The sequence below is a fragment of the Syngnathus typhle genome, linkage group LG4 (genome assembly GCF_033458585.1).
Source record: "Syngnathus typhle isolate RoL2023-S1 ecotype Sweden linkage group LG4, RoL_Styp_1.0, whole genome shotgun sequence".
Classification (NCBI taxonomy): domain Eukaryota; kingdom Metazoa; phylum Chordata; class Actinopteri; order Syngnathiformes; family Syngnathidae; genus Syngnathus; species Syngnathus typhle.
The window spans coordinates 5,271,025-5,343,113 of NC_083741.1; the positions used below are offsets into that span (position 1 = coordinate 5,271,025).

At 44.8% G+C, this 72,089-nt stretch overlaps 1 protein-coding gene and 1 long non-coding RNA gene across 2 annotated transcripts in view; both read right to left on the reverse strand.

Annotated features, from left to right (window-relative positions):
* Positions 1 to 16,056: 16,056 nt before the first annotated feature.
* LOC133153111 (uncharacterized) lies at positions 16,057 to 52,069 on the reverse strand. The gene is made up of 3 exons (XR_009714253.1): positions 51,845 to 52,069; positions 30,419 to 30,526; positions 16,057 to 16,172 (listed from the first exon to the last, which is right to left on the reverse strand). It is a non-coding gene; the product is annotated as an uncharacterized LOC133153111 (long non-coding RNA).
* A 19,131-nt stretch (positions 52,070 to 71,200) lies between these two features.
* LOC133153235 (uncharacterized) overlaps positions 71,201 to 72,089 on the reverse strand; it is a 6,155-nt gene continuing 5,266 nt past the window's right edge. Inside the window, exon 1 of the mRNA XM_061277391.1 lies at positions 71,201 to 72,089. This exon is cut by the window's right edge and continues 5,266 nt beyond it. The gene's annotated coding sequence lies outside the window, so the exon portion shown is untranslated.

Sequence of the window (72,089 nt, forward strand, 5' to 3'; positions counted from 1 at the left end):
GATAACCATACTATCACTCAGAGCGATACTGTAACTAATCTCGGGGTAATATTTGACCAAACTCTCTCCTTTCAAAAGCACATTAAGAATATAACCAGAATTGCGTTTTTTCACCTTCGTAATATTGCAAAGATTCGTCTGATCCTCTCGACCGGTGATGCGGAAACTATTATACATGCGTTCGTCACGTCGCGCCTGGACTACTGTAATGTATTATTCTCTGGTCTTCCTAAGTCCCGCATCAAAAGCCTACAGTTAGTACAAAATGCTGCTGCAAGGCTGCTCTCACGGACAAGAAAATTTTATCACATTACCCCAATATTAGCCAACTTACATTGGCTCCCGGTCCATTTAAGATGTGACTTCAAGGTTCTTCTATTAACCTATAAATCACTGCATGGTTTAGCGCCTTCATATCTCGTCGACATAGTTGTTCCTTATGTTCTGTCTCGTAACCTTTGTTCGCAAAACGCTACTCTTTTAGCGACACAGAGGGCCAAGAAAATGTCTGCAGGGTCTAGAGCAGGGGTGGGCAAACTACGGCCCGCGGGCCACATCCGGCCCACGGGACCGTTTAATCCGGCCCGCCAACCCTAGGAGCTCGAAGGAGTGGAGCTCTTTACAAGCCCTAGGCTTCGTCTCCCTCCTGCAGTTATTGATATAATAATATGTGCTAAACAATAAACTAAACTAAACTAAACCCTGAATAAATTGTATTATTAAACATTTTTTTGGGTCATTTTGCCTGCAATTACTGCGTTTCTCCAGTAGATGGGGAACCGCTCGCCTGCGCATTTACTACCAGAAGCCGTGTCAGAGAGCTCGGTGCACACTCACAAGTGCGTGTACGTACTCAGTAGTACGGACATGGCGCACTCACGCTCTATTTGTATCAGTCCCGAATTTAGAGCGTGGGCTGTGACAACAGCATTCTTGTAATTCGCGCGCTGAGCTTTCAGATACAGTTTTACGCTAAAGCCACCCACAAACCACAAAGATTACCAACTGATTCCCGAGCACGGCATCGCTGCTGCTCACTGCTGCTCACTGCTCCCCTCTCCCCCAGGGGATGGATTAAAATCACATGGGGATGGGTTAAATGCAGAGGACAAATTTCACCACACCCAGATGTGTGTGTGACGATCATTGGGAGTGGGAAAAAAAAACCTTCCCCTGGAATCCTTCAATTAAAATGAGTCGCCCAAGGAAAAGCAAGGTGGACACAATGCCGAGTGTTTAAAAAAGAGTGGCCAATTTGGCTCGACGTACGCGACGTGACGTTCAGCCACATCAACATCAACCCGTCACAGATAGAGGTAAACGGACCAACACCTCGGATCTCTCCTAAGAATTGCCACAACAAATTTTACTCCAGACTATGACTGACGCACTAGCAAAAAAGGGAGACCAACAACACTATTCACACTGAAAATGAAGGGAAGGCTCTCAAGTTTGTTGTAAAAAAATGCATTTTGAATATGATTTGTACACATGGCAGGGATTGAAACTAGCGACCATTCTCATTTTCAAACAATGCAGGATGCTCAAGGACATTGATGAACCACCTGTATGCGACTAATCTTAACCTGTAAAGTTCTTAAGGCTTACTTTAAGAAAGTGTTTCCCGTTTCTTCACCTCTGTTACCAGGTGTTTGTGACTTAAAACTCTGCTCTCATTTTCAGATACCCCTCACCGTGTTGCCGTTTTGATTACTTTATTTGGATGTATGCTTTCACCGATTCTTCAAGATGATATATTTGGTCAGAATGTTTGCCGTTTGATGTGATAAGATCTTTCATTAATCTGACCCGCAGGCACTAAAGTGATGGAGACTGTTATTCATAATAATAGTGTCGCATTTTATGAGAATCACTGATAGCAGTTTTTTACTGATTTTTTAAATTTTTTTTAATGCTGTTAATAAATGCATTTGTTTTCCAAAAACTTGTTTGGAATATCCATGCTTAACTACCTACTAAAGGCCAAAATCTTTGATATGACCTTTACAGGTCGTTTATATTACTTCACACAAACACTACGTCCATCTGCTCCTGGTTCGGCCCTCCGGTCAAAATTTAGAACCCAGTTCGGCCCTCGAGTCAAAAAGTTTCCCACCCCTGGTCTAGAGCATTTTCTATTTGGGCTCCAGAGCTTTGGAATGCCCTACCAATGGATATTAGAACTGCTACCTCAGTAGAAACATTTAAGACACGTTTAAAGACACATTTCTATGATATGGCCTTTAACTAACCTGTAGTGGCCGATTCGGCTGGAGTTTGTTTTCTCTCCCTCTCAACCGTAGCGCGTCGCCGACCGCGCAACTGCACCGCACTGGTCGCATTATTGTGACAGAACCGTCGCTGAAATTTAGAAAATATTTTTAAAGTCCTGATGTACTTTCCAAAATCCAGTGCGCTCCAAAAATCCAATTATGTCCAATCGCGCAACCGCAGCATGCCGGGGGCTCACTGTTGCATTGCTTTAAGAGCGTCTTTGTGTTTTAGGATAGCTTTACTGCTCCCACTTGCTTTCTTTGGAGGCATGATTAGGGGTAAATACAATCCTCAAAGTAACGAAAATACAATAACAAACAGAGTCAGTCGGCATCCGGGCCGCGCGGTCGGGTTTTCTCGAGTCCTTTCGGCTCATCTCGCGAGGTCGACCTCCTCCGAATTTTGTTCGACAACTGAAACAAAAAAAATCTCAAATTTTTCGTTCGAATACCGATTTGTTCGAGAACCGGGACGTTCGAAAGCCAAGGTTTGACTGTAGTGTGTAAATGGGTGAATGATGTCATGGATGAGTATAGCAGGGCAACCAAATGCAGCTTGGACCAGACTCTACTTCTTAAGGGTACTGAGGAGGCACAGCATTACACAAAGACTGCTGGTGTCCTTCTATCGCTGCTCCATAGAAAGCACTTGTTAGGGTTTGCAGAATATCTTCATCGTATGATTATGTTGGAATATAACCTGTAATAATTTAACTAGTTTGTCCTGTCTAGACAAAATTAGTTTACCAAAGTGCTAAGATCATTTCAACTTATTGACTAGCTGCAGAGGAAGCAATCAAAGTTGCTTTGTTTACAGAACGTCGTAAAAGGTCCCCTGCTATGCTTTGATCAGCAGGGGACCGTCTTCACCCCAACCTGTGTGTTCCCAAACCCCCACTTCCAACCCCACTTTGTTTCTCTCAATAAATAAGCGCCTGACGAGGCCTGAGTTAGACTTCATTCGATCATCGCTGAGAGCACAGCGACGAGTGAACTCTCCACCCGCAGGTGTCTAAAACGACTAACTTGTCTCCAGTGTGGTCCTTGCAAAATAAGTTAGAGTGATCACCACCCTAACAGCACTTTAACGTACTGTATATGTGTTTGGGACTCCAGCTGCACTGCTGCTCAGAGGAAAAAACTCCAAGGGGTCATCAACACAGCACAGAAGATCATTGGCTGCCCTCTCCCCACACTGGAAGACCTACACAGAACCCGCTGTCTCAAAAAAACACAGAACATTCTGAAGGACACTTCCCACCCTGGCCACTCCCTTTTCGAACTGTTGCCATCAGGCAGACGCTACAGAGCAATTAGGTCAAGGACTAGCAGATTTGCCAACAGTTTTTACCCTACAGCGGTAGTCGCATTGAATGCAGCTAAACGTAAATGATTGTCTGTGTATGTTCTTCTGTGGGTTTTAGCTTGTATTTTTTTTAAATCTTTTTATTCTATTTATTCTATTTATTTTTTAGCTCATGCGCGGATCGGTTGGCACTTTTTAAATTTCGTTGTACATGTGACAATGACAAATAAAGATCTATTCTATTCTATTCTATTCTATTCTATTCTATTCTATTCTATTCTATTCTATTCTATTCTATTCTATTCTATTCTATTCTATTCTATTCTATTCTATTCTATTCTATGGTGAGTTCGGTCTCAAGCAGCAAGTTGTGCTCCAGTTAATGCTGCACTGAGCACAAGATGAGGCATGGAGGCCCTCCAGCGCGTAGTGAACACGGCTGGTAAGATTATTGGTGCTTCACTCCCCTCCTTGAAAGACATTTAAGCCTCCCATCTCACCCCCAAGGCGACCACGATTGTGAGTGATGTGAGTCACCCCGCTCACTCTTTGTTCGATCTTCTGCCCTCTGGGAAGAGGTACAGGAGCCTGCGCTCCCGCACCACCGGACTCACCAACAGCTTCATACTCCAGGCTGTTAGGATCCTGAACTCTCTCCCCCTTTCTGTGTAGCGTTCTGTACTTTTGCGCTATATTCTGACTGTCTGCTGTATGCACACTTGCTCCGTTTTGCTCCTCTTATTTACTTATTTATTGTGTTATTTGTTTATTTATTATTTATTCATCACTCTTATTATTCATTGGTTGTGCCTTCTTGTTTTTATTTTGTGTTGTTTGCTTGTATGTATGTCGTGTACTATGTCTTGTCACCGTGGGATAGTGGGAACGTAATTTCGATCTCTTTGTATGTCTTGGCATGTGAAGAAATTGACAATAAAGCAGACTTTGACTTTTTTTTAACTTTGATTGTGAGAACTAAGTGGAGAGAGCAGAAGACAGGTTATGCAGTGCTGCTGTGCAGAATTGCTTCGTTCTGTTCATCTGCGTCAAATAAACAAAAGAAAAATCAAGAATGCGCTGTATTGATAGCAAAAGAAATGACATTAGCAAAAAAGTCAGACTCATAAAAATCCTATTCACGGTCTAACAGCGGCATGAAAAGGTATCATATCAGTTCTTTGATGTTACGTGGGTGACACCCAGCATTCAAATAGGGAAACTACAGTTGAAACCTAGATAATTAGTTACGAATCCAAATGTTACTTGAAACAATGTTACTATTATTTTACAACGTTGTATTATACATATTATACTTAATGAAATTAAATATTCAATTAATTCAATTAATGTGAGCGGCAGCCTCCCAGCAGTGTTCTCTCTTTTCCTCTTTATTTCCTTCTTTTCTCCTTTTTCTTTCTATTTGTCCATTCGGCATTGCTGGTGCCTTCTACCGCACCTCGGCGTCTGCAGATCACTTCGGATCGGATATTTTTTTCCCTGGGTCCGGGATGGCTGCGCACATCGGTCGGGACCGGCGTGACTACGACGGCTTCCTGCTCATCCGGCCGGTGCTGACCGGGTCCCTCGCCTTGGCCTCGCAGCTGCAACCCCTGTGGGGAGTCCGCTCCTTCGTGCTCGTCGGAACCAACGACCTTCGCCGTGCCAGCCCCATGATGACCATCTGCACATGCCCAGACTGGGTGCCCAGGACGCTGCTCACACGTTTGCCTGTTTTGTGATGTTTTACTGATTCAAGACCACGGACCATTAGGCGCCGTTGAAGTTGGCTGCCCTTACACCTGTTCATGGACCCCGTGGAGGCTATTTTGTGTGTTTTTGGTGTTGGGGGGGTTGGCCGCTGTTACTTTTTTTTCCTTTGTCTTGTTGCTTTGCTTTGATGGCTTTTAGCTTTGGCACTTACTGGTTTTCTTTGTGGCGCCGTTGTGTGGCAGCCTTATAAGAACCTATTTAGTTGCACTCATGCCATCTGTGTGTCTTTCATATACCTGCTCTGTGGTATGAATACTGCTGGGACCTGAATTTAAATTTTCAATCAATCAATCAATCAATCAATCAATCAATCAATTCAAAACCCACCGCGGCCTGGGTTCGATTCCCGGCCAGGGATCCATATGCAGCCATAGGGTGGCACATGTCAGTGTCTTCCCTGTGCCGGTCCCAAGCCCAGGTAAATGCAGAGGGTTGCATCAGGCATAAAAACCAACAAACCCTTCTCATGCGAATCATCTGGACAAAAACAGCTGTTTCGCTGTGGCAACCCCTTTTGGGGGGAAAGCCGAAAGGAGCCATATATATATATATATATCCATATATCCATCCATTTTCTAAACCGCTTGTCCCCACGGGCGTGCTGCAGCCTATCCCAGCAATCATTGGGCAGTAGGCGGGAGACACCCTAAACTGGTTGGGCACACCGAGACGAACAACCATCCCCACTCGCACTCTGTTGCACTGATATGCCCGGAGAAAAAGGGCGCATTTGAGAATGTGTCACTCTCCCGACGAACCGTAACAAGGTTGAGGACACATTGATGTGTTTCTATAAATGTGTTGTAATTCACAGTTTGAGGAAAAATTAAAGAAGTTAAGAATAAATTGTACTGATTAATGATTTTTTTATTTGACCTATACACCACAATTTCACATAGCTTAATATGAAATAATAATAATAAATATAAACAGAATAATTGTATTCTTCTAATTACCAGTACCAGCTATTTAAAAAACATAATATTGTATGCATATGTATATGCTAATGAGTTTGGCGCCAGTCTGGCGGGTGCCAAGATGGCGCCAGTCGAGACGGCGCCATCTTTGGCTGGCGCCATTTTGGTTTGCTGGCGCCATTTTGGATGGGGACATGTATGGGGCCTGTATTATAGCATATACATATGCGGATGTTGGTGCATCTAATCTGACATTCAACGGATGTTGGTGTATCTAATTTGTTATTCAATAGTTAGTATGGTCCGTTCAATAGTTTGAGTTTACGTTTTACTATTCCGTGTTGCTTCCGTTGTGTTTTGTAAAAAAGAAATATAACGGGTCATTCTAACCTCTCGTCAGCGGAGTCAGATTTTCTAACAAACATTGATGAAATAGATTGCAACCATTTTTGTGAAACGGTTACAATTCAAAGAAGTGATTCATCTGAGCTAGATTTGCTATCAACCAATGTGTCTAGGGGTCAAGGGGGGAGTTTTGTTGAAAAAAAGGCATCTGAAGGAGATAGGCAAGGTGTTGCTGCACCTAATTTGACATACAATAGCTTGTGGGCTGTAGCCGTGTCCGATAGTGAGTCATTGGAGAGCCAGGAGAGTCAACATTTATTGGCTTTGAGTGGTCTATGTGTAACTTTCTTGAAAAAGGCATATGAACGAGAAAGGCAAGGTGTTGGTACACCTAATTTAACATACAATAGTTTGAGCTGAGGTCGAGTCATTAAAGCGCCGTCACAATCAGTAGCTATAGCAGAGTGTTCTCGCGGCACGTGACCCCATAGGCGTGGTCTTTTTTCCGCCAAGTTTGAAGTTAGTTTGGGACGGATGACCATCGACCATTTTGTGAAGACAAGCCAGCGCATGAGCTCTGATCAGCGGAGCCGGAGTGCGTCAAAAATTGTTCCGAAATGGTTAAAGGTAAGTAATAGGGGTGTAAATCGCGGGTTTTGTCACGATACGATATCATATCGATACAAAGAACTACAATACGATATTTGCCGATATCTTAAAGCCTGCTGCGATTCATTTACGATATATCACGATATAGTGCTCTACGATCGATATATATTTTTTTTAAAATAAAAAATATAGAACAATATCCTGATTTATAACAATTCATACGCAAAATTAACAAGGTACTGCAAACTCTTTATTTAGGAAATTACAAGAGTATTGTAGTATACAAAGTGCTTATTTTAGCATTGAACTTTGATGTCGTGTTGTTTCTTTAAATGTGCGGCGAGATTTGTGCTCCCTGAATATTTGATCACCGCATGGCAGGATTTACAAACTGCACGTGTCTTGTCCGTTGAGCCATCTTTTCTTTGGAATCCAAAGTGCTTCCAAACGAATGACTTGAAGCCTTGAAGGGTGGCAAATTTCCTCGTCTTTTTGGACACTAGCCATAGCACCAGCCCAGGAGCCCCGTACTAGTTGTCGACTCCCCTTTCACGTGCCTGCTCTGCTCACAACACAACAACGCCGCGCACTGCTCCCGGAAAGAGGAAGCAAGCAACAATGAACTGGATTTCAAAATAAAGTTGCGTCTAATGTCCGAGGTCAAACACGGCGATATAAATCGATGTTTACGTTTAGCATCGTTGCCAATAAATCGTAGAGCATTATATCGATTAATCGATGTGTATTGATGTAAGTAGTAAGTAATGTTACTATTTTATCGGTATAATAATAATAATAATAATAATAATAATAATAATAATAATAATAATGTGTTAGGTTTATTATAATACACTAGGGTTATTTGTAAAACATGATGTAATGTTTATGTAATGTTATGCAGATATCGTTTTTGCCGATGTTCATACACCCTTTGACGATGACTTTAGTGGAGTTTAACACAATCAGACTACGGTGAGTCAGCCGTTCATCTATGGTAGTTAATATAAATGCTATTAGTTTGTGATTTATTTTATGTATGTAACAGATCTCGTAGCCGCAGCCACTAGAAAAAACGGGCCGCCAACACAAGCTGATTTCGAAACACAGACTGTAGTGGATGTCTCTGGACGCCATTTTGAAGTACCAGAGGCGGCACAGACAATCGCATCAGAGCCAGCGAAACCAATCGCATCAGAGTCACGTGCTACCATTGAGACCACTCAACTCTCGCCCCACGCCGATGGACAGGAAGTTGTCATGAGCATAGAGGTGGAGCCGGAAGCATCCGCGGACACAGAATTGGCGGACGCTTCATTTGCATACGAAGGCGTGAACCACCCTCACGAGTCGACAAACAAAGTTAGAGGTATTCCTTCTATTTTTTTCTCTTTCTATGTTATTATTCGACTAGCTATTTTTGGTCTTATAACGGTTTAACTGCTTTTAAATATCTATTTCCAGTTAAGCGTCGTGACACAGGGCGAGGGGTTCAAAGAGGAAGGAGGAGGAGGAGGGGGGCAGCCATCTACAACACGAACCACCCAACAACCAGGGGGCCTGAGCCGGCACGCAAGAGTCATCACCATAAGAATAGAAGGCGTCCTGTAAAGTGCAGTGGTAATTGTATCTACAAAAGTCGGTTACAAGAATGTTTTAGGGTTATACGGATTTTGACAAATTTGGCTGAATGAAGATAGGTCGTTTTTTTTTACTATTCTGTGTTGTTTCTGTTGTGTTTTTTTTTAAAGAAATATAATGGATCATTCTAACCTCTCGTCAGCGGAGTCAGATTTCCTAACAAACATTGATGAAATAGATTTGCAACCATTTGTTAAGCATTAACAACGATGCGTCTATGAGCCAAATATCAGATTTGCTCAACAATTTGAACAATGCTGTATTGGGGGGAGAAAGCCCCCTCAGTCCTGATATTCTTACCCATTTACAAGTTGTCATAGATGATCTGAACAATCAAAGTCTGAATGAAGGTAGACAGAGTCCTACACCGATCATGTCACAATTGCTAAACATGATTGCAGAATTAAATAACCAAGCTAATGATAGCACGTATCAGTCCTGATATTCCTGTTCAATTGCTAAACATGATCAGAAATCTAAATACGTAGCCTCTGGTTGACCCGTTGACCGTTAAGCCTGTCGATTCAACGCCGGCTGTTCTTGATGACAGCACACCAATATTTCAACAGCAGCGTGACAACGGTTCTGTAATAACTGTTGAGATTCCACCGGCATTTCAGCCTAACAACTGCTCTGTTATAATTGCTCATGAAATAGATGTTATTGATGACAGCACACCAACGTTTCAACACATGCCCCACCAACCTAACAGCGGTTCTGTAATAACTGATCAGCACGGTGGTTTTGTTGTAGTCAATAGACCGCATTTCAATAATGTCGAGGTAAGGCGCCAGTTAAATATACCATCGCAAGCGAACATCAAGGATTTTGCAACCTTTTACCTCCTGATTGAAGATAAAATAGATGACGTCATGCAAGAAGTGGATAGGCGAGCACAACCAGGTGATGTGATTCAGGTTGAGTTAATGAGTGGTAATGATAGGGCTCACATCAGCAAACAAATGACATAAACTCTATCAGAGATAGTGCAACAGACAGACCGGGGGCCAATATTTTTTTTCGCTTCTCCTCCGGGGGGGGGTTGCTAATGGGACGTCAAACGCTGCGCGTTCGCTTCTCTTACGGGGGCAGGGGGGCTTGTTAATCGGACGTCAAACGCTGCGCGTTCGCTTGTCTTCCGGGGGGGAAGGGGGGGTGTTGGTGCTAATGGAACGTCAAACGCTTTGTGTGGCGGGCTCCATCTAGTGTGGAAACTGAGAAGTGCAACAGAGTTGAGCTCAAGCTTCTTGTGTGGGCCATATTCAATTATGTTTTCATAAGGGGGTGGGGGGGCACAGGCTTCCCCCCGTGGGGCCCCCATACCCTGGCTACTTTTCAGTGTTCTTTTTCATTTGCCGTTCTCATCCCTGGTTAGTGTGGCCCTCTGACGCAACTTAGATTTTTCATGTGGCCCCTTGTAAAAATTAATTGCCCACCCCTATATATAAATATATATATAAACGAATATAAACGAACATTTGGAGCAATACTACATTGTCCTAAAGGTTAGACACATGGGATCATTCATTTCTCTTGTTGGGAGACCCACTTACATCGTCAATGACTGGTGTACCACTGTAACTAAAATATGTACACGAACGTGAAACAGGAAATGGTATCGCCTGAAAACGGCCTTTTAAATAAAGCACCCTAACTCAAATCAAAACACGGCTGAATAACAAATAGCATGCAGAATTCTTATGGTCACAAGCTATGGGTCGTGACCGAAAGAACAAGATTCAAGCGGCCAAAATGAGTTTCCTCCGTAGGGTGTCCGGGCTCTCCCTTAGAGATAGGGTGAGAAGCTCGGTCATCCGGGAGAGACTCGGAGTAGAACCACTGCTCCCCCACGTTGAGAGGAGCCAGATAGGGTGGCTCAGGCATCTCATCAGGATGCCTCCTGGACGCCTCTCTGGGAAGGTTTTCCGGGCATGTCCGACCGGCAGGAGACCCCGTGGACGACCCAGGATGCGCTGGTGAGACTATGTCTCTCAGCTGGTCTGGGAACGCTTTGGGATCCCACGGGATGAGCTGGACGAAGTGGCTGGGGAGAGGGAAGTCTGGTAGTCCCTCCTAAAGCTGCTGCCCCCGCGACCCCACCCCGGATAAGCGGAAGAAAATGGATAGATGGACTATTGCGCAAATTTTGAGAAGAGCTAAATTTTCTTTCCAAACCATTGGGTTGACCTCAGTCTGACTGAATACTGTATTTCAAATGAGTACACATACTTTACTTATGTATTGATCACTTAAGTGTGGCCTGGGGTAAATATTGGCCACTGGGATAAAATATTACCGTAATTTCCGGACTATAAGCCGCACCGGACTATAAGCCGCACCGGACTATAAGCCGCACCAGCTAAAATTCGTAGATATTTTAGTTTTTTTCTTATATAAGCCGCACCGGACTATAAGCCGCACGTGCACACGCGTTTTTTACAAAGAAAGACCGTTCACAGAAAGCCTTTTTAAAGTTTTAATAACATACTTTAACATGTCTTTCTAAACATTGCCTGTGACGCAGCAGTAGTACCGCAGCAACACGGAAGTGTGCACGCGAGTTATTAACAAAGAAAGACTGGACACAGAAAGCTTTTTTAAAGTTTTAATAACATACCTTAACATTTCTTTCCAAACACTGCCTGTGACGCGGCAGTAATACCGCAGCAACACGGAAGTAACACAGGACTAATAGGGTTTGATTAAAAAAAACATACCGGTAAAAGTCACTGAGACGCGGCGGTAACACAGCAGCAACACGGTACCACAGCACTAACAGGGCTGATTAAAAAAGCATACAAGTAAAAGTAAAAAAAAAGAGCTTCATCGTCTTCATCTTCCTCCTGTGCATTGAAACCATCGAAGTCTTCCGATTGGAATAGCGTTAGTTATCCTTTTTTTATTGTTCACGACGGTCGCGCTGTCAAACTACAAGATAAATACTAGAATTTTGCAATTTCTGGAGAAATTGCGTGTGAAGGCGAAATGTATGAATAACTTCTTCGGGGAATGCTGCCGAATGATGTTGAAACGTGTTGAATTACTTGAGAAATGTAGAAAATTTGGAGAATTTGTGGTGACTTTCAAAATAAAAGATGTGAAGTTTTTGGTAAGTTGTGGAATAGGTAGAAAAATGATGAATAGTTGAAAGTTGGAATGGGTTGAATCGGTTGAAAAATGTAGAAATGAGAAGGGAAGAAGGAAATATTGGAGAATTGGGTGTGAATTTCAAAATAAAAGATGTGAATTTTTTGGTAAGTGGGAAGTTGTGGAATAGGTAGGAAAATGATGAACAGTTGAAAGTCGGAATGGGTTGAATCGGTTGAAAAATGTAGAAATGAGAAGGGAAAAAGTAAATATTGGAGAATTGGGTGTGAATTTCAAAATAAAAGATGTGAAGTTTTTGGTAAGTGGGAAGTTGTGGAATAGGTAGAAAAATGATGAACAGTTGAAAGTTGGAATGGGTTGAATCGGTTGAAAAATGTAGAAATGAGAAGGGAAAAGGAAATATAGGAGAATTGGGTGTGAATTTCAAAATAAAAGATGTGAAGTTTTTGGGAAGTTGTGGAATAGGTAGAAAAATGATGAACAGTTGAAAGTTGGAATGGTTGAATCGGTTGAAAAATGTAGAAATGAGAAGGGAAAAAGGAAATATTGGAGAATTGGGTGTGAATTTCAAAATAAAAGATGTGCAGTTTTTGGTAAGTTGTGGAATAGGTAGAAAAATGTAGAACAGTTGAAAGTTGGAATGGGTTGAATCGGTTGAAACATGTAGAAATGAGAAGGGGAAAAGGAAATATTGGAGAATTGGGTGTGAATTTCAAAATAAAAGATGTGAAGTTTTTGATGAGTGGGAAGTTGTGGAATAGGTAGAAAAATGATGAACAGTTGAAAGTTGGAATGGGTTGAATCGGTTGAAAAATGTAGAAATTAGAGTAGAAAAACGAAATTTTAGAGAATTTTGGTTGAATTTCAAAATAAAAGATGTGAAGTGGGAAGTTGTGGGAAGTTGTGGAATAGGTAGGCAAAAGATGAACAGTTGAAAGTTGGAATGGGTTGAATCGGTTGAAAATTGTAGAAATTAGAGGTGAAAAACGAAATTTTGTGAAATGTCGAATGTGCCATTAAGAATGAATGGGGAAAAATTTGTCGGAATTTTGGGAATTTTGCGAAAACGGAAAATCTTCGGAACAAGAAAAATACAAGCGCTCACGTCGAGAATATTTGGAATACGTCAAAAGTGGAATGGAGTAAATCGGATGAAAAATGTGGAAGAAGAAGCGGGACAAGGAATAAAATATAATAATAACTAGAATTTTGCAATTTCTGGAGAAATTGCGTGTGAAGGCGAAATGTATGAATAACTTCTTCGGGGAATGCTGCAGAACGATGTTGAAACGTGTTGAATTACTTGAGAAATGTAGAATATTTGGAGAATTTGTGGTGAATTTCAAAATAAAAGATGTGAAGTTTTTGGTAAGTTGTGGAATAGGGAGAAAAATGATGAACAGTTGAAAGTTGGAAAGGGTTGAATCGGTTGAAAAATGTAGAAATGAGAAGGGAATATGGAAATATTGGAGAATTGGGTGTGAATTTCAAAATAAAAGATGTGAAGTTTTTGGTAAATTGTGGAATAGGTAGAAAAATGATGAACAGTTGAAAGTTGGAATGGGTTGAATCGGTTGAAAAATGTAGAAATTAGAGTAGAAAAACGAAATTTTAGAGAATTTTGGTTGGATTTCCAAATAAAAGATGTGAAGTTTTTGGTAAGTGGGAAGTTGTGGAATAGGTAGGCAAAAGATGAACAGTTGAAAGTTGGAATGGGCTGAATCGGTTGAAAATTGTGGAAATTAGAGGTGAAAAACGAAATTTTGCGAAATTTTGTCGGAATTTTTAACGTGAAAACGTGAAATTTTTGAATTTGGGAATTTTGGGAATGTCGAGAATCCTTCCGAATGTGATAAGAATGTGTTGAATGATGTGAATTTCAAATTGGAACGACGTAAATGTGAAATGTTGAATGTGCCATTAAGAATGAATGGGGAAAAATTTGTCGGAATTTGGGGAATTTTGCGGAATCGGAAAATTTTCGGAATGAGAAAAATACAAGCCACCCTTTCCTGAATATTTGGAATACGTGAAAAGTGGAATGGAGTGAATCGGGTGAATTTTGTGAAAGAAGAAGCGGGACAAAAAAGTGAGGAGAATAAAATAGAAGAATAATACCGTTTTTTTCCATGTATAGTGCGCCCCCATGTATAGTACGCACCCCTAACAATGGCATGCTGATGCTGGAAAAAAGCTTGTACCCATGTATAATACGCACCCAATTTTTATGAATTTTTTTTAATTTTTTTTTAATTTTTTTTTTTTTTTTTTTTTTTTAAGTCCCAAAGATCGTCACACACGCAGGGAGGCAATGGGTCCCATTTTTAAAGTCTTTGGTATGGTCTTAACTAGGCTGGATGTCATTTTTTTTGTTGGCGTTGATTTCTCCGACTGCCCCTAAACGCACCACCGCGCTCCGTGCGCACACGGCGGCTCTGTATGGGAGAGACGTTGAAGAGGAATAAAAACACCCTTGGAAACCAAAACTTGCCCCTCGTCGTGACTCGGAGCCGCAACAAATGTTTCGGATTTGTGTAGGGTACATTGTGGCAGACGGCAAACTAGCAGGTGATCGAGCGAGCGTCTGATACAAGAGCATTGCGGTCGTATGGAGCGTGTTTGAAATGAACAGCAGAGACGAAAGGAACAAGGCAAAGTGTTGTGAAATAAAATATTACCTGTAATACGCATTTTGTTATTTGCTGATTGAAACTGCTAATTAAACTGTGAATTGAAACTAATAGGTGGAGAACTGAACTCTCGCTCTTTATATAGCTGACGTGTCTTGCGCAACCGTTCTGCGCATCTGTAATGGCGGCCTCCGTATGACGTCCGGTCCGCGATGGAGATTAAAAAACAAACAATATTTGACACTAACACACCATCGAGGATTGCACCATCGCATCAAACGATGTGTCGTCAATTATGAATTTTACTAAGTGTGTTGGGCAGGATGGCTGAATGCGATGCGCGATTGACAACAAACAAGAAGAAAGGTGAGTTTTATTTCGGGGGAGATTTGTCATGTCTCGTCCCCAGTTTTGCTATGTGTCTAGGTTGCCATAGTTTCTGTTCGTGTCACCCCGCTCTTCCTGTGTCACCTCAATCGATGTAACGTGTTTTGTATTTAAGTCCTGTCTGCCCCTCGCTCACCGTTGGATCATTGCATGTGTTACTGTCATTCTGTTCCTGTCTTTGGTAATGTCACCCTGTCTTTTTGTTCCACGACTTTGTCGGTCAGTCCTGTTGTTGGTTTTGTTGTACCATGACTTTATTTAAAAAAAAAAAAAAAAGAAAAAAAGAAAAAAAATTTTTTTTTTTTTCTTTGTACCCATGTATAATACGCACCCCAGATTTTAGGACAATAAATTAGTAAAATATTGCGCACTATACACGGAAAAAAACGGTAATAAAGTAAATGGAGTAGAATAACATATGTGTGAAGGCCTTCGCCTTCACACAATAATCGTGTCGTGATCAAGGGATATGTTACACAACACTACACTACACGTTGTACAACTACTATGCTTAATTGTTCTTTATGTATATTATTTTAATGAAACAATATGGCTTGCAATGCATCTCAAAGCAATAGGCCACTAGACTAATGCACATTTTATTGTGTCCCCAAAAGTTTTCACGGCATACCATTCAAAAAGGGGCATGAACAATGAACAGAATAAAACAGTTAATATATAAAATATATTTGAGAATATCAAATAAAATGCCTGTATACTACGCAGATTTCTGATGGGGCAGCAGCTTCAAAAGGTAAGCTTTCAAAAGGGAAGCTTTTGTTTTATCCCAAACTTCCCTCTCCCCAACCACTTTGTCCAGCTCATCCTGGAGAAGCCAAGGTGTTCCCTGGCCAGCCAGGAAACATAGTAGTCTCCCATAGCTTGTGACCATAGGTGAGGGTAGGAACGTATATCGACTGGTAAATCAAGAGCTTCGCCTTTTGGCTCAGTTCTTTATTCACCACAACAGACAGCACATAGTCTGCCACATCCTCATTAATTTAACAAAAGGTTTCATGTAACCTTGTTAATCTTCATCATTCAAAAATCAACATGGATTTCTCTAATCATTACCTGAATCACAAGTGAAAGTGCGTGAGGTGTCATCAGTAAATACAATGGCCACCGCTTGTCGCTTGGTATCCCGAGGCAGCCGTCTGACAGTCTGAACGTTGCTGATTTCTGTCACCTAGGCAACAAAATGAAGGTAATACAAGGGCTTGGGATAAGGTAATTTAGACAGTAATAAGGAAGAAAAATACAAAAAAACATGTTTTTGTTTTGTTGTCAGTTGTGTGTTGTATGTACAGTAATTTCTGCACTATAAGGGACACTGGATAAGGCGCATCTTCATTAAATTTTTTATTTTAGAATGTTTTTCACATATAGGGCGCACAGGGTTAAAAGGCGCATAGAATAGAAGCTATTGCATCAAACTGGGGTTGACTAGGGTTGCGTTATGCGTCCATTATATAGAGCTGTGCTAAAGGGAATGTCAACCCAGTCAATGAGGTAAAAAAAAAAATCCAACTCCTATTCCGTATGAAAGTGATACGGTTTGGCTTCCTACATGGTCCAGCATCCCCACTCAATTTTGATGGTCATAAACTTTCTTTAGTTTAAAAGAAAAAAGTGAGTGCGTGCCTGGATGCATAATGCGTTGATTAGCTTGTTAGCTTTGGTTTGTGTATGCGCCGCCAAAGAGCTGTGGTGAGGGCGTGTGGTCACTGTCTATTGCGCACGTGTGGTTCACTGTGATTGCGTCCCGACAGGCTTACCTGTATGTCAATCAAGCAATCGGCTGGATTCTAGGTCCAGCAATCCCACTCATTTTTTATGGTAATAAACTTTCTTTAGTTTAAAAGAAAAAAGCGAGTGCGTGCGTTGATGCGTAATGCGTTGATTAGCTTGTTAGCTTTGGCGCCGGGTTTGTGTATGCGCAGCCAATTTTGCTGCGGTGAGGGGGTGTGTCACAGTTATTGCGCATTAGATCATAAGATGGCGTCATGGATGGCCGCCTTGGTGACTCGCTCTCTGCTACCTTGTGTTTTGTGTGTTCTTTGCGTCTTCTGCTTCCCATCCCGGATCACTTTTAGCAGAGAAGAACTGTTAAACATCGGACAGTCTTCTCCTGGTACTTTCTCTCCGGTTTTCACTGACCCAGGCTGTTTGACGGAGATTTTAGCTGCAGCTGCTTGCTGATGAGGTAACAGACATGGAGAAAAAACTACCAAACTCACTGATCATTGTTTTGGGTGATTTTAACAGAGCGAACCTCACACACGAACTCCCCAAATACAGACAGCACATAACGTGTCCCGCCAGAGGGACACAGACACTGGACCTACTGCTACTCCATAATAAACGATGCATAGCGCTCTGCGCCCTGTGCAGCTTTAGGACTCTCGGACCACTGTCTAGTTCATTTGATCCCAACCTACAGGCAAAAATTAAAAACATCTAAGCTTGTGGTGAGGACTGTGAGGAAATGGACAGTGGAGTCAAAGCACGACCTGTAAGCCTGCTTTGACTGCACCGATTGTTTATTTTTTTTGAAGCTGCAACTTCAGACCTGCATGAATTCACCCACACTGTGACGTCATACGTTAGCTTTAGGACTTGGTGTGCAGACTAAGACCTTCTGCACGTACAACAACAAACGGTGGTTTACACCAAACCTCACGATGCTGCGCAAAGCCAAGGAGGAGGCCTACAGGAGTGGGGACCGTGACCTGTTCAGGCAGGCCAGGAACACACTGACCCGAGAGATCAGTAAAGCTAATAGGAGCTATGGGAATAGCCTAGAGACACCTCTCTGCCAATCCTGATCCCTCAACAGTGTGGAAAGGCCTGCAGAGCATCACAGGCTTCAAGAAACTGTCCTGTGGAGAACACAAGGCTTGTAAACCAGCTAAACAGGTTTAACTGCAGGTTTGAATGGTCCACCCACACAACAGGACCTCCTGCATCCCAACATCCACACCACCCCCCACCACCCCGCTGTTCACACCTCCATTGTCGTTATCCCCTACTCTCTGACTTTCAGATCCGCGAGGAAGAGGTGTGTCAGATGTTCCGGAGACAAAAGGCCAGGAAGGCACCAGGACCAGACGGTGTGTCCCACTCCTGCCTGAAAGTCTGTGCTGAACAGCTGGCACCCATCTTTGCAAGGATCTTCAACCATTCCCTAGAGCTGTGTGCGGTGCCCTTGTGCTTCAAAATCTCCACCACCAAGAAGCCCGCCATCACAGGTTTGAATGATTATAGACCTGTCGCCCTGACACCTGTGGTCATGAAATCCTATGAGAGGCTAGTGTTGAGCCACCTGAAGGACATTACAGGCCCCCTGCTCGACCCCCTGCAGTTTGCCTACCAGCAGGGACGGACTCGGAGATTTTTTTCAGGCCAGGAGTCACGGGGCCGCTGTGAGGATATGTTCCCCCCCTGTAGTAATTTGGGCTAGGAATGAGCGGACCTCTTCAAATTTGCCACACTACCTGGACAGACCCCCAGGAAGATAGAAAATAAGCTAGTTGGAGTCCAGTACTCACCGTTCTGGAAATGTGAGGGGGGCACAAATTCTCACGGGTTGACATTTTTATAGCGTTCCTGTTACAATTTTTATCCCCCCTCCCCACCACCAGTCACTTTGCTTGGGACCAAATGAGCCTCCAGAACGTCTCATTCATTCATTCATTCATTCATTCATTCATTCATTCATTCATTCATTCATTCATTCATTCATTCATTCATTCATTCATTCATTCATCCATTCATCCATTCATTCATTCATTCATTCATTTATTCATTCAAATCAATTCACTTAAATCATTCTCGTTATGAAAGATTTCATCAAAAAACGTGTGTGGCTTTTTCTTAAATGAACATGTTTGACATTGCTATAGTGTCTGCATTTAATTATAATGCACTGTCATTTTAAAGCAAATTAATAAATGCAACAATATTAAGTTGCTTTGAAAATACCTGAATAATGAAATTGGATGAATGATGATCACAATTAAGTATAAGGTCTCCTTTGTAATATATACTCCTTGTAGCTCCTTGTAATGCTCCCCAAAAAGTGGATCTCCTTTGCATCAAGGTTTATGCAAAGAGCTCATGTAATTATATCGTTGCTTTTTGGTGAAGTGAATGAGTGTTCTGTCTGTACGATTGGTCTTTGAACGTACCTCGCTTCAACGGCAGAACGCGAATGAACTTAAAGAAATAAAATGAAAATAATCCTTTTTAAAAATTAAAATTGACTGACGCAAACCTGTGTTCATGTTTTTATTGAAAACAACATAGTGCTGACGCCGTACGCCATCGCTTTTCGCTTTCCAAACAACGCGTGCGCGCACCCGCAGCAGGGGAAACAAATCCTCACGGGGGAACCAAAAACTCCCGGTTCTCCCTATGGTCAGTCCGGGCGTGCCTACCGGACAAACAGGTCAGTGGATGATGCGGCCAAATTTTAGACTGCACCACCTCCTGCGCCACTTAGACACCCCAGGAACGTATGCCAGGATCCTGTTTGTGGATTTCAGCTCGGCGTTCAACACCATCGCTCCCGACATGCTCCACCAGAAGCTCGTCCAGCTCACGGTGCCTCCACCTGTCAGTGGATCACCAGCTTCCTGACCAACAGGAGACAGCATGTGAGGCTGGGGACCATCACATCTGACACCCATACCACCAGCACAGTGAACGTGTTGCGTCTCCTGGCGTGAACAATTCAGTGAGTGAATGATGATTTACGATTTTCCAAGGAAAGAAAGAACCACTCACTGAAACACCACATTGTTCGTGCTTGTTTACTCCAAGCTAACGGCTAACTTTATTGCATGAAGGGATGCACCTGTATGCAATAGCGGGGGGGATTATGCTTCTGTGGTGAATGGTCTTTGTTGCTTCGCTGGTCTCAAAAAACACTTGGTGGACGATGGCTGGCCCAGAGAAGGAACACTCCAGTGACACACGGCTGATTGGGAAAACACGGCTGATTTATTCAACCAATGTCAGAGTTTCTCCAAAAATTCGAGTGGCCCAACAGCAAAGATGTTAGCAGCCCCCCCTTCCTGACAGACAAGCCTATCTTATACCTGCCCAGACCAATGATGTCATGGCTTTGAGTCACAGCTGCCGTTCGAGTCTCAATCTACTTGTTGCTTTCGATGCCCCAAAAGGTCATCTACCAGACTCTTCCCTGATCAACAACAGCTGCAACCTTCCATATTCTAAGTACCCATACGTTACTGAAGCTAAAGGCTCTCTGCCCGGCAAAAATAGCTTATGGTAGTCTCACTGCTGCTAGTTGGCCATCTAAGGCAACCTACAGGGCCGCATGGACTCCAGATTTTACCACACCTCTTTGAAAAATCTTTATTTTATAATACTTTTTCAAACAACATGTATATGCATATATACGCCTAAATACTGTTATCCAATATATCTACTGCAATTTCACATTAGATTGCTGGTTTGAAATTTAATTTTATTATGTTACCCTTTTATTTTAAAACTTGTCTGTGTTTTATTCATTGTTTCTATGTTTGCGCATGAAAACATAAAAATCAGACATTTGGTTTTATATACCAATATGTGTTTTACGTTATGTCTCATATGTGTTGGTGTCCCCCAAAATAACAAATGTTGGCATATTGTGTAACGAGGTCACCTAATGGCCCAATATCTTTGTTTCAGTATCGTTTTATTTATTTCCGTATTTTATTATTGTTTGTGCATTGTGCAATAACCCTATATAAAGAGCAAGTCGTCAAATACACATTCTTGACATGCGATTGTACAAAAAAAATGCAGAATCCTCTCTCAGGTAATTTGAGCTCACACAAACGTGTGTCGGCTGGGATAATGAATGTGAGTGAAGGGATCACTTCCTGAAGTACCGTTTTTTTCCGTGTATAGTGCGCAAAATTTAACTAATTTATTGTCCTAAAATCTGGGGTGCGCATTATACATGGGTACAAAAAAAAAAAAAAAAAATTTTTTAAATTTATTTTTTTTTTTTTTTTTTTTTAAGTCCCAATGATCGTCACACACGCAGGCAGGCAATGGGTCCCATTTTTATAGTCTTTGGTATGGTCTTAACTAGGCTGGATGTAATTTTTTTTGTTGGCGTTGATTTCTCCGACTGCCCGTAAACGCACCACCGCGCACGGGAAAGAGGCGGCTCTGTATGGGAGAGACGTTGAAGAGGAATAAAAACACCCTTGGAAACCAAAACTTGCCCCTCGTCGTGACTCGGAGCCGCAACAAATGTTTCGGATTTGTGTAGGGTACATTGTGAGACAGCAAACGAGCAGGTGATCGAGCAAGCCTTGTCTGATACGAGAGCATTGCGGTCGCACGGAGCGTGTTTGAAGTGAACAGCAGAGAAGAAAGGAACAAGGCAAAGTGTTGTGAAATAAAATATTACCTGTAATACGGATTTAGGTAGAAAACTGAACTCTCGCTCTTTATATAGCTGACGTGTCTTGCGCATCCGTTCTGCGCATCTGTAATGGCGGCCTCCGTATGATATGCACAGAACGGATGCGCAAGACACGTCAGCTATATAAAGAGCGAGAGTTGTTTTCTTCCTATTAGTTTCAATTTACAGTTTAATTAGCAGTTTCAATCAGCAAATAACAAAATGCGTATTACAGGTAATATTTTAAAAAAATTCATAAAAATTGGGTGCGTATTATACATGGGTACAAGCTTTTTTCTAGCATCAGCATGCCATTTTTAGGGGTGCGTACTATACATGGGGGCGCACTATACACGGAAAAAAACGGTAATTCGTTATTTTTTCAGTTCATATGATTTCAACCAACATGCAATACCGTAACTTATCCCACACGGTAGGTTTCGGTAATGCGCATTGAAGCTGGTGCCACTTCGCCGTAAAACAAGACGAAGAAAAAAATGACGAATGCATCAGTGAGTGATTGATTTGCCTTCTCAATCATTGCGAGAACGGATCAGTGAGGAACGAGTCAGCGAGTGAGTGATTTGCCTTTCCTGTTCATCACGAGAACGGATCAGTGAGTGAACTGCCTTACCGTGCATCAATGGATCAGTTAGTGAACGTGTTGCGTCTCCTGGCGTGAACAATTCAGTGAATGAACGAGAACTATGTAAGCCAGAATGTAGATTTACGATTGGCCAAGGAAATAAAGAGCCACTCCCTGTAACACCACTTCTTTTGTGCTCGTTTTCTCGAAGCTTAGGGCTAACTTTATTGCATGAAGGGATGCGCCGGTATGCAACAGCGGGAAGATTAAAATTGGTCCTGTCTCCGCAGTCCGTCGCCTGCTCCGGTCCTGTCGGCGGGGCAGGGGCCTCCAGTGGCCAATACTAATTTTGTTTACGCTGGTTTTCCCTGGATTCTTTGCTCTCTGTAGTATGTGTAGGTGTGTTTGTATATGTGACCATTGCGTATCAGTTATTACCAAATATTTCATTTATGATTATTATTACTATCTTTTTAAAAAAAAAAAATTTAGATTGAGAGTGGTGGGAATTGATCTTCATATGTAGCGCAGTCCTTTGATATGCCACTTCAAGTGCTCGCCTACAATTTACTATGCTTGTTGTAAATTGTATTTATTTATTTTATTTACTTATTTGTCCATCTGAGATACTTTTCAGCCACTTCAAGGGCTCGCCTACAACTTACTATGCTTGTTGTAAATTGTATTTATTTATTTTATTTACTTATTTGTCCATCTGAGATACTTTTGGGAAGAACTGTGTGTTGAAGCATTTAACTTAAGTCGATGTTATGGTTAGATTTGTGCCTTTTTTATTCATCTATCTTTCCCTACCTTGTTTGTGTCGTATATCTCCATATATGAATATAAATATACATATAAATATATACCAGATTAGATGATAAAAATGAGGAGCCTAACCCTAGCACCTGTCCTCGGGATCAGGTCTTTGTTTACGTTTCACTATGGGACTGGGTGCTGGAATGGGAACATGACTCTCGTCTTGCCCTAGAATAGTGCCCATGACGTTCCTGCTGCCACATCACTTCTGGCAGCCGACGCTGAGGAACGACGTCCAGGACTACGTCAGAGCCTGCCCAGTCTGCATTCGGTATAAGACGCCTAATATCCCGCCAGCAGGCTTCTTCCAGCCACTGCCGGTTCTGCAGCGGATGTGTTCTCACCTAGGTTGAGTTTGTTACCGGTCTGCCACCGTCAGAGAGGAACACTGTCATCCTCACGGTGGTGGATCGGTTCAGCAAAATGGCACATTTTGTCCCCAATGTTGTACCGTGTGCCAAACAGACCGCCCAAGTACCGTTGCACGTGGTGTTTCAGTATCACAGGCTGCCACGAGGTATCGTGTCTGACTGGAGACTGTTTGCCTCGGCCTTCTGGAAGGAATTTTGCTGCCGCCTGGGAGCCTTGGCCAGCCTCACGTCGGGTTCCACCCTCAGTCCAACGGACAAGCAGAGAGACTGAACCAGGAGCTGGGTAAGGCCCATTGGTGCATGGCGGCTCTCAATCCTCGTCTGTGGATCTCACAGCTTCCTTGGGTGGAATATGCCTAAAATCTCCTGCCAAGCGCCACCACTGGTCTCTTGCCTTTCGACTGCGTGTTCAGGTACCAGCTACCACTGTTTGAGCAGCAGGAGAAGAGCGTCTACTGCCTGTCAGCTTCCACTTCCGTTCGCTAGTGTCATTGGACCTGGGCAAGAGCCCGCACCAGCCTTCTCCGCCTACTCCCGCAATGCCGATCATTGCCGCATTCCTGCCCCACAGTACAGTGTCAGGCAGCAAGTGTCGCTGTCAACAAGGGATTTGACACTCAAGGTGGATTCCTGCAAGTTGGTTCCCAAGTTCGTCAGGCCATTCCCGGTTGTCAAGGTAATCAGTCCGTCAGCTGTTTGACTCCATCTTCCCAGCTCCATGAAGGTCCATCCCACATTCCATGTCTCGCGGGTCAAGCCAGTCCACGAAAGCAGGACGGTCCCTGCCCCCATTCCACCTCCCCCCCGGGTTATCGATGGGGGTCCTGTCTATGTAGTCCGTCGCCTGCTCCGGTCCCGTCGGCGGGGCAGGGGCCTCCAGTGCTTCGTGGGCTGGGAGGGATATGACGAGGATGACGCCAACTTTCCTCGCCTTTATCTGGATCAGCCAGCCTTGCAGAGGGGTCGCCCGAGAGCATCCCGCAACGTTCCGGGGCAGTCACTCGACCCACATGTCAACCCGAGGCCTCAGTCGCCTCCCGCATCGGCTTCTGTCCCTCGGCCAGTGCCCATCCTCGCTCTTGAGCCGGTGCCTTCCCTGGTGCCCCCCGAGAACGGGTCTGGGGCGTTGAGGCCACCCGACTCCGCATCCGAGGACAAGGCGATGTCGGTGGTGTCTCCAGACGATGATGCCATGAACGTGGAGGGCTCTGAGGAGTACTAAGTCAACCTCTGCTCCGCTCCCGCGCCAGTGATCCACTTCCCCTTTCCCTCCATTACAATAAACTGTGACGCATTTGGTTCTGTCTGTCAAGGACAGTCAAAGACAAAAAATGGACGACAAAATGGATGTAAAATGACCGCTTATGTGGAGGTTATCGACCTATTACCTTTTAAATGTGAATTTAAAAATATTTTTGAAGATTCATGCCCATTGTTTTTGACAGGTATATATTTTTGGGGTGAAAGAGGGTTTATGCCAGAAAGCCATTCATTTCAGAACATAAGGAGGCTGTTAACTATAGTCCGGTCCCCTTGTTCAAACCCTCCAGAATTGATTGTTACACTTGAAGTGAACAGTGTGGAGTGGCGCTTTCTCTTTTTTGGTATTAAAAGAAATTGGTTTCTAATTTCATATCATGGATTACTTTATGCTTCCCCTGTAGCTAGCCTCTGTCTTTACCAAGTCTGATCTGCCCTATTCCCCCTTTTTAGGGGTACCAGACAGGTGTCATCTGTCCCCCATCCTGTTCACCATAGCGGTTGAATCCTTGGCCATTTAGCTCCGTCAAGAGGATGGTTTGAGGGCATCACTCGAGCTGGCAAGATTCATAAATTGTTGTTATATACAAGTCAATGAGGAAATTAGAAAATTTTCTCGTAATTTATATGAATCCACATTTTCAACGGAGGATTGCCAGGTGTTTTTTGAGAGAACTAAGAAAAGTAGAAAAATTGATAGTTTTATGCAGCATATGGAGGCTAACCTTAAAATTGAAGAACTGGATGTAGCGATTAAAAGGATTGATGGAATGACTGTGGAATTCTGTCTTTTCTTTTAAGAAAATATTGGATTTATGCTTTACAATGCTCTTGTCGACTGTATCTAAGTGGGACACCTGCCAACTTCTATGAAACAGGGAATTATTACATTAATCTCAAATCCCAAAAAAGACAGACTTTTACTTAAAAATTAGATACCGGGAACTTTGCGATGTAATGACAACACATTGTTAGCACGTTTACTCGAATAGGGCTAACCCTTTTGACACATTTTTTAAAGGATACTCAATGGTGAACAAACCTCTCAATACATCTCAGTCTTTTCTGAAGCATCTAGATTATCTCTTAACATTGAAAAATGTGAACTACTCCCTCTTCATTCAAACTCTGACACAGCTATTGCTTCAATCGAAGTTAAATCTGAGATAAAATACTTGCGTATTGCTACCCGTATATTGGACGAGAAACTCACTTAGCCGCTGCTTAATTAGAGACTTTACAATTTTGGGCAGAATCATGCTATTCTAGGGGGAAAGTATTTCCAAACTGATCCACCCCTGTCACTATGTATATATCCGACCTCCCTCCCTCCCTCCCTCCCTCCCTCCCTCCCTCCCTCCCTCCCTCCCTCCCTCCCTCCCTCCCTCCCTCCCTCCCTCCCTCCCTCCCTCCCTCCCTCCCTCCCTCCCTCCCTCCCTCCCTCCCTCCCTCCCTCCAACCAGCCAGCCAGCCAGCCAGCCAACCATCTATCCATCCATTTATTTTCTGTACCGCCTGTCCCCACGGGGGTCGCCGGCGTGCTGGAGCCTATCGGGCAGTAGGCGGTGGACATGAACCAGTTGCCAGCCAATCGCAGGGCATACAGTGATGAACAACTATCTGTACTCGCGCTCACACCCATGGGCAATTTGGAGTGCTGAATCAGCCTTGTTTTTGGATGTCAAAGTCAAAGTCTGCTTTATTGTCAATTTCTTCACATGCCAAGACACAAAGAAATCGAAATTACGTTCCCACTATCCCACGGTGACAAGACATAGTACACAATATACATACAAGTAAACAACACAAAAAAATAAAGACAAGAAGGCACAAACAATGAATAATAAGAGTGATGAATAAATAATAAAGAAACAGATAACACAATAAATAAGAGGAGAAAAACGGAGCAAGTGTGCACACAGCAGTCAGAACATAGCGCAAAAGTACAGGACGCTACGCAGAAGGGGGGGGGGGAGAGTTAAGGATCCTAACAGCCTGGAGTATCAAGCTGTTGGTGAGTCTGGTGGGGCGGGAGTGCAGAATCCTTTACCTCTTCCCAGAGGGCAGAAGATCGAACAAAGAGTGAGCGGGGTGACTCACATCACTCACAATCGTGGTCGCCTTGCGGGTGAGATGGGAGGTGTAAATGTCCTTCAAGGAGGGGAGTGAAGCACCAATAATCTTACCAGCCGTGTTCACTATGCGCTGCAGGGCCTTCATGTTGTATTCAGTGCAGCTACCACCCCAAACAGTGATACAACTGGAGAGGACGCTCTCAATGGTGCCACGGTAAAATGTAATCATGACGGCCGGAGGAGCACTTGCTCGCCCGAGTTTCCGCAGGAAGTACAGGCGGCGCTGGGCCTTTTTTGCCAGTGATGCAGTGTTGGTGGACCAGGAGGGATCCTCACTGATGTGCACCCCCAGGAACCTGGTGCTGCTCACTCTCTCCACCACAGCACCGTCGATGGTCAGCGGCAAGTGTTGGGTGTGACCCTTCCGGAAGTCGACAACAATCTCCTTGGTCTTGTTGATGTTCAGCAGGACGTTGTTGTTCTTGCACCACGTGGTCAGAAGGTCAACCTCCAACCTGTATTGAGTCTCGTCGCCCTTGGTGATGAGACCCACCAGAGTCGCGCCGTCCACAAATTTTACTATGTGGTTGTCGCTGTAGGTTGCAGCGCGGTCATGCGTCAGCAGGGTGAAGAGCAGTGGACTGAGCACGCAGCCTTGGGGGGCCCTCGTGCTCAGCGTGATGCTGGCGGAGATTTTGTCGCCAACACGTACCGCCTGAGGCCTCTGACAGAGGAAGTCTAGTAGTCAGTTGCAGAGGTAGGTACTGAGGCCCAGCTTGGCGAGTTTGCAGATGAGTCGTTGTGCCACAATGGTGTTGAAGGCAGAACTGAAGTCCACAAACAGCAATCTCACATACGAGTCCCTTCTCTCCAGGTGGGTGAGGGCCGAGTGGAGGGCAGAGCAGATGGCATCCTCAGAGGACCGTTTGGCTCGGTACGCAAACTGGAAGGGTCTATGGTGGGGGGGAGAATGGATCTGATGTGCTCCATGACAAGCTGCTCAAAGCACTTCATCAAAGTCAAAGTCAGCTTTATTGTCAATCTCTTCACATGTCAAGACACACAAAGAAACTGAAATTACGTTTTCTTTATTCCACGGTGACGAGACATATTACCCGATAGACATACAAGTAAACGACACAATATAAAAACAAGAAGGCACAAACAATAAATAATAAGAGTGATGAATAAATAATAAATAATCAGATAACACAATAAATAAGAGGAGCAAAACGGAGCCAGTGTGCATACAGCAGACGGTAAGCATAGCGCAAAAGTACAGGATGCTACGCAGAAAGGGGAAGCGAGTTCAGGATCCTAACAGCCTGGAGTATGAAGCTGTTGTTGAGTCTGGTGGTGCGCGAGCGCAGGCACCTATACCTCTTCCCAGAGGGCAGAAGATCAAACAAGGAGCGGGGTGACTCACATCACTCACAATCGTGGTCGCCTTGCAGGTGAGATGGGAGATGTAAATGTCTTTCAAGGAGGGCAGTGAAGCACCAATAATCTTACCAGCCTTGTTCACTATGCGCTGCAGGGCCTGCAAGTTGTAGTCAGTGCAGCCGCCACCCCAAACAGCAATACAGAGGACACATGGAGAGGATGCTCTCAATGGTGCCACGGTAAAATTTAGTCATGACGGCCGGAGGAGCGCTCGCTCGCCTGAGTTTCCGCAGGAACTACAGGCGGCGCTGGGCCTTCTTCGCCAGTGATGCGGTGTTGGTGGACCAGGAGAGATCCTCACTGATGTGCACCCCCAGGAACCTGGTGCTACTCACTCTCTCCACCACAGCACCGTCGATGGTCAGCGGCAGGTGTTGGGTTCGACCCTTCCGGAAGTCAGCAACAATCTCCTTGGTCTTGTCGACGTTCAGCAGGAGGTTGCTGGCCCTCAGCAGCCTGAAGACAGCCCCTGTCAGCCATGGCTTCCGGTTAGCCCGAGTGACGATGGATTTTGAGTGAGTCACATCATCAATGCACTTCCTGATGTAGAAGGAAACCGAGTCAGTATATTCCTCAATGTCTGTCCGATCGTTGCAAGTGGCAGCCCTCCTAAACATGTCCCAGTCAGTAGAGCCAAAGCAGTCACGAAGCGCATCAGAGGCACCCTCAGGCCACACCCATACCCGCTTTCAAACCGGTCTGGATGCTCTCACCATTTGTCTGTATGCGGGCAAAAGCATAACAGTGATATGGTCAGAAAGTCCAAGATGGGGGAGGGGGGCGGCTTTGAAAGCTCCTTTATGCGAAGAGTAGACCAGGTCCAGGAAGCTGTCGCCACGCGTAGGAAAATTAACATGATGGTGAGGCCTCGGAAAAACAGACTTCAGGTCAGCATGATTAAAATCCCCAGCGAAGATGGTGAAACCTTCAGGGTGCGCTGTCTGTTGTTCACTGACAGCCTGGTACAGTTCACTAAGAGCCGCGATCCTGTCGCCTTCGATGTTGGAAGGCGGGATGTAAACCGCGACTATCAGAATCGCGGTAAATTCCCTTGGCAGGTAAAAAGGACGGCACTTAATGATCACAAACTCCGCCAGTGGCGAGCAGTGCTTGCATACCACTACAGAGTCTCGGCACCACTCGTCACGGATGTAGACGCATATTCCACCTACACGAGATTTTCCCCCTTGTACAATGGCCCGGTTCGCCCGATAGCACGCTAGCCGCTCCAGATAAACGACAGAGTCCGGAATGTTGACGGTCAACCAAGTCTCAGTGAACACGAGCACAAAGCAGTCACGCACTGTCCGGTTCGCAGATCGCAGCAAGTGAATGTAAACCATTTTGTTGCCCAGCGATCGAACATTCGCCAGAAGAATGGAAGGCACGGCCGGGCGAGGGTTGGCCGCCAGCCTGGCCCGGACGCCCCAGCGTTTGCCCCTCTTCAGCCTCCTCGCACACCGCTTTCGACGCTTCCCAACCGGGGGAGGAATAGCAGACGAGCCCGGCGACGCTTCAGGACGTAGCAGTCCGAGCTCCTTTAATGTCCCCGCATCAAAGTCCAGAACTCGACAAAACACGCTTTCGCCGATGTCAAGCAGAACCTGCCTGCTGTATTTGTAGCACGACTCAGTACGACGAGACGAACAAAAAAGACTGCCGGACAAACACTCATTAGACGAACAAAACACCGTTCGGGCGGGACAGAGAGAGGTCGCTGCGTATGCACGCGCCGCCATCTTGATTGGTTGGTGATGATGGGCGTCAGTGCCACGGGGCGGTAGTCATTGAAGCAGGACGGAGCAGGTTTCTTCGGCACAGGTACGATGGTGGCACCCTTGAAACACGAAGTGACAATGGCCTCCTGCAGGGAAATGTTAAAGATGTCCGTGAAGACACCCGTCAGCTCTCCAGCGCAGTCCTTCAGCGCTCGACCTGGGATGTTTCCTGGGAGGAAACCGGAGTGCCCAGAGAAAACCCATGCAGGCACAGGGAAACATGCAAACTCCACACAGGGAGGGCCGGAGGTGGAATTAAACCCACACCCTCTGAACTGTGAAGAGGATGTGCTAACCAGTGCTCCACCATATAGGTATCCTCGAGAAATATTAGTAATGCTAACGCCGTCATCTTCCAGTTATTGTGTTGAAATATAACGCACTATTTTAAAAGCTCTCAACTCATAAAAATGGTGGCATGAAAGCTCCGGAATTTGAATCTATAATTGGCATGTTTAGAGTTAATTGGATAAAATCTTGTCTTTCGCAGCCCAACTCCATCTTGTGCCACATTCCAAGATCTTTATTTAGGAAGATTGGAGGGCTCAATTTTGTATTGAAATGTTATTTTGATGTCAATAGAATCCATATCAAGTTGTCCAACTTTCATAAACAAATCTTTTTCTACTGGAAAATGATATATGTCACACATAAAACACACACACACACAAACCTTAGAGCAGGATCTGGTGTGGGCAGACTTCTCATCAGGGTACTTCTCAAGTCGACAAGGCCCTTTACTGGATGACTTTTTGAAAACTAACCAACAACGCCGATAAATCTGCAACAAGCACAAGAGAAATATTTTCATGTTAATTATTGAAATAAAAAACAGTCAGCACATTTAATAAGGAGTCCATCATTTTATCCGTCTGAATATTTTTCTGTCAGAAAATTGACAAGCTTGAGCGTGGATGTACAATTCTTTGTAATGGTGCTTTTAATACCAAAGAGCAACCCTCTAAATTTAACTACAGCAGTTAAAGTCCATCTGCTCTTTTGTCAATTGAGGGTTAATGCCTATAAGCTTTAAGGTGTGTAGTTAGGCATATACCTATATAGGCTATTGTCAATAAAACTGTTTGTTTGATTGGCTTTTTTATACTTGGAATTGGATGCACTGACAAGATGTAGATTATTGTGTGTGAGCATGATCAGGTGCTGCATGGGTTGTGAGTCTGACAGCAGTGGGAATGAAGGACCTGCGGAGCCTCTCCTTCTTACACCGTGGGTGTAACAGTTTGCTGCTGAAGGAGCTTCTCAGGGACCCAATAATATCATGGAGGGGCTGAGAGGTGGTGTCCAGGATGGATGTCAACTTAACTAACATCCTTCTCTCACCTACAACCTCTATGGCAGGGGTGGGCAATTCCGGTCCTCAAGGGCCGGTGTCCTGCATGTTTTAGAAGTCTCCCTGCTGCACCACACCTGATTCAAATGTTCAGGATTGTTATCCAGCTTCTCCAGATCTTGCTAATTATCTGACCATTTGAATCAGGTGTGTTGCAACAGGGTGACATAGAAAACATGCAGGACACCGGCCCTCGAGGGCCGGAATTACCCACCCCTGCTCTATGGAGTCCAGGGTCAGTCCAGGACAGAGCTCGCTCTCCTGGCCAGTTTATTTAGGCTCTCGATCCGTACTGTTCCCTCTCGAGCAGACTATAGCATTTCTTTTAATAGAGCCCCAAACACGCCAGTACCCCAAAAAAATGTGATTTGTTATGCACGGCAGTGATGTAACGTTATGTTTTGCAGACAACTCCATGAAATAATGAGATCGAAGAGCTTTTACCAAAAATATTTCTACCTTCCCCCTCCGTGAGTCGTCACCTTATTGTGGTGGAGGGGTTTGCGTGTTCTAATGATCCCAGGAGCCAAGTTGTCTGGGGCTCCATGCCCCTGGCAGGGTCACCCATGGCAAAAGGGTCCTAGGTGAGGGGCCAGACAAAGCACGGCTCACAAGAACCCTTTACGAAGACTACAATAAATGGATTTCGTTTTCCCTTGCCCGGACGCGGGTCACCGGGGCCCCCCTCTGGAGCCAGGCCTGGAGTTGGGGCTTGAAGGCCCGGCCTTCGCACATCGGGCCCGGCCGGGCACAGCCCGAAAAGGAAAGTGGGTCCCCCTTCCAATGGGCTCACCACCTGTGGGAGGGGCCAAAGGGGTGTAAAGTATGCTGGGCGGCAGCCAAAGGCGGGGACCTTGGTGGTCCGATCCGTGGCTGCAGAAGCTGGCTCTTGGGACATGGAATGTCACCTCTCTGGCTGGTCCAAGCTGGTGTGCGAGGCAGAAAAGTTCCGACCAGACATAGTCGGACTTGCCTCCACACACAGTTTGGGATCTGGTACAAGCCCTCTTGAGAGGGGCTATACTCTCTTCCACTCTGGAGTTGCCCACGGTGAGAGGCGCTGAGCAGGTGCAGGCATACTTGCTGCCCCCCGGCTGGGCGCCTGCACATTGGGGTTCACCCCTCTTTGGAGTCCTTGGAGGAAGTGCTGGATAGCACTCCTTCTGGGGACTCCATCGTTCTGCAGGGTGACTTCAATGCTCACGTGGGCAATGACACTGAGACCAGAAAGGAGGAACGGCCCCCCCCGATCCGAATCCGAGCGGTGTTCTATTATTGGACTTCTGTGCTCGACGTGGATTGTCCATAATGAACACCATAATCAAGCATCAGCGTGTCCATGTGTGCACTTGGGATCAGGACACCTGCGGCTGCAGTTCGCTGATCGACTTTGTAGTCATGTCATCGGATTTGCGGCCTCATGTTTTGGAGCGGCGGAGCTGTCACCTAATCACCACCTGGTGGTGGGTTGGCTCCGATGGTGGCGGAAGATGCCGGTTCGACCGGCCAGACCCAAACATACTGTGAGGGTCTGCTGAGAAAATCTGGCAGAATCCTTGTCAGGAAGAGCTACAACTCCCACCTCCGGCAGAGCTTTTCCCACGTCCCGGAGGAGGCGTGGGACATTGAGCCCGAGTGGACCATGTTCTGTGCCTCCATTGTTGTGGCAGCCGACTGGAGCTGCGGTCGTAAGGTGGTCGGTGCCTGTCGTGGTGGCAACCCCCGAACCTGCTGGTGGACACCGGCGGTAAGGGATGCCGTCAAGCTGAAGAAGGAATCCTATCGGGCCATTTTGGCCTGTGGGATTCGTGAGCAAGCCGACAGGTACCGGATGGCCAAGCGGAACGCGGTTTCGGCAGTTGCTGAGGCAAAAACCCGGGCGTGGGAGGAGTTTGGCAAGGCCATGGAGAATGACTTCCGGACGGCTTCGAGGAAATTCTGGTCCACCATCCGGCATCTCAGGAGGGGAAGCAACGCACCGTCAACACTGTTTACAGTGGAGATGGCGTGCTGCTGACATCAACTCGGGATGTCTTGACTCGATGGGTAGAATACTTCGAAGACCTTCTGTGTTGTCTTCACTGCAGTGTAGCAACTGAAGCTATACAACAAGTTAAACTCTGATGCAATAACCAGGAGTCTGTTGTAGTTAACATTTTGTCTCTCAACTTCCTTCGTCTTAACCCAGATAAAACTGAGATGTTGATAATCGGTCCAACTCGTTATCAACACTTATTCAAGGAAACCGCTATACCTATAGATAACCGTACTATCACTCAAAGCGATACTGTAACTAATCTCGGGGTAATATTTGACCAAACTCTCTCCTTTCAAAAGCACATTAAGAATATAACCAGAATTGCGTTTTTTCACCTTAGTAATATTGCAAAGATTCGTCCGATCCTCTCGACCGGTGATGCGGAAACTATTATACATCCGTTCGTCACGTCGCGCCTGGACTACTGTAATGTACTATTTTCGGGTCTTCCTAAGTCCCGCATCAAAAGTCTACAGTTAGTACAAAATGCTGCTGCAAGGCTGCTCTCTCGGACAAGAAAATTTGATCACATTACCCCAATACTAGCCAACTTACATTGGCTCCCGGTCCATTTAAGATGTGACTTCAAGGTTCTTCTATTAACCTATAAATCACTGCATGGCTTAGCGCCTTCATATCTCGTCGACCTAGTTGTTCCTTATGTTCCGTCTCGTAACCTTCGTTCGCAAAACGCTTCCCTTTTAGCGACACCGAGGGCCAAGAAAATGTCTGCAGGCTCTAGAGCATTTTCTATTCGGGCTCCAGAGCTTTGGAATGCCCTACCAATGGATATTAGAACTGCTACCTCAGTAGAAACATTTAAGACACGTTTAAAGACACATTTCTATGACATGGCCTTTAACTAACCTGTAGTGGCCGATTCGGCTGGAGTTTGTTGTTCATGTTGTATCATTTGTGCCCTCTCTGCATCCATTTCAACCTGGTGATCCTGAAAGGGGGATCCTTCCATCTGTGGTCCCTTCTAAAGGTTTCTCATTTTCCCCCGGTAGGGGTTTTTAAGTTTTTCCTTGCCCTTTTGGGAGCTTAAGATCAGGGGATGCTTTGAGAATAATTGTCAATTTCTGTCTATGTGAAGCCCTTTGAGACTGCTTGTGATTTAGGACTTTGCTTCTAGCATCCCTCACGGTCAGACATTAGTTTGTTTAAACCAGTGCTTCTCAAATAGTGGGGCGCGCCCTCCTTGGATAAAGTACAAGTACACTAGAATAAAGTGTAATTGTGCATTTACTACAGTAGGCGGCAGTGGCGCTCTCATTGTTACTTCTGTCACGTTTGCGACAGTGCAACATTTTACGACTTACAAGACAACAGGTTTGCCTTGGTTAGCAGTGTTGAGTCAACAGAAAGCTCCGACTGTGTCCCGTCTATAGCTTCCGGTATTCAACATAACAACCACCAACATGAAAAAGTTTTTAACAGGGATGAAAAGAAAAGCGGAGAGAAACAAAGATAATGAAACAAAAGAAAGTCAGCCGAAAGCTAAGACGAGGAAATACGACGAAGCGTATTTAGCGCTTGGCTTCACTGTGAGTATATATATATATATATATATATATATATATATATATATATATATATATATATATATATATATATATAACATGAAAAAGTTTTTAACAGGGATGAAAAGAAAAGCGGAGAGAAACAAAGATAATGAAACAAAAGAAAGTCAGCCGAAAGCTAAGACGAGGAAATACGACGAAGCGTATTTAGCGCTTGGCTTCACTGTGAGTATATATATATATATATATATATATATATATATATATATATATATATATATATATATATATATATATATATATATATCGTAACCTTCGTTCGCAAAACGCTTCCCTTTTAGCGACACCGAGGGCCAAGAAAATGTCTGCAGGCTCTAGAGCATTTTCTATTCGGGCTCCAGAGCTTTGGAATGCCCTACCAATGGATATTAGAACTGCTACCTCAGTAGAAACATTTAAGACACGTTTAAAGACACATTTCTATGACATGGCCTTTAACTAACCTGTAGTGGCCGATTCGGCTGGAGTTTGTTGTTCATGTTGTATCATTTGTGCCCTCTCTGCATCCATTTCAACCTGGTGATCCTGAAAGGGGGATCCTTCCATCTGTGGTCCCTTCTCAAGGTTTCTCATTTTCCCCGGTAGGGGTTTTTAAGTTTTTCCTTGCCCTTTTGGGAGCTTAAGATCAGGGGATGCTTTGAGAATAATTGTCAATTTCTGTCTATGTGAAGCCCTTTGAGACTGCTTGTGATTTAGGGCTATACAAATAAACTTGACTTGACTTGATTTTACTGTCGTTTACTGAAGATTCCTGTTCACGTGGCAGAGTGAAAACTGCAACAAAACAAGGTGTGACTGTTTTTAGCACATAGCGTTAGCGAAGCATATAGCGTCAGCATTTTAGAAAATAGCATGTAAATACTTGTAAATAAAAACGATCTTTTTAAACTATTAATTACCTTATGTTTCAACATTAAACCCAACTTAATCTAACAATTATCTAATTTAAGAATTATCTTTACTCACGACTTTGCTTCTAGCATCCCTCACGGTCAGACATTAGTTTGTTTAAACCAGTGCTTCTCAAATAGTGGGGCGCGCCCTCCTTGGATAAAGTACAAGTACACTAGAATAAAGTGTAATTGCGCATTTACTACAGTAGGCGGCAGTGGCGCTCTCATTGTTACTTCTGTCACGTTTGCGACAGTGCAACATTTTACGACTTACAAGACAACAGGTTTGCCTTGGTTAGCAGTGTTGAGTCAACAGAAAGCTCTGACTGTGTCCCGTCTATAGCTTCCGTTATTCAACATAACAACCACCAACATGAAAAAGTTTTTAACAGGGATGAAAAGAAAAGCGGAGAGAAACAAAGATAATGAAACAAAAGAAAGTCAGCCGAAAGCTAAGACGAGGAAATACGACGAAGCGTATTTAGCGCTTGGCTTCACTGTGAGTATATATATATATATATATATATATATATATATATATATATATATATATATATATATATATATATATAAAAAAAATAAAAATTCCCCTCTCACCCTCCACGGGTGGTTTTTCCACTCCAAGCTCGGGTCCTCTACCAGAGGCCTGGGAGCTTGAGGGTTCTGCGCAGTATTTTGGCTGTTCCTAGCACTGCTCTTCTGGACTGAGATGTCTGATGTTGTTCCTGGAATCTGCTGTAGCCACTCCTCCAGTTTGGGGGTCACTGCCCCAAGTGCCCCAATGACCACGGGCACCACCGAGGCCTTCACTTTCCAGGCCTTCTCAAGCTCTTCTTTGAGGCCCTGGTATTTCTCTAGCTTCTCAAGTTCTTTTTTCCTGATGTTGCCATCGCTTGGTATTGCTACATCCACTACAACGGCCTTCTTATATATCTGTATTCTAAATTTGAGCTGAATGATCTCAGAGCTACAATAGCGAATCTCTCGTAAGGCTCTTTTGAAAATAACACAATACCGTTTTTTGTTATTTTTTTTACGAACACTCCCACCACAGATATATAAGAATATATATATATATATATATATATATATATATATATATATAAAATAAGGATAAGATGTTATGCAGAGATGGATAGTCACAGTGGGGAGTGGGGGGCGCGAATAGTTTTCTTCTTGCTAGGGGGGGCGTAACAGAAAATAATTGAGAAGCACTGGTTTAAACTCTTTATGAACAGATAGAAAACAGGCAGGATGTAATTGACAACAAAGCAGGAAGCGGTAGGTAAGTTACAGGAAATGATATCAAAATAAAAGCCTCTACATACTGCCTTTATGGCGACACACTCCCCTTCTGACCACTGTGAGGTCACTACACTGACATGACATTAAACTCAACTGAGAACTACGATTTGAAATATCAGTCCTTACGAAGGAGTGAAAGGGTTTTGGTCACTGGTCTCAGGTAAGTCTTTGCTCGTCCTTGGTTTGCTGTATTTAATTCCACCTTACGGACTCGTCCATCTTTTCCTGGAATAGCCTTTGTGACCAAAGGCCAGTTGTTGCGGAGCGCTTGGTTGTCTTTGAGGAAGACGATGTCACCGTCTTGCAGGTTCTGGTAGGACTCTGTCCATTTCTTGCGGCTTTGTAATGTTGACAGGTACACTTGTCTCCGACGGTTCCAGAACAAGTTGGATAAGGCTTGTACTGCCTCATGAGTGGGTCTCTGTGAAGTCTCCTGGAGGTGGTGTGATGCCGACGTTCTGTGTTAACAGCATCGATGGTGTGAGGATCTAATGGATTGTCTGGATCACTTGATACTGGAACTAGTGGTCTTGCATTCAGAATTGCTGTCACTTCTGCCATTAGTGTACACAAAACTTCATGAGTTAGGCGAGTGCTGTGATCACAGAGCATTGAATCAAGAATTTGTCGGGCTACCCAAATGAGGCGCTCCCGTGAACCCCCCATGTGTGAGGCATGAGGTGGGTTAAACACCCAGGAGCATCCTTGTTGGTGCAGGTACCGCTGCACCGTGCCGTTTGGTTGATGTGCACTCAGCCCAAGTTCTTTGCAGGCTCAAATGAAATTTGTGCCGCAGTCTGACCTCAGTTGTTTGGCTGGTCATCTAATGGCAAAGAAACGCCTCAACGCATTTATGCAACTTGAGGTGTCCAGTGAGGTAATCACCTCGATGTGAACTGGTGTGGAGCTCATGCAGCAGAATAGTATGACCCAGCACTTGCTCTTAGGTTGCGTCTCTCTGGTGCGTCTGGTGGAGACATGCCAGGGTCCGAAGACCTCCAGGCCCACATACGTGAAGGGAGGGCAGGTTGTAAGGCGCTCTACGGGCAAATCTGTCATTTGTTGTACCTGCATTCATCCTCTAAGTCTGCGACAGATGACGCACTTGTGTATAGTTGAGTTAACGAGTCGCTTGCCTCCCAGCCCAGCAGCTCGGATCTTGCTATATGAATCAGGAGTGCAATGGCTCATTGGAGAGTGTCGAATGTAGAGAACCTTTCAAAGCGCTATGTGCTGAGAACTTTCCCTTGTAGATCGGTGATGTAACTCTTCTCAACTGGATGGAACTCTGCATCTGACTCCGGTGAGACTATGCTGAATAACTGAGCTGGGTCTGGGTGAGTAGAGGGCTTGCACAGGAAGGTTGGTCCATTGAACCACATTGTCTGTGTGAGTTTTGCTGCTGGAACCGACCGTGACACCAGGTCAGCCGGATTGTCTTCGGTGTTCACGTAGTGCCATTGTTCAGGGATGGTAGACTGGCGTATACGCTGGACCTGATTATGGACGTACGCATAGAACCGTCTGGACTCGTTGTAAATATATCCAAGGACAACTTTGCTATGTGTAAAATTTAGTGGCATCCATTTTTAGATCCAGTTCATCCTGTATCAGCTCAGCTTTTTCCACTGCTAAGACTACAGCACACAGTTCAAGTCTGGGAATGGTGGGGTCTGATTGAGGGGCAAGTTTGACCTTTGCCATCGCAAATCCAACATTACTGTGTCTTCTTGGATGGCTTTCAAGTAGGCTACGGCACCAATGGCCTTCATAGATGCATCGCTTAAGAAGTGGAGTTCTACTCGTTCAGCCTTGGTTACGCAGATGTCTGCCCATCTACGTCTTTTATGGATTGTATGCAGTCCTCACTTGGGGAGGCTTCCAAGACAGCCTGACTGTTTGAGGCAAATTTGTGAAGCCTCAAGTTAGACTCAGCAAGTGAGGCGTGAGTGCTATGGAGCAGCCCAATAGCCTCTGAATCAGTTGGAACAGAACAGAAGCCATTGTCAACATAAAAGTGCCGTTCGGCGAAGTTGACTGTGTCTGTTTCATATTTCTCAGCACCATCTCTGTTGGCTCTTCTGAGCCCGTAGATTGCCACTGCAGGAGATGGGCTATTTCCAAACACATGAACTTTCATTCTGTAGTCAATGACCTTCTGTGGGTGATACACTGCAAAGCTTGGTAAATACCAGCACTCTTCTTCTCTTAGCTCGGGTGCCACCTCAGCATGATTGTTTTTTCAGCAGTTTGCCCATAAATTCCATGTATTGGTGTTGCATTTCTGGTTTTCTTCTGAAGTGACGCTGTAGTGATTCAAATCGCTTGAGTGCCTGCTCGCAGTTGTTGGGAAGCTGTTGCCTAAGTTGTCTGAACGGCAATGGAGCAACCCAGCTGTGTGAATCGTTTTTGTAGAGTTCTTTGTCCATCATTTCAATGAAAGTTTCATCTTCGATTGAAGGTGCTAGCTAACCCGCTCAAGACTGGGGAGATGACAGTGGACTTCAGGCGAGACCCTTCACCACTTTCACCCCTCATTATCCGCAGTAATACTATTCTCTCCACAGACACCTTTAAGTTCCTGGGAACCACAATCTCTCTGCAGAAAAGATAACTGGAATCAACCTCCCATCTATCCAAGACTTGTACCTGTCCAGGTCCAGGAAACTCACTGCTCTTCTCTCTCTACACCAGTGCTTCTCAAATAGTGGGGCGCGCCCATACCTGGGGGGGCGCGTGTGACCCTGGGGAACAGGCTTTTTTTTTGGCAGTACTAGAATAAAATGTAATTGCGCATCTACTACAGCAGGCGGCAGTGGCGCTCTAATTGTTACTTCTGTCACGTTTGCGACAGTGCAACATTTTACGACTTACAAGACAAGTTAGGATAGTCACGGTGGGGAGTGGGGGGCGCGAATAGTTTTCTTCTTGCTAGGGGGGGCGTAACAGAAAATAATTGAGAAGCACTGCTCTACACCAATGATTTCTCGTCAGGTGACTCTCCTGTGAAGATCTTTAAGTATGCAGACAACACCACTCCCATCGGACTGATCCAGGACGCTGATGAGACTGCGTACAGACAGGAGGTGGAGCGGCTGGTCCACTGGTGCAGCCAAAGCCACCTGGAGCTGAACCCGCTCAAGACCGTGGAGATGACAGTGGACTTCAGGCGAGACCCTTCACCACTTTTACCCTTATCCGCAGTAATAGTATTCTCTCCACAGACACCTTCAAGTTCCTGGGAACCACAATCTCTCGGGACCTGAAATGGACCGGCCACATAGACTCTGTCCGGAAGAAGGCCCAGCAGAGGCTGTACTTCCTGAGACAGCTCAAGAAGTTCAACCTGTGCGAGAGCTTCTGAAGACCTTCTACACTGGCATCATCCAGTCTGTCCTCTGCACCTCCATCACTGTCTGGTTTGGATCGGCCTCCAAACAAGACAAGCACAGACTGCAACGGACAATCAGGACTGCAGAAAAGATCATTGGAATCAACCTCCCATCTATCCAAGACTTGTACCTGTCCAGGACCAGGAAACGTGCAAGTAACATCTCTACAGACCCTTCTCACCCAGGTTCCAATCTGTTTGAACTACTCCCCTCCGGACGGCATTATAGAGCTCTGTACGCCAAAACCAGCAGACACAGAGACAGCTTCTTCCCCCAGGCTGTCGCTCTGATGAACTCACTCAGTCATTGCTGTGCAATAACATCCTGCTCTCCACACCTTTTTTGAATTGTCTACATTATTTGTACTATGTGTCCTCTCTGTTAGAGTGGTGCTCACTAACTTGTTTTTGCAAGAACCACACAAGAGATAGTATGCCCTTTTTAAGCATTTGCAAATGGAGAGTCATTCGTCACTGTGCGTACAGCGATGATCGAATGAGGTCTGACTCAGGCCTATTGCAACAGCATTTTTATTGAGTGAAACAGGGTGGGGGTGAGATTGGTCAGGATGGAGGTCACCTCAGCAACTGGTTAATGAGTGCGGAGGGTCCCATCTTATTGTTTTACAAGGTCGTGGAAACATGAACTAGTGTAGCATTTTAGATGACTAACTAAGCAAGAAAGTTTCCACACCATTTGGAAAGTTTCAACAACTGAATGGTTAAACTTTTCAGAGTCAAGGAAAGGTAAAAGGTTTAAACAAAGTTAATAATTCTAGTCTACATTCTAACATAATCATACGATCAAGATAATCTGTAAACCCTAACACTCTCTGCATCCATTGCAGCCTGGTCATCCTGGAAGAGGGATCCTCCCATCTGTGGTCTCTTCTCAAGGTTTCTCATTTCTCCTAGTTGGAGTTTTGAGCTCGGGAATTTCTGACCGATTATCAGGTAAGTCATTACACTCGGTGAGTGGTGGTAAGGGAATCGTAACTCTTCCATTGAGGGACGCCACAATCAAATCTGAGGCCCTTCTGCCGACGGTTTCCATGAAACCAAAACATGTTTTCAGTTGGTAAGGATATGGCTTAGCGTGAATGTCAAACTTATCAAAGAAACTGTACTTGGCTAATGATCGGTTGCTTTGGTCGTCTAACACAATGTAGGCCTTAATGGCTTCATCTGGGTGGTCTTTTTGGTACACTCTCGCCAGGCATATCTTGAAGCATGACCGTCCGACTTGTCCTGTACCGCATACTGCTGTGCAGCTTGAGCGAATCTCACTGGTTTTCGTTTACCTCTTCTCCCTCCCCGCCATGCTGTGGCGAAGTCAAAGGAGTAGTGGGTCGCGGTGCTGGTCCCGGGTGCATAGCTGAGACATGTTGGGTGCTGTCACACTCAAAACACTTCAAAATTGTGGTACAGTCCTTTGCCATATGATTGGTTGAACTACAGAATTTAAAGCAGATTCCGTTTCTGTTGTCGAGAGTTTCGGCTCTAAAGGCTTTGCACTTCTTCAGTGGGTGGGGTTTTGCATGTATTGGGCAGATCTTACTCGGATCGTTGGAGACATTTGACTCTGAGTGAGTGACATTGCTCTTGTGAACTGCAATGGGCTTCTTGATGGTTTTAGGAAGGGCACTCCCAGCTCTGATAGATGATGTTGTGGTGCTGTTTAAAAACGCAAAGCTGGAGTCATTTCTTTTCTTGGCCTCATAACATACGGATTTTGTGAAGTAATCAAACGGTGGAAACCGTCCTCCATTTGGTTCTTTATAGTTAGAACCAGCTGAGATCCATTTTTCCTGGAGTCCATAAGGCAGCTTGGTATTTATAGGTTCAATTCCGCGTGTCGTATCCAGGGAGGACAGCACTGGTAAGTAGCCATCTTCCTTAGCAGACTGTACTTCCATAAGCAGGTCAGACAGCTCTCGTAACTTCAGATTTTCCGTGGCTGAGACTCTAGGAAATGCACCCAGTCGGGTAAAGAGGGTATTTTCAATTACCTCTGGGGCTGCATAACACTCCCAAAGACGTTCCCAAGGTTTCACGAATGCTATTTGTGGTCTTGCTATGTGCACGGCACGGAGACGTTTCATGTGGTTGCTAGATTATTTTCCAAGCCATCGCGTCATCAAGTCCAATTCCTCAGTAGCTGTAAATCCAAGTCCTTGAGTGGCATTTTTGTATGACGACAGCCAAGCTCGATAATTTTCAGGTTTATCTTCAAACTCATACAAACTTGTATTTACTAAGTCACGCCGAGTTAAATATTGTGTTCAGTTGCAGACGTGGTTTGAGTAATTGTAAAAAATAAAATTGTAAAAAATAAAAAATAAAAAATAAAAAATTAAAATTAAAATTAAAATTAAAATTAAAATTAAAATTAAAATTAAAATTAAAATTAAAATTAAAATTAAAATTAAAATTAAAATTAAAATTAAAATTAAAATAATAAATGATAAATGATAAATGATAAATGATAAATGATAAATGATAAATGATAAATAATAAATAATAAATAATAAATAATAAATAAATAATAAATAAATAATATGCGTGATGAATAAATAATAAACAAATAGCACAATAAATAAGAGGAGCAAAACTGAGCCAGTGTGCATACAGCAGACAGTAAGCATAGCGCAAAGTACAGGACGCTACGCAGAAAGGGGGAGAGTTCAGGATCCTAACAGCCTGGAGTATGAAGCTGTTGGTGAGTCTGGTGGTGCGGGAGCGCAGGCTCCTGGTACCTCTTCCCAGAGGGCAGAAGATCAAACAAAGAGTGAGCGGGGTGACTCACATCACTAACAATCGTGGTCGCTTCACGGGTGAGATGGGAGGTGTAAATTCTTTCAAGGAGGGGAGTGAAGCACCAATAATCTTAGCAGCCGTGTTCACTATGCGCTGCAGGGCCTTCATGTTGTAGTCAGTGCAGCTACCACCCCAAACAGCAATAGAGCTGGAGAGGATGCTCTCAATGGTGCCGCGGTAAAATGTAGTCATGACGGCCAGAGGAGCGCTCGTCCCCTGAGTTTCCGCAGGAAGTACAGGCAGCGCTGGGCCTTCTTCACCAGTGACGCGGTGTTGGTGGACCAGGAAAGATCCTCACTGATGTGCACCCCCAGGAACCTGGCGCTGCTCACTCTCTCCACCACAGCACCGTCGATGGTCAGCGGCCGGTGTTGGGTGTGACCCTTCCGGAAGTCAACAACAATCTCCTTGGTCTTGTCGACGTTCAGCAGGAGGTTGTTGTCCCTGCACCACGTGGTCAGAAGGCCAACCTCCAACCTGTAATGAGTCTCGTCTCCCTTGGTGATGAGACCCACCAGAGTTGTGTCGTCAGCAAAATTCACAATGCGGTCGTCGCTGTAGGTTGCAGTGCAGTCATGCGTAAGCAGGGTGAAGAGCAGCGGACTGAGCACGCAGCCTTGGGGTGCCCCTGTGCTCAGCGTGATGCTGGCGGAGATTTTGTCGCCAACACGTACCACCTGAGGCCTCTGACAAAGGAAGTCCAGTAGCCAGTTGCAGAGGTAGGTATCGAGGCCCAGCTTGTCGAGTTTGCTGATGAGACGTTGTGGCACAATGGTGTTGAAGGCAGAAGTGAAGTCCACAAACAGCAATCTAACATACGAGTCCCTTCTCTCCAGGTGGGTGAGGGCCGAGTGGAGGGCAGAGCAGATGGCATCCTCAGAGGACCGTTTGGCACGGTACACAAACTGGAAGGGGTCTATGGTGGGGGGGAGATTGGATCGGATGGGCTTCAAGTCACTGGGCTGCAAGGTGAGAGTCTTGGTAATAACTCGGGGCCTTTCTCTGGTAAATGTATTCTGGCTGACTGACTCTTTGGCTGCTCGTGGTGTATAGTCTAAGTCAGGGGTGTTAAACTCGTTTTTTTCGCGGGCCGCATTGCAGTCATAGCTTCTTTCGGATGGCCATTATGACTGTCAACCCAAATAGATGTGTGAGCACCTCATATTATATACAGTAAAAGCTACAAAACAAACTGACAAATAACTCGTTTTCAAATCAGACTAGTAAAAACTGGTCAAATATTTAAAAAAAAAATATTAAAAGTGAAGACAATTTGCAATTCTAGTAATGACACGAATTTGATGTACAATTTGTCTTCGCGGGCCACATAAAATTATGTGGTGAGCCGTATCTGGCCCCCAGGCCTTGAGTTTGACACTTGTGGTCTAAGTCATGGTCTGTAAATTCCACATTGTTCGTGCTGTTGTATGGGAAAACAGGCAACTGATGGTGTGAAACAAAGGGGTTGTTCGGGCTATAACTGAGAATGGCATAGGTAATTTGTTGAGTTGGTGGCGGACTAACCTTCATGATTGCTTGTTGGACAGAATTAGTGGAATAGAAGTGAGTTTGGATTTAATCGCTTGTTCGTTCAATTTGAGCACGATACAGTTGTCGCTCTCTGCAACTGCTAACTCCCAGACTGCTGCTACGGCTTCAGCTTCTGCTGCTTCACGGCAAATGGCTAGGGTTTCAATTTCAGTTTCTTTTTTAACTTTTTCTATCTTAGCTTTGGCTTTTTGCTCAGTATATTCAGCACGCACTTTAGCAGCTGCTGCTTTTGCGTGTGTGCAAAGTAAGGCATTGGTTGATGAGGTAGATGAATGAAAGCTGCTTCCACTTTTTCCTCATTTATTAGATCTAGTTTCCATCTTGACTCGATATAGAATGCTAACCTCAGTCTTTTCACTGTGTTGTCCTCACTGCAGTGTAGCAACTGAAGCTATCCAACAAGTTAAACGTTAACTGAAGATTCCTGTTTACATGGCAGAGTGAAAACTGCAACAAAACAAGGTTTGACTGTTTTTAGCACATAGCGTTAGCGTAGTATATAACGTTAGCATTTTACAAATAGCATGTAAATACAGATAAATAAAAATGATCGTTTTAAACCACAGTTGTCAAACTCAAGGGCCGAAGCCAGATACACATCATTTTATGTGGCCCGCAAAGGCAAATTGTGCATCAAATTTATGTGGCATTACTAGAATTGCAAATTGTCTTCCCTTTTAATAATATATATATTTTTTAAAATATTTGACCAGTTTTTACTCGTCTGATTTGAAAACGAGTTATTTTTCAGTTTGTTTTGTAGCTTTTACTGTATAAAATATGAAGCGCTCATACATTTATTTGGGGTGACAGTCATAATGGCCCTCCGAAAGAAGCTATGACTACAATGCGGCCTGCGAAAAAAAATTGTTTGACACCCCTGTTTTAAACTATTAATTACCTTCTCTTTCAACATTAAACCCAACTTAATCTAACACTTATTCAATTTAAGAATAAACTTTACTCACGACTTTGCTTCTAGCATCCCTCACGGTCAGAAATTAGTTTGTTGAAACTCTTTTTGAACAGATTGAAAACAGGCAGAACATAACTGACAACAAAGCAGGAAGCAGTAGGTAAGTTACAGGGAATTATATCAAAATAAAAGCATCTGCATACTGCGTTTATGGCGACACACCTCCTCAATTCGACCGACTTGCCTTCCATCGTGATAGCAGGGCCTGGATACTCTGAGGTGGACTCTCCAATCTCTGGGGTCGAAGTCACTGAGATAGTTAATAAACTCCTCGGAGGCAAGGCCCCAGGGATGGATGAGAACTGCCCGGAGTTAGGTGTTAGATGTTGTGGGGCTGTCCTAGCTGACACGCCTCTACAGCATTGCTTGGACATCGGGCACAGTGCCTCTGGATTGGCAGACTGGTGGTGGTTCCCCTCTTTAAAAACGGGGACCGGAGGGTGTGTTCCAATTACAGGGAAATCACACTCCTCAGCCTCCCTGGTAAGGTCTATTCAGAGGTACTAGAGAGGAGGGTCCGTCGGGAGGTCGAACCTCGGATTCAGGGGGAGCAGTGTGGCTTTCATCCTGCCGTAGAACTGTGGACCACCTCTATACCCTTGGCAGGATCCTTGAGGGTGCATGGGAGTTCGCTCAACCAGTCCACATGTGTGTTGTGGACTTGGAGAAGGCGTTTGACCGCGTTCCTCGGGAAGTTCTGTGGAGGGTGCTTCGGGAGTATGGTGTGCCGAACCAACTGATAACGGCGGTTCGGTCCCTGTATCATGGATGCCAGAGTTTGGTCCGCATTTCCGGCAGTAAGTCGGATTCGTTCCCAGTGAGGGTTGGACTCTGCCAAGCCTTCTCTTTGTCACTGATTCTGTTCATAACTTTTATGGACAGAATTTCTAAGCGCAGCCGAGGCGTCGAGGGTGTCCGGTTTGGGGACCTCAGCATTGCATCTATGCTTTTTGTGGACGACGTGGTGCTGTTGGCTTCTTCAAGCCGTGATCTCCAGCTCTCACTGGAGCAGTTCGCAGCCGAGTGTGAAGCGGTCGGGATGAGGGTCACCACCTCCAAATCTGAGTCTATGGCCCTCAGTAGGAAGATGGTGGAATGCCCTCTCCGGATCAGCCCCAAGTGGAAGAGATCAAGTATCTTGGGGTCAGGATGGAGCATGAGATCGACAGGCGGATCAGTGCATCGGCTGTAATGCCAACTTTGTACCGGTCGATCGTGGTGAAGAGAGAGCTGAGCCAAAAGGCAAAGCTCTCAATTTACCGGTCGATCTATGCTCTTACCTTCACCTATGGCAGTGTTTCTCAAATACTGGGGCGCGCCCCCCTGGGGGGGTGCGGTGCGATACCAAGGGTGGCGTGTGTGACGCCAGGGAACATGCTTTTCTTTTGGCTGTACTAGGTTAAAGGGTAATTAGACATCCACTGCAGTAGTTGGGAGTGGTGGTATTATTGGAAGAGTGTGTGCAAGGAGTAGTCACTCTACAGTGTAGAGCGCACGGAACATACGCACACACAGCACATAGCAGATAAAAAGTGCAGTGGGACACCATGGATATTGAACAGGGTTAAAAAGAACGGCGGAGAGAGATGGAGATAAGAGAATTGAGAGTCACACGAAAGCTAAGACAAGGAAATATGACGATGCGTACATAGCGCTCGGCGTTAGTGCGAATACGATGGAGACAAGGAAAGACCGGTGTGTTTACTGTGCCTTACAATGTTGGCAGCGGACAGTATGAAGCCAAATAAATTAAGCCGGCACTTATAAAGTCCTTGCACCCCAATCACACTGATAAGATGCTTGAGGTTTTTTAGCGAAAACGGACTGAATATTGCCAACAATCATCCCACTTTGTGAATGCTACTTCAGTCAATCAGCAAGCACTGTAAGCATTATATAAAGCAGCGTACCAAATTGCTCAGTGCAACCTACCTGCAGCCGTGGATATGGTCATGCTGCCTCAGTTTGAGCACAACTTGCTTGAAAGTCTGCGCTGAGCAGCTGGCGCCCACCTTTGCACAGATCTTCAATCGTTCTCTGGAGCTGTGTGAGGTGCCCTCGTGCTTCAAGAGCTCCACCATCGTTCCAGTGGCCAAGAAGCCCGCCATCACAGGTTTGAATGACTACAGACCAGTCGCAGTGACATCTGTGGTCATGAAATCTTTTGAGAGGTTAGTGCTGAACCACCTGAAGGATGTCACGGGCCCCCTGCTTGACCCCCTGCAGTTTGCCTACCGGGCAAACAGGTCAGTGGATGATGCGGTCAACATGGGATTGCACTACATCCTGCACCACCTGGACACCCCAGGAACGTACGCCAGGATCCTGTTCGTGGACTTCAGCTCGGCGTTCAACACCATCGCTCCTGACATCCTCCAACAGAAGCTCATCCAGCTTGCGGTGCCTGCCTCCACCTGTCAGTGGATCACCAGCTTCCTGACCAACAGGAGGCAGCGTGTGAGGCTGGGGGGCATCACATCTGACACCCGGACCACCAATACTGGAGCCCCTCACTGCTCTTCTCTCTCTACACCAGTGCTTCTCAAATAGTGGGGCGCGCCCATACCTGGGGGGGCGCGTGTGACCCTGGGGAACAGGCTTTTGTGAAGCCTCAAGTTAGACTCAGCAAGTGAGGCGTGAGTGCTATGGAGCAGCCCAATAGCCTCTGAATCAGTTGGAACAGAACAGAGGCCATCGTCAACATAAAAGTGCCGTTCGGCGAAGTTGACTGTGTCTGTTTCATATTTCTCAGCACCATCTCTGTTGGCTCTTCTGAGCCCGTAGATTGCCGCTGCAGGAGATGGGCTATTTCCAAACACATGAACTTTCATTCTGTAGTCAATGACCTTCTGTGGGTGATACACTGCAAAGCTTGGTAAATACCAGCAGTCTTCTTCTCTTAGCTCGGGTGCCACCTCAGCATGATTGTTTTTTCAGCAGTTTGCCCATAAATTCCATGTATTGGTGTTGCATTTCTGGTTTTCTTCTGAAGTGACGCTGTAGTGATTCAAATCGCTTGAGTGCCTGCTCGCAGTTGTTGGGAAGCTGTTGCCTAAGTTGTCTGAACGGCAATGGAGCAACCCAGCTGTGTGAATCGTTTTTGTAGAGTTCTTTGTCCATCATTTCAATGAAAGTTTCATCTTCGATTGAAGGTGCTAGCTAACCCGCTCAAGACTGGGGAGATGACAGTGGACTTCAGGCGAGACCCTTCACCACTTTCACCCCTCATTATCCGCAGTAATACTATTCTCTCCACAGACACCTTTAAGTTCCTGGGAACCACAATCTCTCTGCAGAAAAGATAACTGGAATCAAACTCCCATCTATCCAAGACTTGTACCTGTCCAGGTCCAGGAAACTCACTGCTCTTCTTTCTCTACACCAGTGCTTCTCAAATAGTGGGGCGCGCCCATACCTGGGGGGGCGCGTGTGACCCTGGGGAACAGGCTTTTTTTTTGGCAGTACTAGAATAAAATGTAATTGCGCATCTACTACAGCAGGCGGCAGTGGCGCTCTAATTTTTACTTCTGTCACGTTTGCGACAGTGCAACATTTTACGACTTACAAGACAAGTTAGGATAGTCACGGTGGGGAGTGGGGGGCGCGAATAGTTTTCTTCTTGCCAGGGGGGGGCGTAACAGAAAATAATTGAGAAGCACTGCTCTGCACCAATGATTTCTCGTCAGGTGACTCTCCTGTGAAGATCTTTAAGTATGCAGACAACACCACTCCCATCGGACTGATCCAGGACGCTGATGAGACTGCGTACAGACAGGAGGTGGAGCGGCTGGTCCACTGGTGCAGCCAAAGCCACCTGGAGCTGAACCCCCTCAAGACCGTGGAGATGACAGTGGACTTCAGGCGAGACCCTTCACAACTTTTACCCTTATCCGCAGTAATAGTATTCTCTCCACAGACACCTTCAAGTTCCTGGGAACCACAATCTCTCGGGACCTGAAATGGACCGGCCACATAGACTCTGTCCGGAAGAAGGCCCAGCAGAGGCTGTACTTCCTGAGACAGCTCAAGAAGTTCAACCTGCGCGAGAGCTTCTGAAGACCTTCTACACTGGCATCATCCAGTCTGTCCTCTGCACCTCCATCACTGTCTGGTTTGGATCGGCCTCCAAACAAGACAAGCACAGACTGCAACGGACAATCAGGACTGCAGAAAAGATCATTGGAATCAACCTCCCATCTATCCAAGACTTGTACCTGTCCAGGACCAGGAAACGTGCAAGGAACATCTCTACAGACCCTTCTCACCCAGGTTGCAGTTTGTTTGAACTACTCCCCTCCAGACGGCGTTATAGCGCTCGGTACGCCAAAACCAGCAAACACAGAGACAGCTTCTTCCCCCAGGCTGTTGCTCTGATGAACTCACACCATTCTTAGAGTCTCAGAGTCATTACTGTGCAATAACATCCTGCTCTCCACACCTTTTTTGAATTTGTCTACACTGTTGGTACTATGTGTCCTCTCTGCATCCATTGCAGCCTGGTCATCCTGGAAGAGGGACCTTCCCATCTGTGGTCTCTTCTCAAGATTTCTCATTTCCCCTAGCTGGAGTTTTGAGTTTTTCCTTGCCCTTTTGGTAGTTTAAGATCAGGGGATGTTTGAGAATATTGCCATTTTTCACATGTCCTGAGTGTTGTTAGTCACCTAAATCAGTGCTTCTCAATTATTTTCTGTTACGCCCCCCCCTAGCAAGAAGAAAACTATTCGCGCCCCCCCTCCCCACCGTGACTATCCTAACTTGTCTTGTAAGTCGTAAAATGTTGCACTGTCGCAAACGTGACAGAAGTAACAATGAGAGCGCCACTGCCCCCTGCTGTAGTAAACGCGCAATTACACTTTATTCTAGTACTGCCAAAAAAAAAGCCTGTTCCCCAGGGTCACACGCGCCCCCCCAGGAATAGCACCGTGCCCCCCTTGGGGGGCGCGCCCCACTATTTGAGAAGCACTGACCTAAATGTTGAACAGAGTATGATTTACCGAAGTCAAATTCCTTGTTTGGTACGCTCAAGATAAGATAAGATAAGATAAGATAAGATAAGATAAGATAAGATAAGATAAGATAAGATAAGATAAGATAAGATAAGATAATCCTTTATTATTCCCTCAATGGGGAAACTCCTATGTTTGGCGAAACATGGCGAATAAAAAACTCTTGAATCTTGAATCACAGAAAATTATTGAGAAGCACTGACCTATGGTCACAAGATATGGGTCGTGACTGAAAGAACAAGATCCTGGATACAAGCGGCCGAAATGAGTTTCTTCTGCAGGGTGTCCGGGCTCTCCTTTGGAGATAGGGTGAGAAGCTCGGTCATCCGGGAGAGACTCGCAGTCGAGCCGCTGCTCCCCCACGTTGAGAGGAGCCAGATAGGGTGGCTCAGGCAGCTCATCAGGATGGCTCGGGGACTCCTCCCTGGGAAGGTTTTCCGGGCATGTCCTATCGGCAGGAGACCCCGTGGACGACCCAGGATGCGCTGGTGAGACTATGTCTCTCACCTGGCCTGAGAACACTTTGCGATCCCCCGGGATGAGCTGGACAAAGTGGCTGGGGAGAGGGAAGTCTGGGAGTTCCTCCTAAAGCTGTTGCCCCCGCGACCCAACCCCGGATAAGCGTAAGAAGATGGATGGATGGATGGATGGATGGATGGATGGATGGATGGATGGATGGATGGATGGATGGATGGATGGATGGATGGATGGATTTCTACCTTTTCCCAATTTGCTTCTCTGTCAATGAGATAAACCCCATTACGCAAGACCATATTTACTTCTGTAAACAGTTACGTGACTATATTTTTGCGTGGAAAAATGTGAAGGACATATTCGATTTACATCAGAAATTGCAATTGTTTTTGTAATGTAAACAAATACATAAAAAGATAGGACTTAACAACAAAATTCTGAGATGGGCATCATAACCTGCATTGTCAATGTCATATTGTCATGATAATAATTTTACAAATATTAGATCAATTGCTGCATTTGACACGTTTTTTTCCTGGAACAATGGGCTCAACTGCTGTATCAACAACAGTGATAGTCCCATAATCACAACAACCTTGTGTAACCTACACTTCATAGAAGTCATCAGTTTTCAGCAGAACAATGCATTTTGGTTAACATTAATGATTGATTAAATTAATGCGAAAATTGCACGTGTCGAACTAGTTGACTTACCCCAAGTTTGCGACTGCGCATCCGTACATAGCCCTGCTTGACAATGTCATTGAAGTTTGAAGCCATTTCTTGAGATTATCCAGTTGTTTCCCTCTTCCCTGAATTGAATATGATGGATTTTCAAGTTTTCCTTGAGTCTCAGTCCTCTGTGATTTAAAGCTACGTACTTCTACTTCTCCACTCTTGCTCCTCCTCTCAACTTTTGTTTTGTTGCTATTCAAATTTTGAAATCACAGTTGTCATCTTTGTCCTGTACTATTTTCTTTCACTCGCCACAAACAAGAATTTCTTGAGCTCTCTTATTGTTCCTACTAACAGCTTGTGACAGAGAAAGACAGTGAGATACAGAGAAACACAGCGCGAGAAAGACAGAGCGGAAGCAAGAGAGGGAGACAGAGAGCTATAGAGAGAAACAAAGAGAAAGAGCGAGAGGGAGAGAGAGAGGGAGAGAGTGATATGGCTACATATTGATGGGCATTATTTATTGAAGACAGGAGCAGAACATTACCATTCATTATTCATATAGTGGGTAGTATTAGGATGGTGTGTTTGCATGCATGTGTGCATGCATGGTTCATAGTACAGTTAAATTATGTTCATAGAACTGATTTTTAGGATGGTGTGTTTGTGCATGCAGGTGTGCATGTATGGTTCATAGTGCAGTCAAATTGTCTTCATAGAATAGATTTTTTAAATGAATTTATAAATTTATAAATTCAGATTGTGTGTCATCTGGATTTTACTACAGTTTTTGCGGTCACCAAAGGCGAAGTGGTAATGGGTGAATCACAGTCGAGGAGGTTAGTGTAAGTTGCAAGCTCTCTCTATGCTCATGTTGGTTTTCTCTGCATATACTTTCCAAAAACATTCAAGATTGATTAGTGGTCGACAGATTTTTTTCCTACAATAATTGGCCGAAGTTTGTAAATGCTTTGCAATTTCATTTAGTCACCTCACAATTCAGAGGTGCGGCCGGCCTGTGTAGAGTTTACATGTTGTCCCCGTGCCATCGTGGGTATCCTCCGGGACAGCTGCCCTATATATATATATAGGTATATATAAAGGCCCTATATATATATATATGACGCATATCAGGGACGTGCGGTCAGAGGAGAGGGAGGCCACGCCTCCCCTGCCATCATAAAAAGGGGAAAAACAAATTAAATAGTTTTTATTATAAAGTAATTTTCCTTTTAATTTCAAGTCTTTTGTATAATTTTGAACCAAAATCGCTGAATTTTTATAGTTATTTTAAAACCTAAGACGATTCGCTCGGATGAAAGCTGCCTAGCCTCCTCTGAGGATTGCGTAATCACACGGCTGCCTATGTTGACAGGCTATGCAGTTAGACCAGCAATGGGCAAACTACGGCCCGCGGGCTAGATCCGGCCCACGGAGCCGTTTAATCCTGCCCGCCAAACCTGAATAAATTGTATTATTCTTTTTTTTTTGGGTCATTTTCCCTGCAATTACTATGTTTCCCCAGTAGCTGGGGAAGCGCCCGCCCGCGCATTTACTCCCGGGAGTCGTGTCAGAAATCTCGGTGCACACTCACAAGTGCGTGTGCGTACTCAGTAGTACGTAGTAATTTCATCTATCAGTGCCGAATTTCGAGTGTAGGGTGTGACGTCAGTATTCTCGTAATTCGCGCGCTAAGCTTTCAGATACAGTTTTATGCTAATGCAACCCACAAACCTTCCCCTGGAATCCTTCCATTAAAATGAGGGGACCGAAGAGAACAAAGGTAGACACTGAGTGCCGAATGTTAAAAAAGAGTGGGCAATTTGGCTTGACCTACGTGTGTGAGAAGATGTTCAGCCACATGAACGTCAACAAAGCCCGTCACAGATCTCGGTTAACGGACCGACACCTCGGCTCTATCCTAAGAATTACCACAACAAATTTTACTCCAGACTATGATGCACTAGCAAAAAAGGGAAACCAACAATACTATTGATTTCTTTATTACTTTATTTAGATGTATTCTTTCACTGATTCTTCAATATGATGTATTTGGTCAGAATGTTTGCCGTTGGATGTGATTTTGCCTCATTAGATAAACATATTTCATAAATCTGACCTGCAGGCGCTAAAGTAATGGAAAATGTTGTTCATCATAACAGTGTCGTATTTAATAAGAATCACTGATAGTAGTTTTTTGGTGAAATATTTTTTTAATGCTGTTAATAAATGCATTTGTTTTCAAAAAGCTTTTTTTAATATCCATGCTTTAGTATCTACTAAAAGTAAAAACCTTTTATGCAATGACCTTTACATGTCACTTATATTACTTCACACAAACATAACCGTATTTTCCGCCCTATTAGGCGCATCGGGGTATAAGGCGCACCTTCAATGAACGGCCCATTTTGAAACTTTGTCCATATATAAGGCGCACCGGACTATAAGGTGCATAAAATAGAAGCTTTACTGCAACAAACTGAGGTTGACTAGGGTTGCGGTATGGACCCACTAGCCAATAACCAACGAGCCCTCTGTAAACAATCGCGTTTCTCAAACGATCTCCTATAAAATGATTGGAACTGACTAAAGTTCAATCTAACGCATTGGTACTACTTACCTATGTTTCCCTTCCATATCGATCTGTAGATTTACTCGAAACATGAACAGAGCAGCCTATTTTGACATGAAATAGCCTCGCGCGCATAGCAGCTATCGTTATAGCATTAGCCATCCGCAAAAACCCATGACCCTCAGCTCGCAATCTCCCATGAGCCTCAGCAAAGTGTAAACAATCGCGTTTCTCAAACGAGCTCCTATAAAATGATCAGAACTGACTAAAGTTCGATCTAACGCATTGGTACTACTTACCTATGTTTCCCTTCCATATCAATCCGTAGATTTACTCGAAACATGAACAGAGCAGCCTATTTTGACATGAAATAGCCTCGCGCGTATAGCAGCTATCGTTATAACATCAGCCATCCGCAAAAACCCATGACCCTCAGCTCGCAATCTCCCATGAGCCTCAGCAAAGTGTAAACAATCGCGTTTCTCAAACGAGCTCCTATAAAATGATCAGAACTGACTAAAGTTCGACCTAACGCATTGGTACTACTTACCTATGTTTCCCTTCCATATCGATCCGTATATTTACTCGAAACATGAACAGAGCAGCCTATTTTGACATGAAATAGCCTCGCGCGTATAGCAGCTATCGTTATAACATCAGCCATCCGCAAAAACCCATGACCCTCAGCTCGCAATCTCCCATGAGCCTCAGCAAAGTGTAAACAATCGCGTTTCTCAAACGAGCTCCTATAAAATTATCAGAACTGACTAAAGTTCGATCTAACGCATTGGTACTACTTACCTATGTTTCCCTTCCATATCGATCCGTTGATTTACTCAAAACATTAATGGAGCAGCCTATTTTGAAATGAAATAGCCTCGCGGGTACAACAGCTATTCGGTGACGCCCCCTGACTACAGTTACCGTAATGTTGGGAAGCGATGCGACCTTGTAATTTACTAGTCGTACTAAAACGTACTAAAACATTTTGGCAGAGCACTGTGTACAACCAGTATGGATCAACAAATTCATCACTTGATCCATATATAAGGCGCACCGGACTATAAGGCGCACTGTTGACTTTTGATAAAAATTTAGGTTTTTAGGTGCGCCTTATAGGGCAGAAAATACGGTACATCCATCTGCTCCTGGTTCGGTACCCCGGTCAAAATTTATAACCCAATTCGGCCTGCAAGTCAAAACGTTTGCCCACCCCTGAGTTAGACTGAACTGCTCTCTGTCTTTATGTCGCTGTTTAAGTGTCCAAACACTGTGGCTATATTAACTAATTTCCGTAGTTAAGCTGATGTATATAATATCTAGTGCTTTTTGTCATCTGTCTGTAACGTCGTGTTTCTTTAGATGAACAAAACGGCTTTGAAAAAAGACCTTACGGAGGCTACGAAAAAAAGGTTCTCCAGCCTTATGGCTGGGGTGCTAGTGATCCCGGGATGCTTCATGCGCCTACCTGTAGAATAAGAGATATCCAGTTCAAATTTACAGTGAACAACTGAGGAGCAGTCCATTTAATTCGTTTTACATTCGTTCCCCCCCCCGTTTTTACATTTCGTTTTACAATGGAGGATTACATATCCAAACGATTTAGGAAGTATGGATTTTCGGTCGAACGCAGGAGGTCATCAGTAAAAGAAGAGCAACTGTCTTTTCAAACGTTTTTTGATTCCATGTGGTTTATTGAGTGTTTTTATGTGTGAAGACTGCTGATATGAGATTTTAATTAAAATAATTCAAATTAAATAATGAATAAGCCACACTAGAGCAGCATTCCCCAACCTTTTTTGTTACTGGGGGGAGGGGGGTGACGTCAGTGCCTCCCCAGTCATGAACCTCACCGTACGTCACTGACACATATATATATTCCGTATTTATTATAAGTATCGCCCAGAGAAGGTTTATGTCCAACGAGGGGTCGATTAATAGAGAACACTTTTTGTTCTTAACACTAGAAAAGCGGCTGTTTTGATCTACCTCTAACAGCGAGGTGTGTCAATTGACGCTCCATTGATGGGACACATTACCGTCGCACATCAAATGTTGCGCACGTCATGTTATCGCGATCGTCTTGTTCGAGCGCACGCTCCGATAACGTAATTGTGTGAGGATATTTTATTTTATTATAGCGGAGTGACGAATGTAATTGTATCATAGTTTATGGAGAATAACAATTTAAAAGGGACATTCGACGTGCTGTCAAATCAGTCATATTTAAACTTGCGCAATGACGTTGGCATGCGGTCGCGGAGGAAAACGAAAGTTTTGGGGCAATTTTTAGCAGCAAGGGCGATAATTAGAGGTATCATTGTTTTTTATTTATGTCATCGCTAACACACACTGGGCGATTATTAGAATATGGGCAATAATTAGAATAAATACGGTATATATATACATACATTCTGGATTCATTACAAATCAACTGAAATATTGCAAGCCGTTTATTATTTTAATATTGCTGATTATGGCATACATCTTAAGAGAACTCAAATATCCTATCTCAAAATATTAGAAAATCATGAATAAGTATACTAGTAGTGTATTCAACTAATCACTTGAATCGTCTAATTAACTCAAAACACCTGTAAGGGCTTCCTGAGCCTTGAAAAACACTCAGCTTGGTTAAGTAAACTAAATCACAAGTACGGGGAAGACTGCTGATCTGACTGCTGTCCAGAGGACCATCATTGACACCCTCCATCAGGAGGGTAAGACACAAAAAGAAATGGGTCCGGGAAATGGGCTACAAGAGCCTTATTCCCATGGTCAAGCCACTTCTTTCCTGAGCCTTGAAAAACCCTCAGCTTGGTTCAGTAAACTAAATCACAAGTATGGGGAACACTGCTGATCTGACTGCTCAGTGGCCTAGTGGTTAGAGTGTCCGCCCTGAGACTGGAAGGTTGTGGGTTCAAACTCCGGCCGGGTCATACCAAAGACTGTAAAAATGGGACCCATTGCCTCCCTGCTTGGAACTCAGCATTATGGGTTGGAACTGGGGGTTAGAAGGAGTGGAGCTCTTTACAAGCCCTAGGCTTTGTCTCCCTCCTTGCACAGTTATTGATATAATAATATGTGCTTAACAATAAACTAAAACTAAACTGCTGTCCAGAGGGCCATCATTGACACCCTCCATCAGGAGGGTAAGACACAAAAATAAATTTCTTAAAGAGCAAGCTGTTCACAGTGCAGTTTTAATGCATCCACAAAAAGTCTGTTGGAAGGGGGAAATGTGTCAGGAAACGGTGCACAACCAAGAGAGATGACCGGAGCCTTAACAGCAATGTGAAGAAGAGTCGCTTCCAGAATTTGGGGGAGCTTCAAAGGCAGTGGACTGAAGCTGGAGTCCAGGTATCAAAAGCCACTGTTCACAGAAATGTCCGGGAAATGGGCTACAATAGCCGTATTCCCATGGTCAAGCCACTTCTGAACTCAAGACAACGGAAGAAGCATCTGACTTGGGCTATGGAAAAGAAGCACTGGACAGTTGCATCGTGGTCCAAAGTCCTCTTTTTAAACAAAAGCAAGTTTTGTATTTCATTTGGAAGTCATGGCGCCACAGTCTGAAGAAAAGGCTGGAGAGGAGCAAAATACAAGTTGCTTGAAATCCAGTGTGAAGTTCCCACAGTCAGCGATGGTTTGGGGAGCCATGTCAGCTGCAGGTGTTGGTCCACTGTGTTTCATCAAGTCCAGAGTAAATGCAGATTGTAGAGCACTACATGCTTCCGTCTGCTGAAAAGCTCTATGGAGATGATGATTTCATTTTCCAGCATGATCTGGCACCTGCCACAGTGCTAAAACCACCAATAAATGGTGTACTGACCATGGCATTACTGTCCTCGATTGGCCTGCCAATTTCCCTGACCTTGAACCCCATAGAGAATTTGTGGGGTATTGTGAAGAAGAAGCTGAAAGACACCAGACCCAAATATGCAAATAAGCTATAGGCCGCTATTGAAGCATCCTGGGCATCCATAACACCTCAGCAATGCCACAGGCTGATTGCATCCATGCACCGCCGCATTGATGCAGTAATCCGTGCAAAAGGATTCCCAACCAAGTACTGAGTGCATCAATGGACATTTTCAAATGTTTGATTTTGTTTTGCTGTTTTAAATCTTTTTTTTTACTTGGTCTGAGGAAAGGAGCCCGAACCCGTGTGCAAGGCAGAAAAGTTCAGACTAGACATAGTCGGACTTACCTCCACACACAGTTTGGGTTTTGGTACTAGCCCTCTCGAGAGGGGCTGGACTCTCTTCCACTCTGGAGTTGCCCACGGGGAGAGGCGTCGAGCAGGTGTGGGTATACTTATTGCCTCCCAGCTGGGCGCCTGCACATTGGGGTTCACCCCGGTGAACGAGAGGGTAGCCTCCCTCCGCCTTCGGGTGGGGGGATGGGTCCCGACTGTTGTTTGTGTCTATGCACCAAACAGCAGCTCAGAGTACCCACCCTTCTTGGGCTCCCTGGAGGAAGTGTTGGGGAGCGCTCCTTCTGGGGATTTCATTGTTCTACTGGGTGACTTCAATGCTCACATGGGCAATGACAGTGAGACCTGGAAGGGTGTGATTGGGAGGAACAGCCCCCCCGATCTGAACTCGAGCGGTGTTCTATTATTGGACTTCTGTGCTCGACACGGATTTTCTATAATGAACACCATGTTCAAACATAAGGGTGTCCATGTGTGCACTTGGCACTACGCCACCCTAGCCCGCTGTTCGATGATCGACTTTGTAGTCATGTCATCGGATTTGCGGCTGCATGTTTTGGACACTCGGGCGAAGAGAGAGGCGGAGCTGTCAACTGATCACCACCTGGTGGTGGGTTGGCTCCGATGGTGGGGGAAGATGGTGGTCCGACCTAGCAGACCCAAACGCTCTGTGAGGTTCTGCTGTGAACGTCTGGCAGAATCCCCTGCCAGGAAGAGCTTCAACTCCCACCTCCGGCAGAGCTTTTCCCACATCCCGGGGGAGGCGGGGCACATTGAGTCCGAGTGGACCATGTTCCGCGCCTCCATTGTTGAGGCGGCCGACCGGAGCTGTGGCCGTAAGGTCGTTGGTGCCTGTCGTGGCGGCAATCTCCGAACCCACTGGTGCACACCGGTAAGGGATGCCGTCAAGCTGAAGAAGGAGTCCTATCGGGCCGTTTTGGCCTGCGGGAAGGTACCAGATGGCCAAGCGGAACGCAGCTTCGACGGTTGCTGAGGCAAAAACTCGGGCGTGGGAGGAGTTTGGCGAGGCCATGGAGAATGACTTCCGGATGGCTTCGAGGAAATTCCGGTCCACCATCCAGCATCTCAGGAGGGGGAAGCAGTGCAACGTCAACACTGTTTACAGTGGAGATGGCGTGCTGCTGACCTCGACTCGGGACGTCGTGAGTCGGTGGGGAGAATACCGTTTTTTTCCGTGTATAGTGCGCCCCCATGTATAATACGCACCCTAAAAATGGCATGCTGATGCTGGAAAAACGCCTGTACCCATGTATAATACGCACCCAATTTCTATGAATTTTTTTTTATGAATTTTCTTTATGAATTTTTTTTTTTTTTTTTTAAGTCCCAATGATCGTCACACACGCAGGGAGGCAATGGGTCCCATTTTTATAGTCTTTGGTATGGTCTTAACTAGGCTGGATGTATTTTTTTTTGTTGGCGTTGATTTCTCCGACTGCCAGTAAACGCACCACCGCGCTCCGTGCGCGCACGGGAAAGAGGCGTGCGGACGTGAAAAAGGCGGCTCTGTATGGGAGAGACGTTGAAGAGGAATAAAAACACCCTTGGAAACCAAAACTTGCCCCTCGTCGTGACTCGGAGCCGCAACAAATGTTTCGGATTTGTGTAGGGTACATTGTGACGAGCAGGTGATCGAGCAAGCCTTGTCTGATACGAGAGCATTGCGGTCGTATGGAGCGTGTTTGAAGTGAACAGCAGAGACGAAAGGAACAAGGCAAAGTGTTGTGAAATAAAATATTACCTGTAATACGCATTTTGTTATTTGCTGATTGAAACTGCTAATTAAACTGTGAATTGAAATTAATAGGTGGAGAACTGAACTCTCGCTCTTTATAGAGCTGACGTGTCTTGCGCATCCGTTCTGCGCATCTGTAATGGAGGCCTCCGTATGATACCCGGTTTGCGTGTGTGCGCGTGTGCGTGTGTGCGCGTGTGTGCGAGAGCGAGAGAGCGAGAGAGAGATTGCGAGAGAGAACGCTCAACCGTAGCGCGCCGCCGACCGCCCAACTGCACCGCGCTGGTCGCATTATTGTGACAGAGCCGTCGCTGAAATTTAGAAGATATTTTTAAAGTCCTGATGTACTTTCTAAAATTTAAGTGGACCTCAGTGCGCACTGCGCAGGGAGCTTAATTTGGTGCGGTCGCGCAACCGCAGCGCGCCGGGCGCTCACTGTCGCATTGCTTAAAGAGCGCCTTTGTGTTTTAGGATGAACAGCAGAGACGAAAGGAACAAGGCAAAGTGTTGTGAAATAAAATATTACCTGTAATACGCATTTTGTTATTTGCTGATTGAAACTGCTAATTAAACTGTGAATTGAAACTAATAGGAAGAAAACAACTCTCGCTCTTAATATAGCTGACGTGTCTTGCGCATCCGTTCTGCGCATCTGTAATGGCGGCCTCCGTATGACATCCGGTCCGCGATGGAGATTAAAAACAAACAATATTTGACAATAACACACCATCAAGGATTGCACCATCGCGTCAAACGATGTGTCGTCAATTATGGATTTTTTTGACTAAGTGTGTTGGGACAGGATGGCTGAATGCGATGCGCGATTGACAACAAACAAGAACAAAGGTGATTACAAGTTTTATTTCGGGGGAGATTTGTCATGTCTCGTCCCCAGTTTTGCTATGTGTTGCCATAGTTTCTGTTCGCGTCGCGTCGCCCCTCTCTTCCTGTGTCACCTCAATCGATGTAACGTGTTTTGTATTTAAGTCCTGTGCCCCTCGCTCACCGTCGGATCATTGCATGTGTTACTGTCATGATGTCTGTTTGCTTTCTGTTCCTGTCTTTGGTAATGTCACCCTGTCTTTTTGTTCCACGACTTTGTCGGTCAGTCCTGTTGTTGGTTTTGTTTTCTAAAAAAAAAAAAAAAAAAAAAAAAATTGTACCCATGTATAATGCGCACCCCAGATTTTAGGACAATAAATTCGTTAAATTTTGCGCACTATACACGGAAAAAAACGGTACGTCGAAGACCTCCTCAATTCCACCTACACGCCTTCCATTGTGGAAGCAGGGCCTGGAGACTCTGAGGCGGACTCTCCAATCTCAGGGGTCGAAGTTACTGAAGTAGTTAAAAAACTCCTCGGTGGCAAGGCCCCAGGGGTAGATGAGATCCACCCGGAGTTCTTAAAGGCTCTGGATGTTGTCGGGCTGTCATGGCTGACACGCCTCTACAGCATTGCTTGGACATCGGGCACAGTGCCTCTGGATTGGCAGACTGGGGTGGTGGTTCCCCTCTTTAAAAAGGGGGACCAGAGGGTGTGTTCCAATAACAGGTAAATCACACTCCTCAGCCTCCCTGGTAAGGTCTATTCAGGGGTACTACAGAGGAGGGTCCGTCGGGAGGCCGAACCTCGGATTCAGGAGGAGCAGTGTGGCTTTCGTCCTGGCCGTGGAACAGTGGACCAGCTCTACACCCTCGGCAGGATCCTCGCGGGTGCATGGGAGTTCGCCCAACCGGTCCACATGTGTTTTGTGGACTTGGAGAAGGTGTTCAACCGTGTCCCTCGGGAGGTTCTGTGGAGGGTGCTTCGGGAGTACGGGGTGTCGAGCCAACTGATAAGGGGCATTCAGTACCTGTATCACCGATGCCAGAGTTTGGTCCGCAATTCCGGCAGTAAGTTGGATTCGTTCCCAGTGAGAGTTGGACTCCGGCAAGGCTGCCCTTTGTCACCGATTCTGTTCATAATTTTTATGGACAGAATTTCTAGCCGCAGCCGAGGCGTTGAGGGCAGAGATGGGGACTCGAGTCACTGTGACTTGGACTCGAGTCAACTCGAGTCGCTGTTTTGATGACTTGTGACTTGACTTGACAAAAATAAAAAAAACTTGAGACTCGACTTGGACTTGGAAGTTAAAGACTCGGGACTTGACTTGAGACACGATGACTTGAATGACTTCCGTGTTATTTAGTTTATGTTTTCAGTTTGAATATAAAATTAATAATACATTTAAAAAAGTAATATCGATAACATGGTGGGAGCGCAGGCTGAGAATGGCGTTGTCATGATTGGATCGCTACTCTGTCAATCAATCAGTCGTGCCCTTTCTACCTACCTAACGTGTTTATTGGAGAATCATGCCCCTTTATATCAGACATGCACAAACATGTCAGCGGGAGCGGTACCTTCGGCTATCGTAATTACCTTTATGACGGCAAAAGACGGACAGCACAGTGCAAGATATGCAACAGAAACATTTCAGACAGCCAGACGACAACTTCAAACTTTGTCCGTTTGAAGTTTATAGAGCTCTGTTGTCTCCAGATGTTACAGATGAAAAATAAAATGTTTCTAATGCTCTTTAATGTGTTTCTTCATTCTGATTTTTTTTCAGATTATTTTTTCATATTTGCAACTCAAATGTGTCAGACACTGTCGGCAGCCGTTCATTTGTTTAGATTGAGCTGTCAATCATTGTATGAGGTAATTTCTTTTGTTTTGATTCCATGGTGTATTTTACTGAATATCAGTAATTACAGTGCAAATCCAAATTATTGTCATATTTTTTAAACAGGTTAGACACATTGGACAATGATGGTTACTTAAAGTTACTTATATCTTGTCTTTTCACGTTACTAAGATCAGATTCTGCGGGTAAAATTGCAATAATAAGGTGACTTGACTTGGACTTGACCTATTTAACGACTTGACTTGGACTTGAGTTGGCCTATTTAAGGACTTGACTTGCCCAAGAAAAAAATGACTTGGGACTTACTTGACACTTAAAGGTTAAGACTTGAGACTTACTTGAGACTTGCACATGTGTGACTTGGTCCCATCTCTGCTGGATACAAGGAATTATTAACAGTGTCTCAGAAGAGTGGAATTAAGAGTAGACAAAATAGAATTGAGGACTTTTTTTCTTGTAAATCAAGCAAAAAAGTAACTGAAATGTCAGCAACTTTGACATTACAGCAATTAAACCAAACAGAACCCTGGACTTGACCCATTTAAGAACTTGACTTGACTTGCCCAAGAAAAAAATTACTTGGGACTTGCTTGAGACTTGAAGGTTAAGACTTGAGACTCACTTGAGACTTGCACATGTGTGACTTGGTCCCATCTCTGGTTGAGGACGTCCGGTTTGGGGACCTCAGCATCGCATCTCTGCTTTTTGCAGACAACGTGGTGCTGTTGGCTTCTTAAGGCCGTGATCTCCAGCTCTCACTGGAGCTGTTCACAGCCAAGTGTGAAGCGGTTGGGATGAGGGTCAGCACCTCCAAATCCGAGTCCATGGTCCTCGGTCGGAAAAGGGTGTAATGCCCTCTCCAGACCGGGGATGAGATCCTGCCCCAAGTGGAGGAGTTCAAGTATCTTGGGGTCTTGTTCACGAGTGAGGGGAGGATGGAGCACGAGATCGACAGGTGGATCGGTGCAGCATCAGCAGTAATGCGGACTCTGTACCGGTCCGTCGTGGTAAAGAGAGAGCTGAGCCAAAAGGCAGAGCTCTCAATTTACCGGTCAATTTACGCTCCTACCCTCACCTATGGTCATGAGCTATCGGTCGTGACCAAAAGAACGAGATCCCGGATACAACCGGCCGGAATGAGTTTTCTCCGCAGGATGTCCGGGCTCTCCCTGAGAGATAGGTTGAGAAACTCGGTCATCCGGGAGAGACTCGGAGTAGAGTCGCTACTCCTCCACGTTGAGAGGAGCCAGATGAGGTGGCTCAGGCATCAGAGAGAGAGAGAGAGAGAGAGAGAAAGAGGGAGAGGGAGAGAGAGAGAGACAGAGAGAGAGAGACAGACAGAGAGAGAGAGATGCAAGAAGAAGATACCTTGAAAAAATTGCTAGTATCCGTAACGTCGACCCGTTTGAAATACAACACTGGAGCAGGGACCCTGATGCTTTACCTCCCCTGACATTCCCTGACATTTCTACATACATTGCCTGTAGTGTCACTGCTTACACCACTAATCAGTTTTGCAATTACAAATCTTTAGAGGTGTAGATCTAATTCACAAATGGTTCGGTGCATGATTTGGACGTGCATACCCCCCCCCCCGCCCCCCCCCCCCACCACATTGTAAATATATCGTTGTTTGAACTAAGATGCATTATTCTAGTTCAGGGATTGTCAACCCGTGGCGGTATTGTAGGCGGTCCGCAAAATTGGAAATGGAAAAAATGGATTCATTGCTTAGACTTGATTTCTTTTCCAGCTAATTTTACCCATTCAAATTATGTTGTATATAGTTGTGATTCCCAAACTACATCATATAACTTCCTGTCTTGGCTGCATAGGACCACAGACCAAAAGAAACCTGGCCATGTTTCCAAAAATTGAGGAGTATTCTGGCATTATTGATATTATGGACATTGTTAGTGGCCTTTTGAGGAACCCTGTGCTCCAATTCTAAATGTACTTTGATGAATCTGATCAGTGGCACTGTAATAACAAATGGATCCTACTCCCATTTAGCAATAATGAAGCAGTAGGGTAAAGCTTATCTGCAATAGAAGAGGATCAACTAATCGAACTGTCCACGGACTGTCAAGAGGAGCATGTATAAAACACAGTTCAGATGTGCGGTGAAGATCTGGGTGGGTTGTCAGGCTGAATCTCGAGCACTGTCAGCAAAAGCAAACAACTCTCTGTTACCCGTTTCCACCACATTGCTCCGTGAAAGTGGATTTTCCACATTGGCCTACCTAAAGAACAAATACAGATCACGGTTGAAGCCAGAAAATGATATTAGACTGTGCCTGTTGTCATGACCCTCCCCTACCTGTTGTGGGAGGTTTCCCATGGCTGGTCGGGGTGGGGCCACCTGATTGTTGGCATTTGTGGTGGTGGCACCTGTGGTGTTAAATTACTTGTGCTGCGCTCATTCTGCGCTCTCCCACCACAGGGAACTCGTTTAGTTTTGTCTTCAGTTCATCTTGGGTTCCAGTTATCTTTGATTTACACGTAACAACACCTTCACTTCCACTCAGTCATTCGCTTTCATGCACTGCATACACAACTGATTCCTACTCATACTTACATACCTTGTCTTTCTGTTGGTATTGAATTATTATTAATATTGTTGAAATAAACCATTTTGATTGACCTGAACCCTTTGAGTTATTCTCCCCACAGTTTGTGTTGTGGCTTGCCGTGGAGCCAGGCTTGTTACACTCTCCATATCGCCACAAATAGACAAACTCTAATCCCACTGATGGTTAAAATAAAGAAAAAAAATCCCAGCAACTATCCTCTCACAGTGACCGTGAAAATTGTTCATCCTTTTAACGTTGTCTTACCATGTGCTCTTTTTCCCTTTATACTATATATTGTCAAGTCTGCACTTATCAAACGTAAGTGACCCAACTCTCTGTTTAAAGGGTTAAAAACTCTCCTTGTTCTTTCTGCAACACTAAGGCGCTAAGAGTGGGCAACGAGAGTTTAAGTAAGTCGGGGCGGGAAAATATTTGTCCGAGCCTAACCGCCTCTTAGATTTCAATTCGGAAAGAATTAATCTATTCTTTTTAGGACGCCAATCCCTCTAAAATCAACCGACGCCCGTGGCAAGTAACTACTTGATCGAGACACATCAGAGTGACCGCGTCCTTTTTACAGCGGCTCTTTCCTCTAAAGCAGGGCCCCCAAACTTTTTCCTGTGAGGGCCACATAACTTTTCCTTTCTCTGATGGGGGGCCGGTGTCAGTTTGTAACAGAAAAAGTGTGACGATCGTAGGGGAGCTTAAACAATGTATTGTTTTCCAGAAAGCCACACATAACCAAATAACGGTTATTTAATAACCCTTTCCAGGTTCTTCACAGAAAAAAAGTCAGGAAACAAATAATAACACTATTAATGAAATAAATAATAACTAAATAACCCTCTCTGAATTCTTCACAGAAAAAACAGGAAATAAATAATAACTAAATAACTCTCTCTGGGTTCTTCATAGAAAAAAAAGCCATGGAACATTAACTTTCTGTTGTGCTATGCACAATCTTAACAGATAAAAGTTCAGCTCAGTTGTCAAAGCAGAATCTCTCTGACACTTATGAGCAGTCTCTTAAAGTTCTTGTGTTCCTTCCTTATAATCCTTTTGTAGGTTCCAGTAGGCTTGTAGACACCGCTGTCTTTTTTGTTAAAGTTTGCTAGTGCGTCATAGTCTGGAGTAAAATTTGTTGTGGCAATTCTTAGGCGAGATCCGAGGTGTTGGTCCGTTTACCTCGATCTGTGACGGGTTGATGTTGATGTTCATGTGGCTGAACGTCACGTCGCGTACGTCGAGCCAAATTGGCCACTCTCTTTTAAACGCTCGGCACTGTGTCCACCTTGCTTTTCCTTGGGCGACTCATTTTAATGGAAGGATTCCAGGGGAAGGTTTGCGGGTGGCTTTAGCGCAAAACTGCATCTGAAAGCTCAGCGCGCGAATTACAAGAATGCTGTCGTCACAGCCCACGCTCTAAATTTGGGACTGATACAAATAGAGCGCGAGTGCGCCATGTCCGTACTACTGAGTACGTACACGCACTTGTGAGTGTGCACCGAGCTTTCTGACACGGCTTCCGGTAGTAAATGCGCAGGCGAGCGCTTCCCCATCTACTGGGGGAACGCAGTCATTGCAGGCAAAATTACCCCCAAAAAAAGTTTAATAACACAATTTGTTCAGAGCCGTAGTTTGGTGACCACTGCTCTAAAGGATTAGGTGCAACTTGGTAACTTTCGGATAAATTTAGCTGTCTTTGTTAAGACCACAGAAATTCGTTAATTTACACTAGCCAAGTCAAGTCAAGTTTATGTATATAGCCCTAAATCACAAACAAGTCTGAAAGTGCTCAACATACACACAAAAAAAGACAATTACTCTCAAAAATCCCCTGATCTTAAACTCCCAGGAGGGCAAGGAAAAACTCAAATAACCCCTATCAGGGGAAAAATGATAAACCTTGAGAAGGGACAGCAGATGGGAGGATCCCCCTTCCAGGATGACCAGGCTGCAATGGATGCAGAGAGGGCACATAGAATACATAATATAAAAAATCAAAGAAAAAGTGGATGTCCAATTCAAAGTGAAGAGCTGCAGGAGGTGACCTCGATTGTCCTGGCAGTGTCGCGGAGGAGGGTAATCCGCCGCAGTTCACTCATCCTGATTGGTCCACGAGAATCCAGACAGCCGCTGTCAGTTTGGGTGTCACCTAACCACCTCCCCGGGCGGGGAGGGGTGGGGGGTATTGGGGGAAGGAGCAAAAACACAAACTCCAGCCGAATCGGCCACTATAGGTTAAATAGAGGCCATATCATAAAAGTTTGTCTTTAAACGTGTCTTAAATGTTTCTACTGAGGTAGCAGTTCTAATATCCATTGGTAGGGCATTCCAAAGCTCTGAAACCCGAATAGAAAATGCTCTAGACCCTGCAGACATTTTTTTGGCCCTCGGGGTCACTAAAAAACTAGCGTTTTGCGAGCGGAGGTTACGGGATGGAACGTAAGGAACAAATAAGTTGATGAGATATGAAGGCGAAAGCCATGCAATGATTTATAGGTTAATAGTAGAACCTTGAACCTTAAATTGACCGAGAGCCATTGTAAGGTAGCTAATATTGGGGTAATGTGATCAAATTTTCTTTACCGTGAAAGCAGCCTTGCAGCAGCATTTTGTACTAACTGTAGACTTTTGATACTGGACTTAGGAAGGCCAGAGAATAATGTGTTACAGTAGTCCAGGCGCGACGTAATAAACGTATGTATAATAGTTTCCGCATCACCGGTCGAGAGAATCGGACGAATCTTAGCAATATTACGGAGGTGAAAAAACGCAATTCTAGTTATGTTCTTAATATGCTTTTGAAAGGAGAGCATTTGGTCAAATATTACTCCGAGATTAGTTACAGTATCACTCAGCATGATAGTACAGTTATCCATAGTTATAGTGGTTTCCTTAAATAAATTTATCAACATCTCAGTTTTATCTGGGTTAAGACGGAGGAATTTGAGTGACATCCTGTGCTTGATCTCCGTAAGGCACGCCTCAAAATTACAACAGTCCCGCGGATTTGTCATCGATAACGGCATATATAATTGAGTGCCATCCGTGTAACATTGAAAACTAAAGTTATATTTACGTATTATGTCCCTAAGCCAGTGCTTCTCAATTATTTTCTGTTACGCCCCACCTAGCAAGAAGAAAACTATTCGCGCCCCCCACTCCCCACCGTGACTATCCATCTCTGCATAACATTTTATCCTTATTAATATTAAAGAAAAAAAGAAAGACATATGGTCAAACTTACAAAGAATAACTAAATCGCTTATCGGTGTGATCGGGGTGTAACGTATTTAAGTGACGCGCCAATTTATTTGGCTTCATGCTGTCCGCTGCGAGCATTTTTAGACACAGCAGACACACCGGTCTTTCCTCTTCTCCAACTGTACTCACAGTGAAGCCAAGCGCTAAATACGCTTCGTCGTATTTCCTCGTCTTAGCTTTCGGCTGACTTTCTTTTGTTTCATTATCTTTGTTTCTCTCCGCTTTTCTTTTCATCCCTGTTAAAAACTTTTTCAGGTTGGTGGTTGTTATGTTGAATAACGGAGGCTATAGACGGGACGCAGTCGGAGCTTTCTGTTGATTCAACACTGCTAACCAAGGCAAACCTGTTGTCTTGTAAGTCGTAAAATGTTGCACTGTCGCAAACGTGACAGAAGTAACAATGAGAGCGCCACTGCCGCCTACTGTAGTAGATGCGCAATTACACTTCATTCTAGTACTGCCAAAAAAAAAGCCTGTTCCCCAGGGTCACACGCGCCCCCCCCAGGTATAGCGCCCCACTATTTGAGAAGCACTGCCCTAAGCGGAATCATATAAATATTAAATTGAATTGGTCCGAGTACCGATCCCTGCAGGACACCACACGTAATGTTATAGAGCTCAGAGGTCGCATTGCCATGGACCACTCGGTGAGTCGAGTCTGATAGATAAGAATAGAACCAGCGTAGTACTGACCCTGAAATACCAACACAGCTTTTAAGGCACTCTAATAAAACATCGGTCTACAGTGTCGAAGGCAGCACTAAGACGAGTAATAATAATACCGATGACCAATGTTCCCTCTAAGCTGCGCGCGTGCGCAATCGGGCACTCCCCCCACATTCTCAGCGCACAAGAAATCTATCCAGCGCATAAACATCCGACATCCCATCACCCCCCCCCGCCCCCCGAAGCGAACACGCAGCGTTGGACGTCCTATTAGCACCCCCCCGATTTGGTCGCTTAAGTAGCGGTTTAATGATAGTGGTTTTAAAGGCTGTTGGCACTATACCAGAGGAGACAGATTAATTATATATATTAATTATATGGTAAAGAATTAATTTATTTTTGAAAATTTTAATTTATAATTGAAACTATCAATTTGACATCTAGTCCACATTATGCTCAAAGTAATGGACAGGCAGAGAGGGCTGTGCAGGTAGCAAAAGCTATTCTTAAACAGGAAGATCTTCTCCTGGCCTTGATGACATACAGAGCTACACTATCATCATCCACGGGAGTGAGTCCTGCCGAGCTGTTGATGGGTCGAAAGATCAGAACAACTCTCCCAACCTTGTCCAAGAACCTAGATCCAGGATGGACGGACAAAGACAAAATTCGATGAAGGGATGCAGCTGCTAAGCAAATGCAAGCTTATGGAGTCAGAAATCTTCCGCAGCTGAGTCCAGGGGACAAGTTTCTCATGAAACTGGATGATGAGAGACAAAGGACAACCCCAGGTATGGTGGTACAAGCCAGTTCTACTCCAAGGTCCTACTTGGTGGAGTCTACTGATGGAGGACAGTATAAACGGGACAGACGTCATCTACAGAAAGCACCTACTGATCACCAACTGATTCCCGAGCGCGGCATCGCTGCTGCTCACTGCTCCCCTCTCCCCCAGGGGATGGATTAAAATCACATGGGGATGGGTTAAATGCAGAGGACAAATTTTACCACACCCAGATGTGTGTGTGACGATCATTGAGACTTTAACTTTAACTTCTTAACTTACATTATCTTCGGGTTATGACAGGCTTCCACAACAATTCACAGCTGAAGGGACTGGTGACTTTGGGACAAATGTGAGTATGAATCCCAGCCAGGTAGAGACACCTGCCACTAGATCATCTGTTTCACCCACTCGGGAGACAGTCACCATCACTCATTCAGGAAGAGTGAGTAAACCAGCCAACAGACTGAATTTATGAGAACGTTGATGTTGTGAAAAAAAGAAAATGGGCAAAAAATGTTCAGAACTGGTTGTATGATGAGTGATTGAAAATACGTTTTGAAACATTTGAAATACCGTAAATTCCGGACTATAAGCCGCACCCGACTATAAACCGCACCAGCTAAAATTGGGGGATATTTTAGTTTTTTTCTTATATAAGCCGCACCGGACTATAAACCGCATGTGCACACGCGTTTTTTTACAAAGAAAGACCGTTCACAGAAAGCCTTTTTAAAATTTTAATAACATACTTTAATACATGTTAATACTTTAACATGTCTTTCTAAACATTGCCTGTGACGCAGCAGTAGTACCGCAGCAACACGGAAGTCTGCACGCGAGTTATTAACAAAGAAAGACTGGACACAGAAAGCTTTTTTAAAGTTTTAATAACATACCTTAACATTTCTTTCCAAACACTGCCCGTGACGCGGCAGTAATACCGCAGCAACACAGAAGTAACACAAGACTAATAGGGCTGGATTAAAAAAAACATACCCGGTAAAAGTCACTGAGACGCGACACGGTAGTACAGCACCAACAGGGCTCGTTAAAAAACATACCAGTAAAAGTAAAATAAGAGCTTCATCGTCTTCATCTTCCTCCTGCGCACTGAAACCATCGAAGTCTTCCTCCTCAGCGTCCGATTGGAATAGCGTTAGATATCCTTCGCCTGACACGTTCTCAGTCTCTCTTTCGTCGTCGGTTTTATGCATTTCTTCGAGTGTGATGAGGGTCTGTTCATGCTAATTTTATTCATGCACGAAGCGCTAAATTACATTATACTAGCGAGCGACACGTATAGCTCCAGAGTAGACGGGACCACGAAATAAAGAAAAGGGTGACGCAACACAATGTCATCAACATCGACTGCCTTTAGCTTAAAAGCGGCATCATATGCATTTCTTTTGTCCCCCATAATGACGGTTTGTGTATAAAAGCTTCCGTTCAGTAATGTCCGTCTTGATCTCGTTCTGTCTCTTCTTTATGTGAATTATACGGCACTATTGCCTATCAAAACACAAACTAGCACGTCTTCTTCGGCGCATTATCTCTTCTTCGTCTGTCTCGCTCTTGCTTCCTAGAGCGTCCCCTGGAGGCTGTAAAAATCCATAAATACGACACGCACGCCGCGCCGCCATTTAAGCTCTATTTACCTCTTTGACAGCCAAATCGATTGCTTTTAACTTAAAAGCTGCATCAAATGCCTTTCTTCGTGTGTTTTCCATGATGAGGGTATGTGCGTGATCAGGGAAATGTT